Genomic DNA, 72,089 nt, shown 5'->3' on the forward strand with positions numbered 1-72,089 from the left:
GTGGGGAATAATGTGCATGAACTCACCAAAGGTGGGAGCTCATGTGAAGTGTAAGGCTTACCAAAGGAGATGGTTAAAGTTGAGCATTGCTTTTAAATTTGGTCAAAATTTTATTAGCAGTTAATAAGTATAAGTAGATACCAACCCCAAATAAGTAAGAGATCAAATTAATAACAACACCCACAATGCAATGCATATGAAAAATTAAGTTTAGTTCCACAGATTAATCATGCGAGAGTCCTGAGCTGCTCATGACCGCGAGCACGACTGATATACCAGTTTTACACTCTGCAGAGGTTGCGCCCTTTACCCACAAGTCGTGTATCCCGTCTAGCCAGGGTTAGCTAGACCCTTAGACACTTTCGAGGTGAATGGCTAGGGATCCACTACGAGGCCTTTACAAAGTTCCACTAGCTTCAGAAACCCCGCTACAGTTTCTAGGAAGGGCAATATAGGAATCCCTCGTCCAAAAAGCCATCGCAGCATGATCGACCCGAGAACCTCCCTATACTTAACTCCCCTACTATCCTTGCCTCTTTCGGGTAAGGTAGTCCTCCACTAGCTTTCCTAATTAGTCGGCCAAGGGAATCCCATTCCACCATTGAGGTAGCACAGATATCTCAAGTTAAGCTCCATGTTCTAATTAACATAGTGATCTTGTCATGAACAATAATTAAAACAACAGTATACTTGGAACATGATCATAATGTAATATTAATCCCAAAACCAGGTAGAGCAATAGCAAAACTACCCAAAAGTTCAGTGGTAAACAAGGTGTGGGATAAACAAGTCTAGGGAAACCTATTAGGTCCCATCAGATTAACCTGAGCATGTCATAGTGATTAACATTAACATTATTGGGTAAAGAAAAGTGATCAAGGGCACAACTTCCCTTAGACTTGAGGTTCCGGGTACCAAGTTAGTCTTCAGATTCTCGTGACCTCACTGCTCATCGTAGCCATACAAACAAACATGGTATAGGCAAAATTAACATCACACCAAACATAAGAGCAAACTGCATAATAATGTTCTACGTATCGTAACGAGATCATAGGCTCAAGAACCACTAAATTCGGAGTTACGGTTAAGAAGATATGATTTTCTAAAGTTGTAGATGAAAGGGAATTAGGCTTACACCTATTTCCTAATTGATTTTGGTGGTTGAATTGTCCAACACAAATAATTGGACTAACTAGTTTGCTCTAGTCTATAAGTTCTACAGGTGCCAAAGGTTCACACTAAGCCAATAAAAAGACCAAGAAAAGGGTTCAACAAAGAGAGCAAGGGATAACCGAAGTGTGCCCTGGTCTGGCGCACCGGACTGTCCGGTGTGCCACCAGACAATGTCCGGTGCCCCAGGGGACTCCAGACCAAACTCTTCACCTTTAGGAATTCTCAGAGGCGCTTCGCTATAATTCACCGGACTGTCCGGTGCACCACCGGACAGTGTCCGGTGCTCCAGAAGACAGCGACTCTGAACTCGCCAGCTTCGGGAATCCGCTCCGCTATAATTCACCGGACATGTCCGGTGCACACCGGACTGTCCGGTGAGCCAGCGGAGCAACGGCTATTCCGCGCCAACGGTCACCTGCTACAACATTAAATGTGCGCCTGCGCGTGCAGAGGAGCAGTGCACGCGCGGGTGGCACACCAGACAGTCTACAGGACTTGTCCGGTGCGCCACCGGACAGCCAGGCGAGCCCACAAGTCAGAGCTCCAACGGTCGGAACCCAACGGCCTGGTGACGTGGCTGGCGGACCGGACTGTCTGGTGCGCCATGCGACAGCAGCCTCCACCAAACGGCTAGTTTGGTGGTTGGGGTTATAAATACCCCCAACCACCCACATTCAAGTCATCCAAGTTTTCCCACTTCAACTACTGACAAGAGCTCTAGCATTCAATTCTAGACACACCCAAGTGATCAAATCCTCTCCCAATTCCACACAACACTTTAGTGATTAGTGAGAGAGATTTGCTTGTGTTCTTTCGAGCTCTTGCGCTTGGATTGCTTCTTTCTTTTATTCTTTCTTGTGAACAACTCAATTGTAACCGAGGCAAGAGGCACCAATTGTGTGGTGGCCCTTGCGGGGAAGTTTGTTCCCGTTTGATTGAGAAGAAAAAGCTCACTCGGTCCGAGGGATCGTTTGCGAGAGGGAAAGGGTTGAAAAAGACCCGGTCTTTGTGACCACCTCAACGGGGAGTAGGTTTGCGAGAACCGAACCTCGGTAAAACAAATCCGCGTGTTACACTCTTTATTCGCTTGCGATTTGTTTTGCACCCTCTCTCGCGGACTCGATTATATTTCTAACGCTAACCCGGCTTGTAGTTGTGATTAACTTTGTAAATTTCAGTTTCGCCCTATTCACCCCCCTCTAGGCGACTTTCAGTAGATGATTAAACAATAAAACCGTGTTTATGTTGATTAATATAAATTAGATGAGAAAAATTACTTCAACTTATACATTTAATTCATCTCCTCATCTAAGTTATATCTTAACTATGAGTTGGTTTATAATTATTACCTTAGAGAGCTTAATTGGCTAAACATAGGCTAAGAGTTATCCAATTATAAAAGTTTGTTACATAATACAACTAATGTTATTACTGTATGGAAAAACATTATTATGAGACCAACACAATTTGAACGGGTGGGATCGGAGTTAAAATGAGAAAGTTATGGAATTTACAAGTTTCTAGATATTTGTTATTGATTTTATACCCTAAAACCAGTACTAGGGGTGTTTTTGCAACTTCCAGGGACTCCTACGTAAAAGTTTTACACTGCACACGACCCTAGGTTATTTTTGTACCAGATCAAGGTCTTCTTAACAAAACCAATCGGTCGATCGCACAAGATTCAACCAGGACCATCCATTTAAGGATCTAGGCCCAGATTAGATCAGGCCCCCATCGAACCGGTATGCAATATGGACCACCGGATCACGATCCCCTAGTCTAGATCCAAAATGCCCGAGATCCATCTTGATCCATCCGATCGACGCCCAACCGCCCAGATCCAAACACCCAAAAGGGCATTTCTCGTTCTAATCTCCACCACACGATTCCAAATTGGCGATCCGGATTTGATCTTGCAAAAGGATACGCTTCATCAAATCGCATTCGTTCACACAGGATCGGACGACACTGGGTTCCCCTCCTACTTCACTGGCCACGCGCGGCAGGCGCCCAAGCACATACGGCGGCGCCATGGCCGGAAACCACAAACTCTCTGCTCCCCTGCTCAAACCCCGATATGGAACGTGCTACCCACTATGGAGAAGATGGCAAAGCTGAAGGAAGGGCTCTCACCAATATCCCGGGCGCGGAGATCCCCACCCACGCAGAGTTGCAGCGCCGCGGCGGCACGACACCAATCGAGCGATTCCCCCCGCACCCAACCACCCCAGCAATACAAGGAAGCCCCAGAACCGCGTGGTGTACACTGGTGAAGGTCCATTACCTGCCCCAGACTCCGAACGATGGCGCTCTCCAAGCCTACCCACGGTGGTGATGCTTCTCCCTCGGCATGCTCCGTGATTCCACCGATGCCCTCGGATTTGTGTGCTCCAATCATTTGGGTGGCCGTGGAGGAGGCGGAGGGGTCATATATATACTTTAGGAGGACGTGCAGACGCCAGGTCCACAGGAATCGCGCGGCGCGGGGAGCTCGGTCGTGCCCGTCGTGAGTTTGTTGAGGAGACGATTCTGACAGTGATGGTCCACCGAGCAGTGATAGCTATGGACGTGGCACACACGCGGTTGAGTTCACAGCCGCAAAGGAGATAGCCCGACTGACATACGGGGCCCAGCGTACAGCGATGGGAGAAGGAAAGAGAAGGCTGACATGTGGGGTTATGGTGTCAGCACTAGGGGTCCAATTGGGCCGTGCGACAAGAATGGCCGCGTGGGCCAAAAGTGAGGGTCGCGGCCCGCCAGAAGGTTCTGGTGGTTTCCTTTTTTCTTTTATTAATTCAAATTTCAAATATTCAAGCCAAATTCAAATTTATGTTTTGAATTTTAGATGTCCAACCCAAATATGAATATAAATCCTACTATTTTCAATAGTGTTATTTATTCTCTTTCCCATTATTTATTTCTAGTAATAATTGCCTTTTACAATTTCTTTGCTTAGTTTCTTTTTTATTATTCTTTTATAATTTGAGATCAAATTTATGTTTTCACTAAAATGCATCACAACAAAATCATCAACAAGAGATACACCTTTATTTATTTATTTATTTATTACTTAATTAATTTAGTACCATTAATTGATTATGAAAATGAAGGTTCCTAATAAATTTCCAAAGGTTTCAAAAAAATTCTCAAAACACTATCATAAATATATTTATTTATTTATTTCATTATTTTTCTCTTCTACCAATTTTGGGCTTTACACCATGAGATGCATTCCTAGCCTTAGGCGCATGAGAAATAATATGAGCATGTCATATAGGTCTACCATGAGCATGTGAAGAACTAGATGAAGCAATTGTGGTATGTGAAGAATAAAAAACATCATGACACATAGCAGGCATATCACGATCAACACAAACATCATGATGAACATTACGAGCATTATGAGAAATTTCCTTAACATGAGCATACACATAAGCATGGTTCTTCATATCATATGAAGAATGTGAACTATTAGCCATATGCGCCTCCCCTTCTCCTTGATGAAGTTGGGGGCCTTATGGCACTTTGTGTCCTTGGCTCCCCCATGGAAGCCAAGACCATCCTTAGTGGAGGGATGTCTACCAATGATGTAGACATCCTAAGCAAATTTAATCATTTCTACCTCATATTTGCCAGTTTTAAGTTTAATATTTAATCTATCAATCACATCATTCAACTTAGCAATGGTAGAGGTATGATCAACACAAGCATCAATACCAAAATCCTTACATCTATTGCAGATTGATACATGTGAAAGAGAAGAACTAGCAACATAACATTCATCCAATTTCTTACTCAGATCATCATTAGCATTTTTGAGACTAGAAATGGAGGAATGGCATGAATACAACTCGGCACCTAATAAACCATTCTTCTTCTTTTCTAGAGCAAGAGATTTTTCTACTTCTACAAACTTACCATGTTCCTCATAAATCAAATTGTCTTGCTTTTCAATTAATATATCCTTATCATTTAAGGCATCAATCAATTCATTAATTTATCAACCTTAGATCTATCTAAGCCCTTAAAAAGATCGTTATAATCTACATCATCATCATCATCGGACTCATCATCGCTAGAAGAAGTATATTTAGGAGTTTAACGTGAAAAATACCTTCTTCTCCTTAGCCATGAGGCATGTGTGGCGCTCGTTGGGGAACATCATAGACATGTTGAAGGCGGCTAGTCCTTCATTATCAGAGTCGGATGAAGAGCAGTCTGAATCCCATTCCTTGCCATTGTGCGCCTCACCCTTCTTCTTGTAAAATGTTTTCTTCTCCTTCCCTTTAGCGCTCTTTTCTTGTGCTCGGTCATCATTATCAGTACATTGTGCAATAAAATGACAAGTCTTACCGCATTTGAAGCATGCACACTTTCCCCTTGATTTGCCCTTGTTTGGGTACTCCTTGCATCCCTTCAAGGCGATCTTGAAGTGCTTTATCACAAGCGTCATCTCATATTCATTAATACCAGATGCCTCAATTTGCGCCACCTTATCGAGGAGCACTTGTTGGCTGTCGCTTTGAGGGTGATAGGGTGCAGCTTGGTGTAATGGGGAAGATGCCCATTGGCGATGTCGTCGATGTACCTTGCCTCCTTGGCCATCATGTGTCCACTCAGAAATTTCTCAAGGATCTCTTCGGGCATCATCCTTTTGTACCTGGGGTTCTCACGGATCAAGTTCATAAGGTTAGGATAAAGAATGGTAAATGACCTGAGCATTAGTTGCACAACGTCGTGATCCGTCCATCTTGTGCTCACAAAGTTCCGGATTTGGTTCATAAGGTTTTTGAGCCTATTGTACATTTTAGTTGGCTCTTCACCCCTCTTCATTGCAAACCTCCTAAGTTCACCTTCGATGAGCTCCATCTTGGTGATCATCGTCATGGTGTTACCTTCATCAGCGATTTTGAGAGTATCCCAAATCTCCTTTTCATTGTCCAAGCCACTAACTTTATTGTATTCTTCCTTGTTCAAAGAATCTAGAAGCACAGTAGTAACTTGGGCATTTTATGTATCATCTCTTGAAGGTAAATAACATTATGATTCTCATCATCACTATCTAAAGCATGCATTATGTTTTCTATTATGTCCCAAATACTAGGATGAAGAGAAAATAAACGACTACACATTTTGTGACTCCAAGAATAATCCTCCCCATCAAGTGAGGAGGCTTGCCTAGAGAAATAGAGAGCAAATGCACATTTGGATTATAAGGAATGTGAGAATAATTAAAGGTTGTTTTAGAATAGTCATGTTTAACCGTCTTTTTCTTTGTAGAAGAAGAGTCGGCGGCGTTCTTGTGCGAAGAAGAGGAACAAGCTTCGCTGTCATAGTAGATGATCTTCTTGACACACTTCTTCTTCTTTCCGTCCTTCTTCTTTTTTGCTGGATCCCGAGTCGACGAGCTTTTCTCCCTTTGGCTCATTGTTGATGGAGATCGCCTCCTTCTCCTCGGTCGGCTTCCCCTTGCCTTTGGAGTCCATCTCTTTAGGCGATTAGTCCCAACGAAAGGGACTGGCTCTGATACCAATTGAGAGCACTTAGAGGGGGGGTGAATAGGCGATCCTGCAAAATAGACTAAAAACAATCCAAACTTGGTCTAAAAATGGAGTTAGTGTAAATCAAACTAAGTTTGAGAGAGGGAGAAGAGATACAAGGTTCCCTTCACTTGATTGTTCTTCCATGATATGAATGATTCCAAGAGTAATATCATAAGTGAAGTTAGAAACTTAGGAAGAAGGAAAAATCACAATGAGGTAAATGGGACACGAGTCACAATGATTTTATCCCATCACTACACCAAAAATATAAACTTCCTACGGTTTCTTAACTTCCTACAACTTTTACAACAAACCATAGGAAATTACCAACTTCCAAGAGGCTACTAGTAGCTGTAGGAAATAGCTATAACTTACTACAGTTTGTTATAAAAGTTGTAGGAAGTTAGCTTTCAGCTGTTCACCACTGGACGCGGTCAAACGAGCTGCTAACTTCCTATGGCCTCCTTTAAGAAGTTAACCGCCCCTACTAACTTCCTATAGTCACCTTTAGGAAGTTAGCCACCCCTACTAACTTCCTACGACTGCCTCTAGGAAGTTAGCTTTCAGCTGTTGACCAACGAGTGCGATCAAACGAGCCACTAACTTCCTAGGGGCTATATTAAGTCACAGGAAGTTAGCTAGCTGACGACACTACATAACTTAATGGTAACTTCCGAGAGGGGGCCGCTAGCTCTAGGAAGTTAGCTAACTTCCTAGGGCTCTAGGAAGTTAAGCTAACTTCTGACAAAAAAATTCCGAGAGCCAAACTTCCGACGGGATCCCTTTACTTCTGAGGGTTTAGCTAACTTCCTAGAGTTTAGGGCTAACTTCCTAGAGTTTAGGTTCTAGGAAGTTAACTGGTTTGGTGTAGTGCATGGTTCGGCCAAAGCCTACCTCCACGTTGTGGTGTCCTCCTTTGGACAAGGGTTGCAATCAACCCCTCTCAAGTGATCCAGAGATCAAATTTGAGTACCAAAGTTTCTTCCTTATATCGATATACCCTTTGTGAGGAATCTTCACAACCAAGAGTCTCTCAAAGCCTTACAAGATGATCATAATCAAAACTAGAGTAAGGGATGGCGATAAAATGCACCAACAAAAGCACAATGCAACAACACACACAAGAAAGGCAAAGAAACGAGTGCAAGAACACAGTATCGCAGTTACAACTCAAAAACGGTGCTCAGATCTCACTAAAATCACTGAAATGCGTGGTCGTAGAGGTTTAGAGTGTTGGTGTGCTCTTGAGATGCTTGGGTATAGGTATGAGGCGCCTAGGGGTCCCTTTTATAGCCCCAAGGGACCTAGGAGCCGTTGCAATCTTCATATGGAAGCCTAAAAACTTTCTTGTCTGCGGGCACACCAAACCGGTCCGGTGCACCACCAGACCAGGTCTATGCACCTCTAGTCTGGGATCTGATTAGCACCTTTCCTTAAACTGACGGGCACCAAATCGGGTCCGTGCACCACCAGACCGATTGGTGACGTCAGCTAGCTGTTGCACCAGGGAGAGCCGTTGGAGAAGTGGTTCGGTGGCACACCGAACCGTGAACAGTAGTGGTCTGGTGAACTTTAAAAATAAAATTTCTGAGAGTGCATTGTTCACGTACGAAGTGGTTCGGTGCACTACGGACCCAATCAATGCGCGAGTTGGCCTGACACCTAAGTCCAGGCCCACCATCGGACCCGGTCTGGTGAGATAAATTTGCTATTTTGCCACTCCGTTATTATGCCATCCCATGTCTATGACTGGTGGGACCATCTGTGTCTATGATTTGTGCGCGCGATGGCATACTGGTGAAGCCTATAAATGGTAATGGAAAAATTGCCTAGACCAGCAGAACTTTGGCTCTTTTGAGCCTATCTCCTTTAAACCTTTTTAGCTCTTCATGGTAGCTTTCGTACAACTTAGACAAATATAGTTAACACTTAATCCAATTGACTAAGTGTGGGAAACACACCTTTTCTCCTAGGTTTCTTCAGGGTTTGCAAGATGGCCAAAACTAAGTCTAAAAGTCACTTTTCTTGCACAAAAGAGTTAGTAGCCAAACAAAGGCGCAAGAAACATAGTATAAGGTATGTGCAACTTATTCAAGTACTTAAACCTCCTATTTTTGTAGCTTTACCCAAAGTTGCACTTTTGGCCCTTCATTTCTTACTCATTTGGACTTGTTTCCTTCAATTTGCTCTTGCTAGAACCTATGCTCATGCTCATATCAAAGTGGTGTGTATTGAGCACTTAATCACCAAAATAGGTACAAATGGCCCTATGTCACATTTTCCTTTCAGTTACAGAGAGTTTTGGAGCTAGAAGATGACTATGCCTACCGGGATGTCTTAAGCTTTCGTAGGGGTGCCTCTTCTGCTTTATGCCGACAGACCCGATTCACAAACACACCACCCATTATCGTTGCTAGTTCGCCTACATCTACATAACTAGCCCCGACTTATCCATAAGTCAGCGAGTGTTCAAGAAGCACATCACGCCCTCTGCATGCGCAGGATTCGGTCCATGCACCTTCATGCCCACACAACCATTGTTCCCGCCCGCTTGTGCTCGTGCTCGGCTAACTGGTTTGTAGAGCCGTGATGCTGGGCCCACCAAAGCCTTTTCAATGGCCCACATATCATAACTGAGTTATGGCCACCAGAGGGATATTTACCCCCCACACAGGGAGACCCATCTGTCAAAGTCTGCGGGTCCAAAGAAGAGGGGTCTAACATTTAATAGAATAGTGAGGTAGGGCTGCTTGCTGAACGCCAGATGCACATGTTGACACACAGAGTAGCCACGCGGCGCGCGTTGCCCAGCTGCCACGTGACCACGCGATCGCCGATCCAGGGGCCCACTGCGTCAGCCACTAGGCGCCCCAAGCGTTCTCAATCTGCGAGCGATCAGGATTCAAGGCATCAGGCGATTGGCCAGCGACTCTTCCTTCATCCATTGGCTAGCGGGCTAGGCGCCCACCGCCCAGGCTGTTCGACTTCACTTCAAGTCTTCTTCCACCACCTAGCCAACAGACGCACAAGTGATTAGGTGAATTACCTTCTACGTGCTAATATGCACCATTGTATATTATCTAGCGTTTTAGATATTTAAAAGATTAATTTCAGTGCACATGATCATTTACTTGCTTTTCTAATTAAGTATTAGATGTTGCCCAAGAAAGCATTGTCAGGTTGACAGAAAAGAAAAAGGAGAAAAACATGAAGATCAATTGGTTGAATTGCAAAAGGATGCTTTACATAAGTTCTTTGCCATTTCAAGTAATGTTGATGTCAACGAAGTTAAAGTGCAGGAACCTGATCCTGCTTATGATGACGGGCAACAGGACCATGATCGGGAACATGATCATAATTTAAATGCAGAAGATGAGGTTAGCGAAGATGGTGCAATGGAAGAAAATTTAATTGCAGCAATTGGCGCGTTTGAGGATAATATGATGCAGGAAAATTTGTAGTTGCCTATCGAATTCTCTTAACTGTACTTGTGACTGTAGTTTCGGCTAAAAGAAGTTTATCAAAATTGAAGTTGTTGAAGAACTATCTTAGATCAACTATGTCACAAGAAATGTTGAATGGCTGGGCTATGTGCTCTATTGAAAAGAATAACTTGGACACTATTGATTTCAATACCGTTTTTAATGATTTTGTATAAAAAATACTAGAAAAAGTATCTTTTCATGAGAAACAATGAATGTATTGTAGTTTTATTCTTTGTTAAGGTAATTATATTAGCTCTAAGATACAAATATATTGTTATTTTAGATCTAACATGTTAATTAAATATATCAATATATTTGTTTTTATTGTACATGTAAAATTAGCGCATATATTATATCATAGTGTCCATCGCGATTAGTTACATGAGACCTTCAAACTCAAAATCCTATGACCGGGCCCCCTAACACTACTATAATTTGGCCCAAAAACTTTTTAGCAGTCAACATTTTCAATCTTTTAGCACGTACAGGAAAATAAGAACTGAAACAAGCGCATGTCCCCCGTCCCGAGTCCTAGCGCGACTCCGTGCGACGGCGAGGCCTCTGTCCCGTCCTCGTCTCCTCGAGGCCCGGAGGCTGCGAGTCTGTGACACTTGACCGTGAGGCGGACGGCGACTCGGAGGACTTCACCAGCGAGTCCCTCAAGCACCGAGGCCGAGCCGCCCACCGCCCGCCGCCGCCTCGCCTGGCGCTAGTCGCCGTTGCCGAGCCTGTTCGGCACATCCGTTGGGGTGCCGGGGCACCGATCAGGCTGCGCACAGCCGAAGTCGGCCTCCGGGTGCCCCAAGCTGCAGAGCAGCGCGCCAGCGCCCGTGGACCGGTGAATCAGTGAGTGTGTTTTTGAAGTTCTGAGCTTTCACAAATCCGAAATCTCATACCCTAGGGTTTGACAGTAAGCACTGGACTATAAATTTGGATTTAGAGATTGTGTATGTGTGAAATTGGTGTGTGATTCATTATTATTGGCTAGGGATTTGTTCTTGTGAATGAAATCAGAGCATAGAATTGAATGAAATTTCTTGTCGTGGAATCAAACTTAATAGAATCAATTTGGTTAATTTGTAGTCATGTATAGCAATATTTTATTTTTTACCTTATTGCATATACTTTTTTTTTGACTAGGACTACCCTTGTTTCAAATCCTGGGTCCGCCATTGGGGGCGGTGAGGCCACCCTAGTAGAGGCTAGAGGATGATATACACGGCGATCGACACGTTCTACCTGACAGATGAGCAGCTCCGTGACTCGCCATCACGGAAGGATGGGATCGACGAGGCCACCGAGACTGCGCTCCGCGTCTATGGCTGTGACCTCATCCAGGAGAGCGGCATCCTCCTCAGGCTGTATCCTTTTTGCTGCAGTTCTTCACATCCTCTCGCCAATCTAGCTTCCTATGTCCAAATCCTGTCATTAAACCATTTAGGGGCTTCTCAAGGTTCCTAGGGTTTTTGTTAATTAGCTTATGTGTGGCGACTTATTATTAATCGAGTTCTCTCCAGTGTGATTTCTAGGGTACATGTTTTCTGTCAGTAGTAGTTCTATTGATTACGCTTAGGATTAAGGAATTTTGGTCAGTAGGTGTGTGCATGGTTTTTTTTCTCGAAAAACGCAGGAGAACTGCGCCTCATTTTATTAGGTAGGAAGAAAAAGGGTCAGAAAGGACCCGAATACAAGACCTCCTTATGGAGGCCAGAAACAAGCATAAAGGAAACAATCCATACACAACTAAAAGGTACTACTTATCTCAGACATTGGTACTGGGAGCAGCTAAAAAGGAAAGACCCTTAGCTCCTGCAACCATCCATTTCTCCCTTTCCTCAGCAGTGGCCTCTAAGATTGTAGTGATATATGGGGGGGGGGCGTCAAACACCACTCTGTTTCTGAACTTCCAGATCATCCAGGCTCTCAGAATCAAAGTGAATTTACCCCCTTCTTGGTCATGTCTGACACAATATCAGCAATACGTTTCCACCACTGCAGGAAGTTTGTGTCATCCTGGAGAGGGGCAAGATTGTGGAGCCCAAATTTCCGAAGAGTGATGTACCAATATAATCTGGAAAAGCAACAAGAAACCAAAAGATGGTTGATGGTTTCAGGCTCTTGGTCACAAAGAGGGCATCTTGGAGGATGATTCAGTCCTCTTTTTTCCAGTCTGTCTGCAGTCCAGCACGTATTATGAGCCACCAGCCAAAGGAAGAACCGACACTTAGGAGGTGCCCAAGATTTCCAGACCATTTTGTAATGCTCAAAACCAATAGAGTCAGTGAAAAAACCCTTATAAGCCGAGCTTGTAGAATACTGCCCATTAGAAGCAATTGAAAAGATATGCTTATCCTCAGAATTAGGTTGCAGCACAACATCAATTATGGCATTCCAGAGATGTAGGTAATCTACCAGAGCTCCCCAGGTCAAGGCACCTTTGATATCAGAGACCCATCTTCTATTAGTTAGGGCCTCGCGAACAGTTCTTTTAGAAACAATTCTTTTTGGAAAAGTCAAGAGGAGCCTTGGAGCAATATCAGATACACTTCTGGCATTAATCCACTTGTCACTCCAAAAGTAAGTGTTAGCACCATCACCAATTTCTGTGACAAGTACAGAAGAGAAGAAGGCTTTAGCTTTGCTTGGGACATGAACAGGAAGATTATTCCAGAGACAGGTAGGGTCGGTCCTTTGCAGCCATAGCCATCTCATCCTAAGTGCCCAACAGAGTTCAGGGAGGCTGGAAATTCCCAGACCTCCAAAGTTCAAGGGTCTACACACTTTTCCCCAAGCCACCATGCAATGCCCTCCTTTAACCTCTCTTCTGCTTCTCCATAAGAAACCTTTCCTTATCTTGTCAATTTCCTTAATGACCCACATAGGGAAATCAATAGCCATAGCAGTATAAACAGACATCCCAGTGAGAACTTGTTGCACTAGAATTCTTCTCCCTACCCTATTTAATAAGTCAGCCTTCCAGTTAGGTAATCTATCAGCAATCTTATCCACCAGGGGCCAGAGTTGTTGGTTTGATAATCTATGAAGTGATAGAGGGAGGCCCAGATATTTGCAGGGGAAGGAGGCAATATCACAAGGCAACATATGCTGGACATCCAAGATAGTCTCCTCAGAGCACCTTATAGGGTAGATATTGGATTTATGGGTATTGTTATGAATTCTGGTTCAACGCACCAGGGGCAGTAAGGCGTCTAGGCGCCCAGGCGGTGGTCCAACGCCTTGTCTCGCCTTACTGCTTCATAACAATATTTATGCTGGACATCCAAGATAGTCTCCTCAGAGCACCTTATAGGGTGGACCACCGCCTGGGCGCCTAGGCGACATAGGCGGGCAAGGCGCCTAGGCGTTGGACCACCACCTGGATGCCTAGGCGACGCCTTAAGAACAGTGTGTGTGTGTGTGGGTTCTTTACTGTTATGTATCAATAAGGTGTTTCCATTTTGAATTCTCTGGCTAACCTACTGTAGCAGATAAATAATAGCAGGTTTCTTTCTTAATTAAGGATTAAGAAACTCTTGGTGGCACGTGGTAACTTGTGACATGATGAATTTTGGCTACCTTTGGATTTGTTTCTCCAAAGGTTGTTTTAGTTGTAGAGTTAGCTTCTTCCGAGGTCATTATGATGTTGTTATAAACCAATTCTGCAATGTGCATTTTTTTGTTGGGTGGAATGATAGGGAGATGGAGCATTATTGATTATGTACATCTATTAGGTACATGATTTCCTTGTCAATTGAATACAGTACTTGCATGTGTTAGGATACTTTTAGTAAATAATAGCGTGTATATGTTACTACTCTTTTACTCTTCTTGTCATTATTATATTATCTTTGGTTCATCCTGTTTGATAACAGTAAAAGGGCGTACCCAGTGCCGTAGGCTTCCCGCACTGTGTGGGGTCTGGAGAAGGGTATCTTTAAGTGCCAAGCCTTACCCGCATAATATGCAGAGGCTGGGGCTCAAACCCGGGACCTTCCGGTTACAGACGGTAGACTCTACCACTGCACCAGGCCCGCCCTTCATCCTGTTTAATAACAGTAAAAATATAAAAAATTAAAAAGAAAAGGAGGACTGAAGAATATAGAGATTTGATGCCATCTTCTATTTGATCTAAAACTACAGAAAGCAGCATAGATGAACCTCTGTTATAAACTTACTAGGTGTATGCCCGTGCGTTGCTACGGAGTCAATATGTAATGGTAAAATACATTGAGATGCGAAGTATTATGATAAAATACATTGATATGCAATATACCTGTTCTAACAGCAATATTTTTAGCGTATATAACCCAGAGCTGTTTTCCATTAGTGCCTTAATATATTAGGGATCATATTGGAAGACATTGAACCTATGACTCTAATCACATCCAATCATGCAACTCCAGTATCTATGTGACATCCATATAAAATAGAAGAGCAGAACACATTAAACCTGGGAATAGAAATCAATGGCAGTAGTAAAATCCTTTTGTCGAAATGCATTGTCACCCTTTTTTTTGTAGAAATCAATGGGTGAGGATCGCGCATCCTAGAATGGCGCCCGTCGGAGCTGGGAGAGCGGCATGTGCGGGTTCAGGTAGGGCTTGCTCGGGATTGCTCGGAGCCACGACGGACGGATTGCGGTGGGGGAGTAGAAAATCAACAGCTTGCTCGGGGACGCGCCGGGGTTTGCGGAGGCGAGATTTCCGGAGGTCGGGCGAGCGGAGGAGGGGCGGGGGCGGTCTACAGTAAGCACTTAATAGTTAGTAGAGATAAATGATATGCTGAAGCAAAAAAAAACTCTATCTGCATTATGTAAGTTGAGATTATCACAATGATTGGCACACCATTTTTTCATGATATTAAATGTTTTAGTGTTATTTACAATTATTTTACTAACAATTTCTAATTCTTGTTAGGAGATTGTGACTTTCCCTTGCAATTTCGAACATAACTGGACCTCATTTTCTTAAAATTTTATTTTCTTTTGCATTTATTTATTAAAAATTATGTATTTTGTGTATTCTTGATCAACAAAGACCACAAGCAGTGATGGCCACGGCACAAGTATTGTTCCATCGCTTTTACTGCAAGAAATCATTTGTTCGATTTAGTGCAAAGGTAAATATCTTTATCTGCAGTTATTCTCATTGAGGCATTCTTAGCATAGTTATTAAGGCGTCCCCAAAGCGACGCTTAAGCGTTGCCTAGGCGGTAAAGCGCTCGGTCGAGACAAGGCGTCCGCCTCGCCTTACCCAGCGCCTAAGGCGAGCGAAATGTGAGTGGGAGAGAGGGCTCTGCCCGCTGGCACCCGCGTTAGGGAGGGAAAGGCGGTCGTGAGGGGGCGTCCGAGTGGCCGCGCCGGCGGGGCAGCGCCGTTTGCTGGCGGCCGGTGGCCTGGAAGGCGTGCGGCGCCCGCGCAGAGTAATCTGGCTACATGATAGAGAGGAGGGAAGAGGTGAGGGGGCGCCCGTGCCCAGAGCAGTGCTGGTGCCTGGCAGCGACGAGCTGAGTGCTGGGCTGCTGGCAGCAGCGAGCTAAGTGCTGGGCTGCTGGTGGTGGGGGAGAAGAGCCAGGCTAGGGAGCGAATGGGAGAGAAGGGAAAGAAGTGGCTGGCAGGTGTGGGGTGGGTAACCTAATTTTGATGGGCTAAGTGGGCTGCTGGGCTGGTATATGAGCTTCCTGGACTGACTGGACCTTATTTGCTAGTATAATACATCTACTTGAGACTATATTTCTATATATTTTATTTTTATTGTCTATTTTTATATATTATTAAGTTGTCGCCTCGCCTTACGCCTTATCGCTTAAAAGATAAAAAGGGGGTCGGTCGCCTTACCTCGCCTTGCCACCTTAATAACTATGATTCTTGGTCTTCTGTGAGTGAAACTAATGGTCCTTTTTATCTTTGCAGAGAGTTGCTGCTAGCTGTGTTTGGCTGGCAGGGAAGTTGGAGGAGAGTCCCAGGAAATCAAGGCATATTATATTTGTCTTCCACAGAATGGAATGTAGGAGAGAAAACTTGCCAATTGAATTTTTAGATGTTTTTTCAAAGGTATATTTTCTTCAACTCAACATCATTTCAGTTTCTTTTCTTGTAAAACATCAGCACATGCTTGACTTTATACCATGAAAAAAGTTAGAATCTTCGCTACTGTTGGTTTTCTCATTTTTCTGTAGGTGTATCTTAGTATGTAGTTGGTAGAAGTATCTGATGGTTATGCTGAACAAGCGGTGTGATTCTAACATTTGTTACAGAAATATTCGGAACTGAGGCATGACCTGATACGGACAGAACGGCATCTGTTGAAGGAGATGGGGTTTATTTGCCATGTCGAGCACCCCCATAAGTTCATATCAAACTACCTTGCAACACTTGAAGCCCCTCCTGAGCTTACTCAAGAGGCATGGAACCTTGCCAATGATAGGTACTTCTGATTCCACATTATGAGATTATCAATTTTATTGCAACTAAAATTATTGTTGCAGTTGTGGACTGTAATCTGATCTGCTTATTGTTTATTTTTGGGGCATGTAGGAACTAATATTTTTGCATGTTTCACTTTAAGTTGATTGTGATTTTGAATTTTTGATACATCAGTTCAGTATGAATTTTAGTTAAATGCAATGTTAGCTGCACCTTAGTGACAAGGTTCCCGGAACGTTGGGAACGAGGAACGGGAACGAGGAACGCGGTACGTCTGTTAAAGCAACATGGAACGTTGAGGGGTATACAGCTGATCCACGTTCATTCGATGCGTGGAACGTGTTCCCAACGATTTAGGAACACAGTTAGGGAACGATTGTAATGGAGTAGAGAACGATGCATAATTGAAACAAGCAATGACACGTACATAATATATAATATATGTATATATAATTGATAATGATGGGATCCTGATAATGATAAGTCAGTGTCTTAGCTTATATATATATATATATATATATATATATATATATATATATATATATATATATATATATATATATATATATATATATATATATATAACGGTAACGATAATCACTTTCTTGCAAAGCCTAGATAGAAGAGTCTTCTGGATCAATGTCCCATTTAGCATGTGCGCCATGTTTGTAGCCATCTGTTGATCTTGACAAAAGTCGCAAATTGGAGTGAATGAAGACTAATTTATCTGCAGTGGTAGTGTTCATCCTATTGCGCTTGGTGTTATGGATATGGCTGAATGTGCTCCAAATTCTCTCGGCCGATGAACTGCTGATGGGCTGAGATAAAACTTTTTTGCAACCTCAGCTAAATCTGGAGTTTCAGAACCATAACTTACCCACCATTCAATCGGCTCCACGGTAAATGCATCCAATTGAACGGGTGGCAGCACAAACATTCCCTTCTTCATAATAAAAGCATTAAATTGCTCCCTCAAACCTCCACTGAGCGACTCCTCCACTGCGCCGCAACCTCCACTGCGCGACTCCTCCACTGCGCCGCGACCTCTGTGCGACACCTCCACTGCGCGAGCGCGAGTGCGACTGCTCTTCTCCCACCTGCGCGATTCCTCTTCCAGTCTTCCTCTTCCCCACTGCGCGATTCCTCTTCCTATTCCCCACCACGCGGTGTCGCATTTCAGATCCAACTCCTCTTCTACCCACTGCGCGATTCCTCTTCCTCTTCCGGTCTTCCCCACTGCGCGAACGGTGTCGATTCCCTCTTCCCCAGTTAATTCCCAGCGCGGCGACGACGGCAGCGTCCCAGCGCGACGGCCAGACAACGCCCGCATCGTCCCAGCGCGTCCCAAGCGCGGCGGCCAGACGACGCACGCATCGTCCCAGCGCGTCCCAAGCGCGGCGGCCAAGCGCGGCGGCCAGACGACGCATCGTCCCAGCGCGTCCCAGCGTCCAAGCGCGGCGGCGCGACTTCCTAAGGTAAGCGTTCCTATCTTCCATAAACGACGTTCCGCGAGCGTTTCTTGTAGTGTTCCCCTTCATTCTCGTTCCTCGTTTCGGGACGAAATTCCGGGAACGCGGAACGCGCCATCGTTCCCCGTTCCCTGTCACTAAGAGCTGCACCACAAGGGCAGGGATAGAAGTGGACTAACCCTAATAGATTGCTATTCTTCTCTCTTGACTTGATCGATATATCTCCACTCGCTATATAGAGAGGCTTACTTGATGCCTAAGCAAGATATCTAATCTTATCCCTAGCCCTATCTCCAATGGGCCTACAACCACTAAGTGTGGTCAATTTTCATGCCTAGGACCACTAAGTGTGTAAATCACTTGCACCGGGTCAAATACTCATATATAACAAAACTAAGGCATAAATGCATATTTTTATATGATATATTGAAATCCCCATCATTAATCCCACAATATACTTGATGGAAACATGGAAGTGATAAAATAACTAACTAATGATGATTAATGGTTTATCCTCGTCTCTCATATCTTCTACCTCTAACTCTGATTTTGCTGGAGCAGAAGGTTGGTTTTGTGACATCGATTTAATAATTGGCATAGCAGGAGAAAAAACGGTTTCTAATGCATTGGTCCTCTTCATCTTGCAACTCTATACAAATTGAAAAAAATATATAATTATTCATGGGGAATTGAACATTAAATGGAAATTGGGATTTGAGAATGGACGGATGGGGAATTCACCTGATCATGGTCCTGTTTGTTTCAGCTATTTTGCTGATTCTGGCCGCCATAAGCTACTGCGGATTGCCAAACACCCAACTTTTCAGCACGCTTCTATGAGAATCGCTTAGTTGAAAATCATCCAAAATCAACGTGAACACACAATCGACCGAATCGTAGCGATAGAAGGAACCCGTCACTTCCTAGATCCTAAACCTTATGGACCCCTTCATCTAATCCCCACGATTCTAAAATTCTCCCTATAGCAAAATTCTTTAAAAAGCTCGTCAGAAAAAGGCCGAAACAAACAGGTTCTATGCTGTCTTGCTGGAGACTGGACATTGGAGTGCCAGTTGCATGGCTGCCTCTGGTGGCTGTGATGCTGCCAATGAACTGGTTGCTGAGCTTGCAGTGCCCTGTCCACGTTACGACAGTGCAACGTCTGGTTGCGTTGCTGTGGCCGGTGTCTACCCGACCCCCCCCCCCCCCCCCCCCCCCCCCCCCGGTCCCCCGTTGATTCATGTCCAGCAGTAGTAGGACAGCTGTCCCTGCTCTGATTTTTCATGCTGTTGCCTGGTCTGACACACCGCCATGCGCCGGGTTCTGATTCCTATTTGGATAGGGCTTCTGATTTTAATTTGGGAGAGGGGATGAGAATAGAGAGCAAGAGAAGGGACATGCCAGGTCACACCCCGTACGTGTAGGGAGCCTGCTGCCTTGGGCCCTTTGATTCAGTCGGCTAGCCAGGTGGGACTTGGCCACTTGGGAGTGGAAATGTTGGGCCATGCCTAGGGGTACCTCGACTTGGACTAGAAATTTTTAGGGTGGAAAAGGGGATGTTCAGGCCACGACCCCACTGGCCTTGGATCCATGTCACCCCCTGTATGACTGCCCATGCATGCAATATTGTCTTTTGGTTTATGTATTGGAGGACTTCTTTCACTGATATCTTTTCCCATGAAATAGAAATGAGCCCTTTTGTTTTCAATTTATGCTGCATTGTGTTTGTTTGGGCAAGTGGATCTATTGATTAGTTATTATTTGCAACCCTCGTAAAGTTTGTAACCATCAGTTGAGCATTACAAATATATCAACACAGGCAACTATAAAGGGCTAATAAAGAAATAAATAGAGGAAAATGAACCCAAACCTGCAAGCGATGGGCTTTTTAAAGACAATATGTCAGCTTTTTAAAGACAATATGGCCTAGACATATTTGAATCATGAGCAGAGAGTGAAAATTGCAAACAAAAAATTATAATACAAGACTACAAAAATTGGTCCACATGTCATCACATTGCCATTGCTTCTTTCAACAACAACAAAGCCTTTTAGTCCCAAGCAAGTATGGGTAGGTTAGAGTTGAAACCCAAAATAAGCCTTAAGTCAAGATTCAGGCATGTGGATAGTTGTTTTTCATGCACTCCTGTGCAAGGCTAAACCTTTGTTCTTTTCAAGTCTCCTTTTACTGCCTCTTCCCCTGTCAACTTTGGCCTTTACCCCTTGCCTCCCTTCTTTTACTATCACGCCTTAGGATCCCCACTATGCACAGGTGCCTCTAGAGGTTTTCATTAGACATGTCCAAACCATCTCAATCAACATTAGACAAGCTTTTCTTCAGTTGGTGGTTGGTGCTACCCCTAGCCTATCACATATATCATCGTTCTGGACTCGATTCCTTATTGTATGGCCACGAATCAAACACAATATATGTATTTTCGTAGCACTTATCTGCTGAACATGTCTTTTTGTAGGCTAACATTCTGCACCATACAACACAGTATGTCTTTTCACCATCTTATAACTTGTCTTTTAGCTTCTGTGGTACCCGCTTGTCACATAGAACACCACCACGCCACTTCATCCACTCTGCTTCGATTTTCTGGCTAACATGTTTATCAGTATCTCCTCCGTAGCATTAATACTAAATACCGAAAGTTATCCTTTCTGGGAACTACTTGACCTTCCAAACTAACATCTCCTTCCTCATGTGTAGTGTAGTAGTATCGAAGTCACATCTCATATATTACCTCCGTTCTCGAATATTTGTCGCCGACTAGTTCATTTTTGAACTAAAACACGACAAATAAGAAAGAATTGAGGGAGTATTTGGTTTTAGTTGTACTGAGTCTAAAACCTTTGGACTCTAGATTCTTCTGCCATAACTTTAGTTTCCTGTTTACTGTTGCTTGACTTCTATCAACTAGCACTACATCATCCGCAAAAAAACATACATCAAGGGATATTCCCTTGTATGGATGGTTTTTAAAGCGGTAAGGCGGTCCAAGGCATTGGAGCACCGCCTGGACGCCTAAGCGACGCCTAGGCGACGCCTAGGCGAGGTAGGCGGGCAAGGCGCCTAGGCGTTAGACTAGGGGTGAAAACGGGTCAGGTATACCCGTCGGGTACCGGATACGGATATTGCAAATACCCATTTTCTCGGATACGGATTCAGGTATTTTATATTCGGGACGGATACGGGTAATACCCGGATACTGCAGCTTTGGATTCGGGTCGGATACGGAGCGAGTATTACCCGGTAAATACCTGAATATTCGGGTCGGATACGGGTACCCGGAATTCGGGTACCCGTTTTTTCTTTTTCTGCATAAAATAGTTATAAAATCACAACTTTTACATATGAAATCGGATGAAGATAAAGTTTATATGAAAATTGTAGAGCTCGAAGAGATCTATAACTTTGTAGTACATAATTTTTTTGTTTAAACACATCTTTAGGCCAAAATCATTGAAATAATGTCCAAATTTATATCAAATTAATATACTTTATCATTTTTATGTGGGGGGCTTAAGCTTATCTCCATGTGGGAACTTACGGTTATCTTTTTATAGACTATTTATTAGTATTACTAACTTATTTGTAATTTTCGGTCGACGCTACAATATTTTATGAATTTAAATGTATTTTGATGATTTTTCTATGACAAGAAATTAATAATACATAAATAACCGCAAAAAATCGTAAAATTTTACGGAGGCACAACATATGTCGATATATAACCATAAAAAATGTTTGGATTATAAGATCTAGAAGATGCCCGCGTTTCTTCCATTCCATTTTAACTTATTTGTATGAGTTACATGTGAAATTACTGTAAGTATCAAAGTTTCAACATAATCAGTACTTTACTTTATCATTTACATATGAGGGCTTGGGTTATCTTTGTATAAAATGTTTATTAGTTTTTGTAACTTATTTGCAATTTTTGAGTGAAACTAGAATATTTTATGAATTTTTAATATTGTGGTGTTGTTTCTACAATGTCCTTGTGATTAGTAACTTTGAACTGGATGCTACCAATTTAATCGGTTTCCTTTCCTACATTTGATTTATCATATACATGATTATGTATTGCTTAATTTATGTGTTTGTTGGATGGTTGAGCAATTAATATCATCGGTACGAACTACCCGACAACTAGCCGGTAACTATCCGAGTAGTATCCGTTATCCGTTCCTTACTCGCCCGGATTATTACCCAGTCCTGTATCCGTCCCGAATCTTAACTACCCGTATCCGGTCCCGTATCCGAGAGAAATACATTAGGGTAGGATACGGGATGACCCTATATCCGGCTGTATCCGTCCCGTTTTCATCCTTACGTTAGACCACCGCCCGGACGCCTAGGCGACGCCTTAAGAACAGAGCTTGTATGTTCCTTGTGACCTCATCCATCACCAAGGCTAGGGGTGAAAACAGTTGGAAAACACTAAAATCGTTACCGTTTTCATATTTTTTATCAAAAATGGTAACTCTGGAAACAGAAAAGATATCAGTATTTTGGAAACATCGGAATTGAAAGTTCGGTACGGAAAATACATCGGTACCGGTCGGTCAGAACCTTAAATACAATCAGTAACTAGATCAATATAAAAATATCTCAATATAATAAGTTCACAGTACAACAAAGTTTACAAATATCACAAAGACCACAAATTCACAATTCACAATATAACAAGTTGATCACAAAGATCACAAGTTCACAAGATAACATGTTGATCACAAAGATCCCAAGTTCACAATATAACATGTTGATCACAAAGATGACAAGTTCGCAATATAACAAATTGATCACACAGATCACAAGTTCACAATATGACACGTTGATCACAAAGATCACAAGTACACAATATAACAAGTTCATCACAAAGTTCACAAAGCCACAAGTCCACGAGTCCCAAGTTCGCAAGGTCACAAATCATTATGGAGCAAGTACAATAAGAAACATTCATAGCATTCATGGTACATTATCATCATCTAGATCTGTGGGAAACCCTAACCCCTGAGTGTGGTTGGGAACTGTACTAATAGACTCGGTACTTGGGCCAGACCCATTACAATAGGGGCAAGAGGGTAATTACACAGGAAACACCCAAAACCCTAACAGGTACTCTAACACCCAAGAGGGTAATTACAATAGGGGCAACGAGGGTAGTATTGGGGAGCGGCCTGAGATCGACGATGTAGGGGCCCCTCCAATGGCGAGCTCGCTGTGGGGGCCGAGGCCGGCAACGGTGAGGGCGACGGAAGCTGCGCTTGGCGCGCTGCGCGCAGGCGAGGCCATAGCGGCGACCGCCGCGTCCAGGGCGGCGCGGCGCGCGCCTTCTGGGCTACAGCAGCCGCGACAGCGGCCGGGTGGGCCACGGGCAGGGCGGGGTTCGCCCGGCAGGGGGAAGGGGCGGGGCTGCCATTGCAGGTGGCCGGCAACGCGGGGGGAGGAGGGGCGACTGCTGGAGGTGGTGGCCGACACTGTGGGGGGGAGGGGGAACGACTGTCGGCGGCTGGTTGGGGAATGGGGAGGAAAGAAAAACGAAACTGGCTCTATACCATATGGGAAACCCTAATCCCTGAGTAGGGTTGGGAATTGTATTAATAGACTCGGTAGTTAGGCCAGACCCATCACAGTAGGGGCGAGAGGGTAATTACACAGGAAACACCCAGAACCCTAACGGGTACTCTAACAAGATCTTCATCAACAAGCTTACAACGATGCCTCAGGTCCGTCATCATGATCATCATCTAGATCTTCATCCTACATTTTGTTAAAGAAATATACAGTTAAAGCATAGCTAATGTTTTATGCACCAAAATAGAATAGAAAATGAAGGTAAATTAACCTCAAATGAAAGATTTCTTGCAAGAGCCTCAAGTTCCTCCATTTCATAAACCATATTAGAAATAGCAACACTCTTAGTCTTGGAACCTGGGAATATCCATTAGTGCATTAGTAAAAGAGTAATGAACTAATGACTAATTAAATTGTAAATAAATATAAGGTACTGCTATATAACCTTTTCTTGCTCCAGCTATCCAATCTTTGGTGCAGGCCAGTGCTTCTACGGTTCTACCATGGTAGGGTCAAGGCGAGTACGAAATGGATCAAGTACACGACCACCAACACTAAAAGCAGATTCTGTAACTACTGTTGACACTTGCATAACTAAGACATCACGAGCAAGCTGGCCCAAGAGAGGATATTCTTTTTTGTGTGCTTTCCACCATGCTAATATGTCAAAAATGTGTTGATTATTTTTACCAACCTTTAGTATTGGATCTGCCAAATATTTTTCTAAGTCACTTGTGTCAATAGAATCATCATGACCTTGTCCATCAAATATGTAGCTATCTAGCTCTTCATCGATACTTGACTTAATCATGTCAACTGCTGAAGTTGAGGAAGGTGCAACAGATGATGTTGAGGGTGTAGTAGAGACATAGTATTGATACATCTTTTTCATGACACCATTAAATTTATCCAGTTCAGTTTGATATGTATATGGGTACACCTTCTTCAAGTAAAATTCTACAATTTTCCTCTTGTATCTAGGATCAAGGACACTAGCCAGTAGCCACAGCAAGAGCAATATTTGACTTTATTCCAGTACTAGTCAAACTTGACCATCATAGTGTTTGCCATGTTAGATGTTACTAAGTGGGATGGATGCTATCACACCAATCAACAAGTAAAAACTTAATCTGACAAAACCCTTTAAAAACAAGTTGGTAGTGGGATATAATGTACCAGAAAATAACTCAGTCAAGTCAAATAACTTTCTCAAACATGGTAAAAGAGTCTTTGCCAAATCCCATTCTTCAAAGGAAGGTGCAATTTTCTCATACCTGCTACGTTCATATGACACAAGCCTTTCAAAAGCAGCCCTATAATGTAGTGCATCCCTCAACATGCAATATGTTGAATTCCACCTAGTAGCAACATCGAGAGAGCCCAACCTTTGTGTCCACACCACATTCAGTAGCACATTCTCCTCCCATTGCAATGGAGACCCCTTAATAGCTAGCACAAATGCTCTAATGTTCTTAATAGACGATGCCATCACACTCGTACCATCTTTTGCAACCAAGTTCAAAATATGATTGGGACATCTAATATGAAAGAACAATCCACCATAGATTAAAGGATTGTGCTTGTTGAGCTCTAGAATAACCTCTTTCACAACAACTTCATTTGCAGAAGCATTGTCCAAGGTTAAAGAAAACATTTTCTTCTCTATAAACCATTTCAATAGGCATGAACTAAGGATAAGAGACATATTCTCACCACTATGCCGACCCGGAACATGGAGGAAATTGAAAATTCTCTTATGTATTTCCCAATCATCATCTACCCAATGTACCGTGACACACATGTAGCCTTTATTCTCGTTTGATGTCCACATGTCCATAGTAGCACTCATGCGACAATTGAGGATTTTGAAATACTTATACAACACATCCTTTTCATGCAAGTAGAATTCCATTATTTCTTTTCTAATAGTGACACGTGACATCATAGGAAAGGTAGGCTTCAATGATTTAATGAATTCCACAAAGTATTCATGCTCAACAATGTTAAATGGATACTCATGCATGATAATAGCTGTATAAAACTTTCTCAAACTGATTTCTTCATCATATTTATATGGCTGGACAATGCATATACTTGTGCCATGATCCTTTTCTGCCTTGAGCTCTCCACAATTCTCTCATCTCAATCTTATTCTCTAGCCTTATCTCAGCTCATCTCAATCTTATTCTTTCCTTTCCTGCGGGTGCGGACTGTTCTCAAACTGATTTCTTCATCATATTTATATGGCTGGACAATGCATATACTTGTGCCATGATCCTTTTCTGCCTTGAGCTCCTGTTGCCCCCTCATAATCTTATGATAATTTTTCAAATGAGACCAAAATGCAGTTGTTCCTCTACTGCTTTCAGCCCTACTTTGCTAGTCTTGCTTTTGCATCCCGGATACTTTCATTTGGCCTAAACTTTTTTTTCTCGAAAACGCCTAGGAGAACTGCGCCCCTTTATAAATTAAGAAGATAGAATAAAGAGGTCTAAAGTAGACCATACATGGAGAACTTGCATTTGGCCCAAACTTGCTTCACAGATTTGCCATTCTCCTCTACGACAACCTCATACTTCTCAAAATACTGCCAAACATTTGAAGTGGACTTCTTTGCTTGCTTCACCTTTGAAGGATCATCCTGATCCAAATTAATTCCTTCTTCTGAATTTGCACCTTGTTCATGAGATGTTGCAGCAGGTGTTGATGATGATGCGGACACACCAAAAGGTTGACTTGTATTTGCATGAGGTGAGGATGCCAAGTTCTGACTTTGATGTTCACTAGGCAACTCCAACAACATACGCTTCCGTGGAGGTGAAGCTTCACCTTCACTAGCCATAAGAGCAGATCACAGTTTCTACCTGCAAATAAAAATTGCGACATTGAATAAATAGTGGCACTACCTCATATGCATTTCACAATTAGTTCTTGTGGACTTCAATTAAATGGACATTGCTTCTAGGTGCAGAACTGCAGATGAACTGACATGTCACATGTATGCTGGTTGCAAGAGAGCACAGTAATTGTAATTTTAGTTGAACAATCTGCTCCTCTAAAAATACATATAAAAAGCACTGAAAAAGCACTGGAAAATACATATAAACTGACATGTCACATGTGTGCTTAACTTGCAATTATGAAGTAAAGTAGGCTCAATCAAAACGTGCTAAGAACATAGAACAGATAGCTGTAGCACACTTTTAAGGATGTTCATGGTTGCTGTTAAGTAGGTTCAATCAAACCGTCATTGGCCAGTGAGACACTGAGACAGAGTGAGTAGATCGACAGACCGAGAAGGGAGGATGAGGCTATGAGGGTAGATGGCGAGTCAGTGAGGGATAAATGCGACAGCTAATCGACAATGACGATGGCGGACGGAGGAGCTGGGAGCTAGGATGTACTTGTTAACCTGTGGAGTCGATGTACGACGGCTGCCGGTGAGGTGCGAGTGGAGTCCGGCGGGCCAGCGGCTGTGAAACCCTCCACGACGCCTCCACCAGATAGCCTCGCTCGGCTCCCTCGGCCTCACATCTAGTCTCTCCTCTGACTCTGTTCCTCTCTGTTGTTGACAACCGAGTGGAGACGCGAACGCCCGACCTACCTAAGTGCCTGATGGTCGTGAGCGGTGAGCCCAGGACTCCAGGAGGCTTGAGGCTAGGAGCCTAGGACACAACCCCGGTGGCCGGTGGGTGAACAACCTGTGGTGGACTGCTGAGCCATGAGCCCATGAGTCTTAACGAGTCTGGAGATTTGGAACTTGGGCTGGGCTAGTTAATATTTTCGGTAAATTCCGAATTGTGAATTCGTAAATTCCGACCTAAAATGGTAACCGAATTGTCATAAGTCTTCTCCAAGTCATGAAAACCACGTGTAGGTCTTTCTTGCGCTCCCTATACTACTACATCACTTGTCTTATTAAGAAAATGGCTTCCATGATTGAACTTTTGAGCATGAAACCAAATTAGTTTATAGAGATCCTCGTTATTCCTTTTAAAAGATGCTCGATAACTCTCTCCCATAGCTCCATAGTATGGCTCATCAACTTAATTCCTCGAGAATTAATACAACTTTGGATATATCCCTTATCCTTGTAGATCGATACCATTATAATTCTCTACTTGTTAGGCATCTTGTTCGATCAGAAGATATGATCGAACAACTTGGTCAACCATAGTATAGCTATGTCTCCAAGGCATCTTCATACCTCAATTATGCTACAATTAGGGTTCGTCGCCTTACCCATTTCATCCTTTTCAATGCCTCTCTAACCTCAGATCCTTGGATCTTATGCACAAAACATCTATTGGTGTCATCAAAAGAGTCATCCAGCCAGAAGGTCGTGTGCCTATTCTCTTCATTGAACAATTTGTCAAAATACTTATCTCTGTTTGATCCCATCCTTCACCAAGAGGCATTTCATTTCATTCTTAATGCACTTAGCTTGGTTCAAGTCCCTTGTCTTCCTCTCATGGACCTTAACCATTGTATATGTGTCCTCTTGTTCCTTCATACTCAAACATTGGTCCCCTACCCTTTGCCACACTTACAACTTTCTTTGCGGTCTTGTTTGCTACCTTGCACTTCTGTGTGTTATCCACACTCATGTTATGGTACAAATCGTTGGATTGCCTCTTCTCTTTCATATCAAAATGTAATGGGCCTAGGGCTTAGCCCATGTACTTGATATATATATGAAGCTAGATTCCTTTCTCTCCTCCCCTCACCCTCATCCTCCCCTAGCCGTCGCCTCCTTGGCCGCTCGATGCCTGGCATCCCCCAGTAGCCGCCACCGGCCTTAGTAGTTGCTGACAGCGCCTGAGGCCATGGATGGATTTCCTCCTTCTGCTTATCTCCGCTCCCTTTCCCATTCCTCTCCTAAGTTGGGTGACAGTTGTCGCCTCCTCGACCGCCCTCCCTAGCCACCCCCGTCGCCGTCCCCACTTCCCTCTTCATTGTGGCTGTCGACGCCCGCCTATGCCCTCACTGGCGCGCTTGTTGGGGCAGCACCTGTCCCCTCCTCTCCACGTAGGCACGCCCGCCTAGGCCCCTGTTGGTGAGCTCATCGAGGTCACTAGGGCCCCTGCTGTCAATGCCCTTATCCATATCGCCCCTATCACCTGCGGGGTCACCCGGCCAAACCCCAGTGGCTTGGATGCCGCCGAACACTGCCTGGCCCCTGTCGGCCTAGGCATGGCTGGCTTGGGCCTTGCTCCTGTCGGCCCCCCTTGTCGGCATGCTCTTGGGCGTCCTGCTAGTTGCTCCCTCCCTTGACGCTCTCCCTTTACCCTAGGTCTCCAATTCACGCCTTCGTCGGCCCCCTCCCACTGCTTGATGTTACGCTACCCAATCCACCCTCGCTGCGGCCCTTATGATTGCCACAGCTGCTGTGGCTACTGCTCAGGAGCGCAAATGCATCACTTCTCTCGCCTGAGTGCACGAACACACTGTTGCCGGTATGCTTGCTAGTCAGCTTGTCGAGATTGAGCGGCACCTGCTTGGCTCTCCCTACTTCGACCTCGAGCCTCTTCTAGAGCCCCATGGGGTCGCGCCTGTTTCAACGTATGAGACCGCCGTCGTCGCCAATCTCCACGCCCAAGCGCCGGGTGTCTAGAACACATGTTCTTTGGTTCTCGTCATCCTCGACTTGGCTTCACCTATGCCTGCTGGCATAACCTCATCCTCACCCTTCAGTGCTACGTCGTGGATGACCATACCCTCATCGACACCGCACCAATCCACAAGGTCCCGTTCTCGTCTTTCCACAAGGTACACAACAACCTCATTTTCGAGGAGCTCACCAAGGGACCGCCTCCTCGCCTCAAAGTGACTACCGCTCTCTATAGCTCCACCTAAGGGGATAGATCTCGCGCCTGTCTTCTTCCACTCTTACCATGGGGGGCTCGTTGCCATGCTCGCCGAACTTTTTGCAATTTAATCCTTTTTCGGAAAAAAATTCACGTTTGGACCTCTGGATGACTTAGTGTCGTTTCTAGACCCTTTGCTCGGCGCCATAGACTATGGCGTTGAGCTGGCTGATGCGCTAGACTCTCCTGCTGTGCTGGCGCTTATGTGGCGGAGCTCGGCGCCATGATTCATGGCGCCGAACTCCATGATGTGCACTTCAAACAATGCGGGATGGCTACCAGATGAGCTAAAGCAGTGTCATGTCATGCATGCGTGTGGAATTACCGTTACAACTAGCTAGTAGCAACACCCTCGTGTTCCCGTTGATGAGTGGATATAAATTATATGCACTACTACTAATCAGTAATAAACACTTACAATTAATGTACCTTCCGGTCGGCCAATCGATGATACATCCGGATTATCATTTGCATGCATGCACATGCATATATATATATCCTCCATGCAATAGCCACATATCTGCTAGAGTGCTAGTACCAGGACTGCGGCCTTGCAAATATTGTCACGTCAAATCAGAGCAACAGCACCAAGACGCTTTTAAAGACAAGGCACCTACTCCATGTTGTAGCATCGTCATCAACTGTTGCGTAACTGTGCTCTAGTGTAGTGTACAATACCAATGCAGTCGTCCAGGCTGACCGCTGTACTGCAGTTGCATAGATTAGGACCTCGGTGCCAAGATTTGTGGCGCCGAGGTCTGCCACGTTAGCTGCCAGATTAGCCCGCACACGCCAGCGTGGCCAGTACATCGGCGCCATAGACTGTGGCGCCGAGCTGTGTTAACTCGGCGCCACGGGCTATGGCGCCGAGAAAAGGGTCCAAAACGACATTAAGTTATCTTGAGGTCCAAACGTCAATTTGTTTCGAAAAAATGTCTAAATTGCAAAAAAATCAACCATGCTCGTCTGTTCCTCCTGTCTTTGGCTCCACGCCTCCCCACCCGCCTTGGGGGGCATGCAAGGTCTAGGGGTGGTGGTCGGTGGAAGGGCTACCGTGATGGTGGGGTGGTTAGAAAGACGCACCTTGCTCCTCCGTCTATAATTTGTGGACTGACCACATCTCCATGTGGCCCGTCCCGTCCCCGGTGGACTTTCCCAGTGTCGACCGCAGCTAGCTCACCTGACGATGCCTGGTCGAGGAACCCCTGGACCATCTTAGCTCTATGCCACCGGTACCTTAGCCACTCCTTCTGCCACTACCACCCCACACCGCTCTGTCCTAGAACCTGTGGCCTAATGGGTGGGATCAACAGTCCCTTGTTGGTTCCTTCAGCACGATGACCCTGACTCCTCTCGTTGTGACTGAATGGTTTGCTGATTCTGGTGCCTCCTACGACACCACTTCAAACACTAGTATACTTTCTTCTTACCTACCTCTCTCGTCCACTCCATCTATCATTGTGGGCAACAGGAACATTCTTGCGATCATCTCTGTAGGTGATTCAGTTTTTACTAGGCACTTTCATCTTTGCAATGTTCTTGTGGCCCCACATATCATTTAAAACCTTCTATCTGTTTGCCTGTTTACCACCGATAACTCTTGTTCTATTGAGTTTAGTTGGAATGATTGAAAAACCCTAACCCTAACCCAGGTTGGGTGTATATTATAAAGAGCAGTTAGGTGGATCAAGCCTATTACAAAGGGGTGATCAGGTAAATACAAGGGGACCCAAGCCTAACCCTAAATTGGAGTCTAACACCCCCTGCAGTCTCAACTCTATCCTGTACAGATGTTGAGACTGGATCAAAACTCAGTGAACACACTCGACGGCATCCCCTTGTCTGCAAACTACGACGTGGTCGTGACGCTAAGAACGCGAACATCGCTGGCAGCGACACACTCGTGGACGAAATGAAGGCCGATCTCCACGTGCTTCGTGCGCTGATGCTGCAGGGGATTGGTGGAGAGGTAGATCACGTTGACGTTGTCGCAATAGACGAGGGTGGAGCACTCGAGGGGAGCTATGGAGCACCCGCAGAAGCTGCCGGAGCCAGGAGGCCTCGGCAACGCCGTTGGCCACAACGTGGTACTCGGCCTCAGCGCTAGAGCGGGGGATGACGGGCTGTCGCTTCGAGGCCCAAGAGACGAGGTTGGCGCCTAGGAACACTGCATAACCGGATGTGGATCGACGCGTGTTGGGGCAGCCATCCCAGCCAGCGTCGGTGGACCACGAGCTCCGACGTCGGTGAGGGTCGAAGGAGAAGGCCATAGTCGATGGAGCCGTGGAGGTAGTGAAGAATCCCCTTGAGAGCGGTAAGGTGGGGCTCCCGGGGTGTGTGCATGTGAAGGCACACCCGTTGGACGACGTAGGCGATGTTGGGCCGTGAGAATGTCATGTACTGGAGAGTGCCGGTGAAGCTCTGGTAGGCCGTTGTGTTGGCAACCGACGACCCGTCATCCTCGGAAAGCTTCGCCTGAGTTTCGACAGGCGTGGATCAGGGCTTGCAGCCGGACATGCCAAGCCCACTCCAGGATGTCGAGAGCGTACTGGCGTTGGTGGAGGAAGAGACCCTGAGGCCGCCGCTCGGCGGTGATCCCGAGGAAGAGGTGGAGAGGCCCCAGGTCCTTCATCGCGGACTCGCGCTGAAGGGCGACGATCGTGCGCTAGACGAGAGCGCATTGGACGCCATGAGCACGATGACATCGACATAGAGCAGGAGGTAGACGATGTCATTGCCGTGTCGAAGGATGAACAGGGACGTGTATGACTTGGCCTCGACGAAGCCGATGGAGGCCAAGTAGGAGGCGAAGCAACTTTACCAAGCCCGTGGCGCCTGCTTGAGGCCATATAGGGAGCGATTCAGCCGACAGACCACCTACGAGCGAGCGGAGTCGATAAAGTCGGTGGAGGCCTGAATCATCCTCAAACTTAAAGTTGCTAAATCAGCATTAGATTCTAAAATGTGCCTCACATCTTCCAATTATAGGATGACCCTTTTAACGTACAAGCCTAATAAGCTAATCGAGTAATCGTCAAGATAGGCTTGAGGTTAAACGGACGACATTAAGGACAACCATTCAGATCATATCACCTACATCGCTCTACAGACAAATAAACCAGGATTGCTCATACAGATACACACCATCTCTACAACATTTCACAACCTTATAAATGAACCTACGGGTATATGTAACAAGCAAAAGGCACAATTCTAGGACTCACCACTCCATTCATGCCTTAAGTCAAAACTTAAGTGAACCAAATGTGTAGGACATAAGGCCGTAAGCACTGCCATAACTCGCTCGGAACAAGGGGTCACCATTACAAGGTAGCGTCAAGTTAGCACAATCGATATTGCTACCAGTCTGTTGGGTACAAAATAACCAAACTGACTTTGAACAAAAATTTGCTTGCTAGGTGCTTGATGTTGTGGCTAGCCGAACGACAGAGGAGATGAAGCAAAGGGAACGAACCCGGGAGAGGTCTATATGACGATGTAGAGGTAGCGGATGAGCCCCTTTTGGATGTGGGAAGCTGCAGTTGTGGCGTACCGGAGGAGGCGCCAACAATATTGTGCATGGACGAGGGTCTTGGTGTCGATGGGACGGAGGAGGCCTAAATCATCCTTCTGCAGTGACTGCCATGACTGTTCGTTGGCGTAAGCGCGCTCCCATGCCTCTAGGACGTCGTCCTCCTCTTCGTCGTCTGGGTTGCGGTGCGGACCGACAACAGTATAGGGCGCGTTGAAGCCACCCCCACCATCGTCGACACAATATATGGTGTGGGGGTGGGGTGGGGTGGCGGCCACCGCGACGAGTGTGAGGCGAGGTTGGGGACCAGGAGATGGGCCAACCGAGTGCTTGGTGCTTCTAGTTTGGGGCTTTTAGGCTTAAGTTTTGGTTTAGAGGAGCTTTAAAATAGACAAAAACACAGGAATATAGATATATTCTTCGCACGACCCCGCAGAGTCGGTGAGGGCTGGCACGTCAAGTGGCACTGGGGGGCCCGCCTCGACGTTTGTGTGCATGGCCGAGGTGGTGGCGCTCGCAGAGGGTCGGATGCGGTCCATTGAGGCCAAGCAGGGAGGTTTCTACGACGGTCAGCATGGTGGGGTGGGGTCGATGCGGAGCGACTGGGCGTTTGCTAGAGCGGGGAAGGAGACAACTGGTTTTGGGCGACGTGGTCTCCGCGCTGACGAGCACGTTGCTTGGAGCACATGTGCAAGCAAACCGGGTGACCTTTTAATATAGGAGATACCCAGGTTCCAATGTGGCGCGCTGCTAAGAGGGTTTTGCCCCAACAGATTTCTTTCGAGTTTCGTCTCCATTTGAATGACTAAGTTCAACGTTGGCTTACCAAGCCTATCACAACCCTCCTTTATCGGCTATGTTGAGACAACATAGGCAGAGTTATCGCCGTGACTTCTTATAAATTCATTTTCCCATGGCACATTTTTATCTATTGGAGATTCACAATCCTTTTTGGGCTTTGAATGTAGTCAGTGACCTTGGAACTGTTACTAACCATTGGATTAAAAATTGATGACCAGTCCCTATGGACTATAGGAAGCGGATCTGACCGGCACGGGCGCAAACTCCTAGCAGACGGAGGAGGCGCTAGAGGAGGACTGACCGACGCAGACTCCTAGTGGACGGAGGAGGGACGGGAAGTGCTGCAACTGCAACCCACAACGGCGGGCGGGAAGCTCCGCGACGGCTCCGTGACGGCGGCCAGGAAGGGCCGTGACGACAGCCGGCCTGGACGATGTCGCTACGGCGACCAGGAAGGGCCGCGACGGCGGCCAGGAAGGGACGGTGGCTGAAAAAAGGATTAGAAAACCCTAATCGTAACCTGCTTTGTTACCATGTTACTAACCTTGGGATTAACAACTGATGACTAGTGCCTATGGACTATAGAATATATATAGGCAGTAGGCCTGGGCCTAATCGGCCTTAACAGGAGCTTGCACATTTTCCATATTATTATATAGGCTTCATGTGTTTTCCTTTTGCAGTTTAATTTTTGTTTGTACTAAGTACTAACATACTATATATATGTTTTGTATATCAGCTTAAGGACAACTCTGTGTGTGCGATTTAAGAGTGAAGTAGTAGCATGCGGAGTTGTGTATGCTGCAGCTAGGAGACACCGGGTTCCCCTTCCTGAAGATCCTCCGTGGTGGACTGTCTTTGATGCTGATGAAGCAGGAATTCAGGAAGTTTGCAGGGTTCTTGCTCACCTCTACAGCTTGCCCAAGGCCCAATACATTCCAGTATATAAAGACAACGATTCCTTTACTGTTAAGAGAATCTCTGATCTACAGGCTTCAAAGGTTAGTAAAGGATACCATCCAAAATAATCGTACTGAGTCTCATAGAGTTATTTTTAAAGAACGAGAACTGATTTTGTTTGCATCCATCTTCAGGAAAGTCCAGCAAGGGCTGTTGCTAGCGATAAGGGTACCCCTGTACCCTCAAGTTCTAGCCAGGAGAAGGATCCAGTGGCTAAGACTATACTGAACAAGGTGAAGGAAAAAAGTGATGACGAAGGTAAACCATTGCCCGCTGAATTTGATGGAAAAGAAAACCCGGTGGCAAACTCAAAAAATGACAAGTCTGATTCTGGTGTCGACCGGAGTCGAGAAAGAGAGAGATCAAGAGGGCGGGAACGTGATGCCAGGGGTAGGGATTCTGATCGTGATAGCAGGGGTCGCGAGTCTGATCGTGAGAGGGACCGGAGACGCTGCTCTAGGGAAAGAAGTTCAGGTATTGCTGAGGACCAATCAGATTTTTAGTTATCTTACTCCCTCCGGTCAAAAAATAAGAAGCATTTACGGTTGTCTTTACTCAGCATATTTAAACTGCAGTTGCATATTACTTTCGATGGGTTGAGTTTCGATATTTGAAAATTGAATGATCATATTTACTCACAGATGACTCATTGGTCATTGCAATTTGAACGCAGGACACTCAGACAAGGAGAAATCAAGGCGCCATTCATCACGCGGTATGTTAGTATTTTTGCAGCAGGCTCTGTTGATGTCCCCAAGCTGTTCTATTCAGGACTTGCGTTTCTTATGTTGCTTTCGTGTTACGATTTCAGACCGGGCTGACTACTACAATTCGCATTCATCTCGTGAGAAAGATCGGCATAGGCACCATTGATCAAGGTGACGAGGATCCCCGGTCTGCAGGGCTTCGCTGCATGGAGACCACCACTTGGCAGTGCCGACCGGATCATGAAAACTTGTGGATTATCATCCCACTGGTGGTTGTATTGGCTTGATTGTGTTTTGCACCTTGGATTGTAACTTGCAAGATACGCTAGCCATGAGCTGTGTGCAACTTGAATTTATAAACACAACATATAAGATACAATTGACGCACGTGCACTAACTGCCATTCCAGCAGAGCTTGTGGAATGTTATAAAGAAACAGTTTGTGGAATGTTGGCACTGTTAGACCTAGTTTGGTGACTAGGGAAACGAAGGGGATTGAGGAATCCTCTTGTTTTTGTTAGTTTTTGAATAACAAGAGAATTCCTTTTTCCATAGATCCTCTCTTCATTTCTCTGGTCACCAAATTAGTGTATACCATTGTTTTCAAGTCATACTAATTGAGCCTGATGCAAGAAAAGCAGAGCAACATCTTAGGACGAGCTCATTGTTTCGGTGCTTGAAGCAGACGGACACAAAAGAGCTAGGTCTGGCGATGATGCTTGAACCTTGAATATTGTGGGCATTGCCTGGGGCAGCAGTAGTGCAGCATGAGCGGCCACCTGGAAGTGGGTGGCACTGCAGTGCGACAACATGGCCACATGGGTGATCGCTTGGAACTGTATCTTGCAGGCGGCAACGGCAGAATGGGTGCGTGGCAGCACGGGCGGCTTTGCGATGCGTTCTTATGCTACTAAGCTCACAGATGCAGCAATAATGGCAGCCTAGAGCACACAACCATTGCACACATTAATCCCAAAAGCCCATCTAAAAACACGTCTAATTTAGTCAATCCACACCAAATTGGACGATTAATTGTGATTACTCGTCGACTAATCAGACAACTATAATTCTGGCCAGTCTAATCACTTCGGTGGGCCTAGTCAATTTTAGGTTAATGATTAGTCCGACTAATCGTGATTAGTCTGGCGACTTTAAAACACTGGTACATACTACATACATATAGCTTATTGAGGTTGGAGATCATATTGTTATATATGTCTCATGCTTAGAATGTGAAAAATATTACTAATCTCATGATCATAAATTGAGGTGATTGAGCGACAATATGTAATGGATAATTATGTATAAACTTAAAAACTAATTATTATTGTAACATTACAATAGCAATGTACGTTTCAATATATATATTTCACAAAACTAAACAAGGAACGATGTAATGGTAATTTATATAATGCAAAAAAAAAAATGTACCACTGCACAAATGAAACTGATACGTGGTACATTCATAGAAAAATCAAACATATTTATTGACTAGAGGTAGTAAGTCTTCCACATTTTTTCTAAATCAAACATATTTACTTTTGGGCTATGTCTTGAACATATATTTTTTAAATTTAAATAATATATATTTTAATTAAATCAGTAATGTCAATCTTACGTTGTTAAGATATACCACATGTAAGATACCAACCATCCAAATTAAATATTTAAACTTTCTAGATAAACATATAAAGACCCACATTTTGATATGAAGAGTAGTTTTTTTTTATTCTGGCCTAGTACTCTCTTTCTCGTTTAAGAAAGGAGATACACCTTTTGTTTATAACATGCCATTAAACCTATTTTGATTAGATTTAGTCTAATAAATTACCAACAAAATTATATAATTTTTAGCTAGAATCTTGTTACTTGCGAAGATTTTGGTGGTCGCCACGACAAGATCACCATTGCATATGTTGATTTCATCGGCAAAATCATCGAACTATTGTCAATGGTCATAGAGAGTAAATCAAATGATAAGGGTTAGAGGTGACAAATCCACGGTATATGTTGTATGTAATGATGCAAATGTTGACATTCTTTTTATCCTATTTTTTATTTTTAGCCTTTTTTTAAAATATTCATATTTAAACCTCTAAGGTTTTACTTCCATTTTTAGACTGTGAGCTAGTATGTTGTGGGTCACGACACTGAAGTAACATGTCTCGATGACATTAATTGTGACATCGATTTGTGTGGCATGAATGTGTGCAAGGTAGTGACCTGGCGGCTAGCTCAACATCATATATCATGGCGCCGAGCTCAACACCATATATCTTAGCGCTGACATCCTTGACAAGGTGCCCTCTTTCTCAACAGTTCGACAAGGTTAGAGGCTGATTTGAGGTTTGGTTCCAAAATAAAGTTTATAGCACGCAACACAATCTACAACTTCGATTAATGTTCAAATACCAAAACTCGTAGAAAAATTGAAGTTCTACTTTGGTCAAAGTAGTAACATGAAAAAAGTGATTACACTTGATAGAAACATGTAGAAATATTTTTGAGTTAGGCCACTAATATAAACCCTAGTTCATGTTCATTCTTTAGTAGATCTATGTCAGCCAGGTGACCAAACATTACATGTTTACACCCTAACTTGGTCTTTCAAGCAACACATGTTTAATTAACCCAGTGCTACATGGACAGTAAATGGCATGTGTGAAACTCTAGGTACATAAAGACATATAATCCTAGCACTAACCCTAAGATACCTTACAGAAATTAAATGAAGCATGAATTGCAATTACATGTATGGTAATTTGTAGTTTCATTGTTCAGAGCCTTAGGAATAGGGATGGCAATGGGTCCAACAAAAACCCGCCCACAATCGCACTCATGAAGTCTTTCTAAACCTGTCGTGATTGCACCCATAGGTGCAATTTCAAACCCGCATCCGAACACATCAGATTTCAAGTGGGTTGTGTCACCCACGGGTTTTACTCAGCATACACTTTTAAACAATAATTCAACTATAAGCAATTAAGTACTGACAATAATTAAGCTATACCTACGAATTTTAAGCTTTCTCACGTTGATCAACAAAAAACATTTCATGAATCATTAATCAAGTTACTTATTCGAAATAATTACTTTTATATCTTAATCATTTTTGCACAAAATAAAGAACGAACCAAATTTCAGGTTGGGTAGCACTTAGCCACTCACGCCACTCCAGCACTACCAGTGGTCCTAACCTCTAGGACGATATAATCTTCAAGTAACATGTGATGACTTGAGGAGATGTGGTACAGAAGACATTGAAGGCCTTTTTGTAGCCAGGTTATCTGGTCCAGCAAGAATAGTTCATGGAGAGGACGCCACAACAATCTTACCACTTTTTAGGATTCTAGTAGAGCAATAAATGTCCAGCTATAGGCTTTTAGAGGTTGGAGTCCTGCACTAAATTCATATACTTAAATCCCTAGTTTGGTTAATTAAGTGACAACCTTGGTGAACTAATATGTGTTTGGTGTTAGATACACTAGTGTGAGAAAATTGTACCAGTTTTTGGGTATCAAGGGCAAGTTGAAGGCTTTGAAGTGAAGGACCATGTGGTGATGAAGCTTGAGGAAGGACTTAGCACAGATGAACCAAGGAAACAGTGAAGAGCAAGCAAAGTTGTGATCGATGAACCAATAAGGCCATGTGATGATATGAAGTGAACCATATCTGAAGGACATTTGAGTAGGTGGGGGTGAACTAGGTAATCTATTTTCACATAAACTAAGGCAACTATTTTTCCTAGTCAGAACCTATGCAATAAATTAACTATCTAAGTGCAACATGGTTTTAACTAAGTGATGCTATATATACCACAAATAGTTGTGTAATCTAGGTTCCAAACCTATAAACTAGCCTATCAACTAAGCTAGAAAGGTAAAGCACACAATCAAAGTACATAATATAAATATAGAAGATTAAGTGCGATAGTGATACAAACTCCTATCAATGACCCCGGTATTTTTAATGAGGTATTGAGAAGCACATAAGTTTCCCCTAGTTCTTATTAGATCCTCTCGCAAGGATTCCCACATGAGGGCCAAGGTCCTTGTCAGATAACTCCATGGATAACCCTAGGCCTTGTCCATGTGCAAATAGTGCTCTAGTGTGGCATCACGTAGAAGATCTCTGTCATCTTCACTATCGAGTTTATGATTGAAACACCACAAGCCTCATTCCATCTAATAGATGGTGGCGGCCACACCACAAATGTAGTTGGTGTGATCTTGCAAGACTACAAGACCATCTAGTACAACTAGCCCAATGGTGCATGCAAGCATCAAGGGGTAAGAGGTGTTCTAACCTCACTCAAACACTAGGGCTAAACATAGAGCAGTGATGTAACTACCCCAAGCACTTCACAAAGCACCAACACTAATCATCGAGTGATCTTGGAGCACTTGGGTGTCTATAACTGTTAGAGATTGGCCTAAACTCCCTTCATATGTTCCTTAGCTCCAAAACCTCATTTTGGTTGGTTGGAATCCTATTTATAGCCCCCAAGAAGAGATATAATTGTTGCACCCTCCACATCCAACTCTACATACCATCAAATCATCCGATGGTACACTGTCGAGGCCTCTCAACGGCTATAGTGCTAGTAGCATGTCAGCACTAGCTGTTATCGATCGTTGGAGTGGTGTACTATGGTGTACAGTTCGATGCCTAGCGATGGACTAGTCCAACATCCTGATTTCATGTCTATAACCTTTTTGTTCAATGTAGTACTCAATCTCCTTTAGTTTGATGATCACTCTAACGCTCTACTTGAGCATCAACAGTGTGACTGTATGGTCCAACATCTCTCCACTATGGGAGTCTTACCATTGCTAGCTAGTTTAATGCCTTGGTCCAACGCTCCTAATCTTCTGCTAGCTAGGGTTAGCTATGACTATATGGTCCAAAGCCCCCTTAGGATGGCCTGATGTCTATTGAACCCTGCTCTTGCTTTGTTTCTTTGTGATCATGTTTATCTTAGTTTGATCTTGTGTCTTAGACTCTTTCATGTTCTTGTAGGTCTTCAATGAGTCTTCTAATGTCTTGTTGATGTATTTATCATCCAGGTCACTCATTTGCCTTTGTCCAAGTCTACTTTGCAACCTTTGAACTATAATCAAAGACTCTAACAAATAATATTATTTCAAATGGTTATGTTGATCATTAGACACCAAGACCTTACTCTAAATGGGCCTAGGTCTATTTTCCTTACAATCTCCACCTTTTTGGTGATTGACGACAATACAACCAAAGCAAGCAAATAATAAATACGAAAATATAAATCACAATATACTTACTAGGATGAAAATGCAAAGGTAAAATTTTTATGATGCTAAAATATACTACATGGAGTACTTTAGACAAAACTTATCTTGTGCTTGCTAATGTCCATGGGGTGTGTGGTATTATGGCCTCAAGCCATCCACCAACTCCATAAACCACTTCCTTTCTTTGGACCATTTCCCTAATATAGGGTTGTATTGTTCTCTTAACATTTTCTCCATTTTAATCTCCCCTTTTTACCAAATATGACTCCCATAAAATACAAAATTTTGAAATTATGGTTTTTGTATTTGTTATGGTCGGGAGTGCTTTGGGTCCTTCAATTTCTTCTCCTTTGGAATCAAGTACCAAAAAGGAAGATATTAAGAGCTCTAGGTAGGGTCAATTTTTGTGATCCTACAAAATTCTCCCACTTTAATTTGACATGAAGTTGATCACAAAATTGGATGCTTGTATTGCATTGACTAGTCTCCCCTACATGTATGCATACATATGATGAAGCGCAAACCGTATGCATAATAGGTAAGAAAAGACATATGGGAGTTTAACCTATATAGAGCATGGAGAAAGCATATAAAATTTACCAAATGAACTTGATACTAATATGCATGATAACAATTGTTGTAGAAATCAGAAATTTGAGGCATGTTGCTTTCTCTAGGGACTCCATTTTGCTTTCAATGAGACTACTACACATGTGATAAGTTTGGGAGAGGTGTTAGTCTAAAAGATACCAACTTATAGAGTGATTGTAGGGGAACTAGACCTCGACCCATTTGATTAATGGTTTTGTTGTTTGATGATCAACATAACCATTTGGACTAATGTGTTTTATAGTGTTTATGTTTATAGTTTAAAGGATGTTGCGTGGACTTGGACAAAGGCAAAGAAGTGATCATGGAGATCAACACCTCAAAGCAAGACATTAGAAGATTCATTGATGACTGTAGGAACGGTGACGCCTAAGAGGGGGTGAATTAGGACTTATAAAACTTTCTCTATACAGAGCCATAAATTAATCCCTAGAGCAAAACCTATGCAAATAAATAAACTAGATTGTGCATAGTAGGTTTTTTCTAAGTGTTGCTATCTCTACCATAAAAGGAGTTTTGCAACCTAAGTTCCAGTCCTAGCAATTCTAACTAGAAATAGAGAGATTGAAACTTAAGTACTTGAATGTAAATGTGGAAGCTAAAGACCAAAGGTAGAGATGCAAACTCCCGTGGATGACGCCGGTATTTTACCGAGGTACCTAGAACCACGCAAGGTCCCGACTAATCCTCAAGGGCCAAGCACCACAAATGAGTAACTCCATAGAGAGTCGTGGGCCTTCTCCACGTGCAAGTGGTGGTCTGCTTTCGGCCTCCTCTCGAACGCTCCCCACCGTCTTCACTATCGAGCTTCCGGCCGAAACGTCGTGGGCCTCGTTCCCTCCGACACACAGTGGTGGCCGTGACACAGACACATTTTTTTCTCTATTCACTACCATTCTGCGTCTTCGACTTCTATTAGTTTCTTTTCTTATCTAATGCAATAGCTATAGTTTGATATAGAATCCATTTCTCAAAGTAATGGAAACCATTCTCTTATAGGAAATGGTTTGAAAATCGCTATTCCACCTTTTAGGTTTAGGTATCGTGAAATGTGATACCCGTGAAGATCGTGCATTTCAGTCATATTCAGATCCGTTTTTCGAGTCCATGATACAACCAAATTGGATGGATCTACCACCCGTTTAGCTAAGAAAGAATAGATGCAAAGGTGGATAATAGATCGATATGAAGATCATGAGCTGCCCCATAATGAAACCGCCAATAGTCACGAATATCTCCTTCTTCCCTAACCTAAGTTTTCGATGAAATCTTTACTATTCTGCCTGCCAAATTGGATGATGTATTCATTCCAAAGAAATGGATAAGCACCCTGAAGTCTTATATTATGAACCTTCGATTCTAAATTTAAAATTCTTCTACATTGAATGTATAGCTACAACAATAAATTTTGATCAGCCTTTCTGCCCCCAATGCCTACAATGAATAGGTACCTTTTAGGTATCCACACAATACATAAACTAATTTTTGATATTGATAAGAGTGATTATTATGAAGTAATTCTTGCAATTTGTTAAGTAAGTACAATATTACAATGGCTCACGTAAGAGCCGACGAGTTTTGTGGGTTTTTTCTAAGCCCACTCAACTAACTAGGAATCACTTAGAGCAAGAGCAATAGCGGTATAACTAACCTAAGCACCTCGCAAAGCGCCTATGCTAATCACTAAGTGTTTCTATTAAGCACTTCGATGTTTAAGCACATGAAAATGTCTATAACATGTGTTAGTATGTTGCTTGGGCTCCCACACCTTCATAGTGGGTATAGATAGCCCCACTCAAAACTAGTCATTTGGAGAAAGCTGCATTGTTCTGTCTACGAGGACACCGGACCGTCCGATGCGTACTCCACGTTAGCTAGCCGATGTATTCTCTGGTACTTTAGATTGTTCGGTGCGCCACTCATGCAGTCCGATGCCAGAGAGTCGTTGGAATTTGATTGTTGTCGATCGTTGGACTTGGTCTGGTGCTCATCGGACCGGTCTGGTGCGCTAGCTGCCAGAGAGCCATTTTGCTTTGCTCTCTGTGCACTCGGTCTGGTGTGCCATCGTACCGTCCGGTGCACCACTGGTGTGCCAGCCGACAACCCAACTTTGGATTTCTTCACTCTTCCACTTGGGCTTCTTGTCTTATGTCTTGGACTTTTGCTAAGTATATATTGGACTTCTTTGAGGTGTTGCATCCTTAGAGTCTCAATCCAATCCACTTTGCATCCGTGAACTACAAAACACAGACACTTGGAAAACATTAGTCGACAAGGTAATGTTGATCATCATACACCAAAATCCTTAATCAAATGGGTCGAGGTCCATTTTCCTTACAATATTCTCCTTTATGGTGATTGATGACAACACAACCAAAGCAAGCAAAAACAACAAAGTGTAAAAATACAATCTACTTGCTTGGATGCATGAATGTCTCCATTGTAAGGAAAATGGACCTCAAGCCATTTAGCTCAATAGGTTTTGGTGTTTGATGATGAACATAACCTGTGGACTAATGTATTTCCCAAGTGTTTGTGTTGTAGTTCACAGGATGCGAAGTGGATTGGACTTAGGCTCTGAGGATGCAACACCTCAAAGAAGACATTATAAGACCCATAAAAGACATTACAAAGTCATATTGAAGACACTTTATACATGCTAAGAGTCCAACACATCAAGAAGTAGAAATGAGGTACAAAGCTACAAAACAAAAGTGAAGTTGACAAAGTTGAGAGGAAGGGTTGACTGAATTGGAAGTGTTTCACAAAATCAAATCTACTCAAACTGACATGGCTTCAACTCTGAGATGTAGATAATTTTATAAGCTTTCCAAAAAATCAAATATCATCAAAATTGGAGTTCGGAGCTAAAAGTCATGCCCACAATACGAAGTCGTAATTGCTAAAAAACTGCAACAACATATGGGATGTCCGGTGCACACCGGACTGTCCGGTGTGCCAAATTTGCTCAAACGGATATGGCTTCAACTCTGGGATGTAGAGAATTTCATAAGCCTTCCAAAAAGTACAAGATTATCGAAACTAGAGTTCGGAGCTAAAAGTTATGGCCAAAATACGACAAGCGAACATGGGCTATCCGGTGCACACCGGACCGTCCGATGCGCCATCTTCGGAAGCTTCAACAACTATCTTCAACGGCTAGTACATGTGGCATGTCCGGTGCACCCCTGGACAGTCCGGTGCGCCGTAGAAAGCTGCAGAACTGCTTTCCAACGACTATATTTGAGTTGGGGCCTATATATACTTCACCCAACCGGCCATTTGGAGGTGTGGGAGCCCAAGAGACATACCAAGGCACATAGTTCACATTTCAAAGAGCTCATACACCCAAGTGCTTAATAGAATCACTCGGTGATTAGCGTAGGTGCTTGGCGAAGTGCTTAGGTTAGTTAGACCGCTCTAGCGCTTGCTCTAGGTGAATCCTAGTTAGTTGAGTGAGTTTAGATAAACCACACAACCCCTCGGCTCTTGTGCGAGCCGTTGTAATTGTACCGAGTGGGGCGAGAGTCTTGCGAGACCGTGACAACCGTGTACCGAAGGGAACGAGGCCCACGGCGTTTTCAGCTGGAAGCTCGATAGAGGAGATGGCGGGGAGCGTCCGAGAGGAGCCGGAAGCGGAGAAACACTTGCGCGTGGAGAAGGCCCGCGACTCTCTATGGACCCTCACGTGGGCTTCCCTTTGCGTAGGGGCACCAACGAGGATTAGTCGGGACCATGCATGGTTCCGGATACCTCGGTAAAAATACCGACGTCATCCACGAGAGTTTGCATCTCTACCTTGCTCTTTAAGCTTCCGCATTTATATTAAGCATTTAAGTTTCAATCTTGTCTTTATATTTATATAATGTAGATTGAAACTTAGCCATTGCGGTAGAGATAGCAACACTTAGACAAAATCTAGTCTGCACATTCTAGTTTGATTATTTACATAGGTTTTGCTCTAAGGATTTATTTGTGGCCTAGTTTAGTGAAAGTTTTAGAAGTCCTAATTCACCCCCCTCTTAGGCATCACCAGTTTCCTTCAATTGATATCAGAGGCTGATTTGGCTCATTTGAAACACTTTAGCTTCACCGCTAAAAGAGCCGATGCTTTTCAGAGGAAGGGATGGATACCCATAGGCCACCACACTTCGATGGCACTAACTTCCCATATTATAGTGCTAGAAAGGCTTGTTACCTAGCGGTCGTTGATCTAGGTGTTTGGAGAGTCACTCGTGATGGGATGAAACTCCCTAAGAATTCCGAGAAACCCGCCATGAGTTAGGAAAAAGAAATTCATTTAAATGCTAGAGCCAAAAAATTGCTTGTATGAATCTCTTAACATGGATATTTTTAATCAAGTGTTTACATTGAAAACTGCTAATGAGATTTGGCTAAAATTACATGAGCTCCATGATGACACATCCAATATCTGTGAAAAAAAACATTGCTTAGTCTTAAATGAGTATAATTCTTTTGCTATGAAAGATAATGAGCTTGTTAGAGATATGTATTCTCGATTGAACCTAATCATCAATGAGCTCAATTCTATTGGCATAAATAAGCTAGATGATGCAGACATTGTGAGGAAGATTATCTCCCTGCTACCACAACAAAGATATGGGAGCATCATCACTATTCCTCACAACATGGAGGACTTGAGTATAATGACCCCGACAATTGTGATTGGGAAAATCGCGGCTTTTGAAATGTCGCGAAAAATGTGTCAGGGAGAGGATCCAACTTCTTCAAGGCCATATGCTTTTGCATGTGGTGAAAGGAAGGGTAATAAAGGCTCCCACTCTAAGTTCCTCAAGTGAAGAAGAGGAAGAAGAAGAAAGTGATGATGGTGAAGACAATCAACCATCAACATCATCCTCCGAGGACGAAGAAACAACCTGACGCGTCAAAAAGGTAATGGGGATGATCCGCAAGATTAATCTAATGGGTGTGCCCTTGCAGGTAGAGGATCTTCTCTTTAACATTGACAGGAAAAAGCAAAGAAAGATAGGATGCTTCGCATGCGGGGAGAAGGGCCACTTCAGGGACAACTGTCCAACTATGGCCAAACCCAAAAAGGAGAGGAGCAAAGGCAAGGCGCTAACAAGTGTCAAAACTTGGGATGATTCTTCAAGCGAAGATGAACCTCCAAGGACGTGCAGCCACCGGTCCTCATCACGCTCATCACGGTCATCACGCAAATGCCTTATGGCAAGAGGTAAAATGAGCATTCCATCCTCTAGTGATGAAAGTAGTAGTGATGCTGAAGGTGAGGGAAAGCCATCCGTAGATGAGCTTGTGGAAGCCGTTAAATTTTTCCAGGATGTTTGCACTAAGCAAAAGGCTCAACTTAAAACCTTGAAAAGTAAGTTGATTAGCTCCCAAAATGATTATAAATGTTTGCTAGAAAAATTTGAAACATTTGCAAATTTGAATTGTGAGCTATGAACTAAAATTGAGCACTGAGAAACTAGTGCTCCATCCACTGCTATCGATGATGGCCTTGTTAAAAGGAATGAAAAACTTAAGGCGAGTTAGCTAGCTCCCATGAAGCTTTTGAAAATTTGCTAGGGAAAATGGAAATTCTTAGCATACACAATAATGAGCTAACTACTAAGCTAGAAAACATTGATAGCACCCCAGGGGTGCCATCTTTAGTTGAAATTCCTAAAATTATTAAGAAAGATGCTTCTACTTCTTGCTTTGATTTAATTGATGATTCTAACCCCTGCAACCAAGTTCTTGTTGAGAATATTGTTGTAGAAATATGTTCGGATGAGGTTGCAAAGGAAAATGAGCAATTAAGGCAAGAAGTGGCTCGCTTTGGCAAGGCATTGTATGACAAGAAAGGCAAAGCTAAACAAATGCAACCTCCATAGGATAACACCACTGCGGGAGTGAACAAGCCTGTGGAAGGCAAAACTGTGATTTGTAGGTTATACCACAAGGAAGGCCATAAGTCTTTCCAATGCAAGGCAATGACCGGGGATGAGCAAAGGCAAAAGCTCAAGCAAAAGCCAACAAGCAAAATCTCCAACACCTACATCAACAAGGTGGACAAAAAGGCTGCTACACCATATTTGATCAAGAAGAAAAAGAATGGAAAGGTGATAGCAATCAAGGCCAACAAGCAAGCCAACAAAGGAAAGGGGACCAAACACATTTTGGTGCCAAAGGAAATAATTTCAACCATAAAGACCACCAAGAAGGTTTGGATTCCGAAAGGGAAGTGAGTAGTCCGAAGGACGACGGGAAATTTGGAGACTTGGCAAATTTGGGATGTATATCATGGGATACATCATATTGGATCAAGTTTATTGTCAAGTGGATTAGTGAATATTTTGGACCTAAATTTCCCCACCCATGACTAAGGTAACTAGAATCAATGTATTTCTTGTTTTTATATATGCATATCTATTTTATTGTATCTAGTTTTACCTTTCATGCCTAGTATTTCATTTTGTTCCTATTTGAGATTAACAATGCATGCATACTAGGTAAATCACATGGTAGGATTTCTTGTTTTCAATTCATAATCTTGAGCAAACCTACATGGTCTAAAATGTTTAATTAAGCACGACACATAGCTTATTCAACATCCCTAAGTAAATGACACTAATGCTTCAGAAACTTATATCCTACAATTGGTATCATTTAACTTATATGTGCCAAAGCTCAGATTATAGATAATTTGCCCCTCTTGATATCAAATCAAAGTGCATGTCTCCTACAAGTATTCAAAACTTGTATGCACACTTTCAGGGGGAGATTACTCTATAATCTAAGACTTTGAAACTAATACCTTTTTCGAGTCTATTTCATGTAGTAGTCTCATTGTAAGGAAAATGAAGTCCCCTGAGAAAGACAACAAGCTTCCACTGCAAATCTACAAGAATTCTTATGTCTCACAAGCCTACCATTTGTATTCAAATGGTCCGCCATTGATTTTCAATTGGTAACCCTGAGACTACATTTACCTTCATTTTCATGTCTTCTCCAATATTTGGTTAGACTATATTTCATATCTTATCACTACACCATGACACATTATTGCCTACGGACTATCTGATGGTAAAACACCTGAATAACGTCTCACAGTCCGTCGGTAAAAAGTTTTAACGACAGATAATGTGTGTCGGCGAAAGTCCTGTCGGCAATACGCTTTACCGGCAGACATATATGTACCGACATACTATCTGTCGGCAATGTTTATGTTTTTGCCGACAGACATATCATTGCCGTCAGACATACTTTTGCCGACAGACATATATGTGTCGACGGCTTGTGTGTCGCTAAAAGTCTATATGCCGACAGATTGTCTGATGTTATTCCCTATGTGCAGTTTAAAAAAAATAATCCATGCATACAAATATATGCTAATGAAACAAATAATAAACCGATTATGATGCACATTGCAGGACAACTTGAATAATATTTAGCTCAGAATATATGAAATTTGATTAGTAAAAGAAAGGGATCAATCTTTGACTTTGAATTCCAACATATATTTGTTTAGAACACGATTCCTGTGATGAACATATAAAAATAGTAGCATACACGAATTTCCTAAATTTTTGAAGTGATCTTTCAGTTCTATTACATGCAAAAGTACAAATATACATCTAGCAAACTAAAATCTCTCCATCGGCTGGGTGTTACGCCAACAGCTAGCATGCATGCGAGTAATCATTTTTTTCACACTTCAAGCAATCTGATCCTTGCTTCCGGCTCCTCTTCCTACAACATAATTTGATAATATGTCAATTATTGTATCAGCAGGTCTATAAACTCCCAACAGAAAATACAAACTGAAAGTGCAATAAAGGTCTATTAATACATATATTTATGTAATGAATGCACATGATTACAAAGAAGGGAAAATATCCAATGCAAATGATGGAGAGGTGCATATATATAGTGCACATATACAATCTCAGTCATTGATCTCTGATCCAACAAATGATCTCGCTTGCATCGTCGTAGAAGATGTGATGGTTCAAGCCGGGCGCCTTCAAGCTGGTGGCCTTCAAGAATTCATTTCATAGTGTTTTTTTCAGAGATTGTATAGAGTAGTTCCTGAAGCTATTTCGACATGGAAGTGATTGTACAGATTGTATAGAGTAGTTCCTGAAGCTATTTCAACATGTGTGAGTGAATGATTTATGTGTACAGATTTCAGATTCCTAGTATCAACCGAGTTCCTTAAGTTATTACAGATTTCAGATTGCAGATTTCATATTCATGTCTACTACCTGATTGTTGAAGAGATGCCGACAGATAGTGTGATGGTATTATTTTGTGACATACTTGCTGTCGCCAAACATCTATTTTTACCGTCAGATGTTTGACGCTAAAATTGTGTCATGGTGTAGTGTATACTTCCCATGCTGCTATAAATGCATATATTATTGACTCATATTTTGTTACCTATGCATAAGGGAAGTTAGTCTATTCAAATCATGTCTTACACCCCCATTTCTCACATGCTTTTTCCTAAGTAGAAGATCTCTGTCAGGGGGAGTTTTTCTTCGTCTCTAAAGGGAGAGAAAATTCTTTCTAAAGGAGAACACTCATTTAGGGGGGTAACAATTTGGTGCTTCAACTAGTATTAATTGACAAATCCTTTATGAGGGAAAGTCTTATTTGCTTCTTATATGCTTTTAATGTCTTCCTTTTCGGTGGTTGATGCCAAAGGGGGAGAAGTTGTATGGACCAAAGCAATGAAAATGTTATCAAACACCAAACACCACCAAATTAAAAAATTTCATCCTTCAACTGTTTTTGGTTGTTTGGTCTAAAATAGGAAGTAAGTGAATTATGGAGTTAGGGGGAGGCTTAAGTCCATAATCTCACTGTATGGGGACAATCATGCATCCTAGCAAGTAGATTGCATATTTTCATTCAAATGTTTGTTATATTTGCTTGCTTTGGTTGTGTTGTCATCAATCACCAAAATGAGGGAGATTGTAAGGAAAATGGACCCCGACCATTTAGCTCAATAGGTTTTGGTGTTTGATGATCAACATAACCTGTGGACTAATGTATATTCTAAGTGTTTGTGTGTTGTAGTTCATAGGGTGCGAAGTGGATTGGACTGAGGCTCTGAAGATGAAACACCTCAAAGAAGAAATTATAAGACCCATAGAAGACATTACAAAGTCATATTGAAGACACTTTATACATGCTAAGAGTCCAACACATCAAGAAGTAGAAGTGAGATACAAAGCTACAAAACAAAAGTGAAGTTGACAAAAATGAGAGGAAGGGCTGACTGAATTGGAAGTGTTTCACAAAATCAAATCTACTCAAATTGGCATGGATTCAACTATGAGATGTAGATAATTTTGTAATCTTTTCAAAAAGTTCAAGATCATCAAAATCGGAGTTCAGAGCTAAAAGTTATGCCCACAATACGAAGTCGTAATTGCTGAAAAAACTGCAGCAGCATATGGGATGTCCGGTGCACACCAGAATGTCCGGTGTGCCAGATTTGCTCAAACGGATATGGCTTCAACTCTGGGATGTAGAGAATTTCATAAGTTTTCCAAAAAGTACAAGATCATCGAAATCAGAGTACGGAGCTAAAAGTTATGGCCAAAATACGACAAGCGAGCATGGGCTGTCCTGTGCGCCATGTCCGGTGCGCCATCTTTGGAAGCTCCAACGGCTATCTTCAATTGCTAGTACACGTGGCATGTCTGGTGCACCATCGGACAGTCCGGTGCGCCGCAGAAAGCTGCAGAACTGCTTTAATTTCCAACGGCTATATTTGAGTTGGGGCCTATATATACTTCACCCAACCGGCCATTTGGAGGTGTGGGAGCCCAAGAGACATACCAAGGCACATAGTTTACATTTCCAAGAGCTCATACACCCAAGTGCTTAATAGAATCACTCGATGATTAGCGTAGGTGCTTTGTGAAGTGCTTAAGTTAGTTAGACCGCTCTAGCGCTTGCTCTAGGTGAATCCTAGTTAGTTGAGTGAGTTTAGATAAACCATACAACCCCTTGGCTCTTGCACTTGTGTCACGGTCGCCACTGTGTACCGGAGGGAACAAGGCCCGCGGCGTTTTCAGTCGGAAGCTCGATAGTGGAGACGGCAGGGAGCGTCCGAGAGGAGCCGGAAGCGGAGCACCACTTGCGCGTGCAGGAGGCCCGCGGCTCTCTACGGAGTTACTCAACCGAGGTGCTTGGCTCTCGTGTGGGCTTCCCTTTGCGTAGGGGCACCAACGAGGATTAGTCGGGACCTTGCGTGGTTCCGGATACCTCGGTAAAAATACCGGTGTCATCCACGAGAGTTTGCATCTCTACCTTGCTCTTTAAGCTTCTGCATTTATATTAAGCATTTAAGTTTCAGTCTTGTCTTTATACTTATATAATGTAGATTGAAACTTAGCCATTGCGGTAGAGATAGCAACACTTAGACAAAACCTAGTCTGCACATTCTAGTTTGATTATTTACATAGGTTTTGCTCTAGGGATTTATTTGTGGCCTAGTTTAGTGAAAGTTTTAGAAGTCCTAATTCACCCCCCTCTTAGGCGTCACCTGTTTCCTTCACACATAATGTGAGATTATCGACTTAAACCTCCCCTAACTCCATAATCCACATACTCCCTATTTGGAATCGAAACCATTATAACAAACCACTTGAAAGATCAAAATTTTAAATTTGGTAGTTTTTGGTATTTGATATACTTTGGTTTGCTTTGGTCCAAAAAAATCTCCCCCTTTGGAATCAAACACCGAAAAGGAAGACATGCTAAGCATGTAGGAAGCAATTTAAAGACTTGCCCTCTAAAAGGATTACTCCCCCTGAAGGAAAGATCTCCCATGTGGAAAAGTATTCTCCCCCTTACAATGAAAAAGGCACCCCCTGTCAGAAACCCTCTGTTGGGGACTTGTTCTCAAATGCTATGAGTTAAGAACAAGGCAACACAAAATGTTAATGTCCTTCGTCCTTCGAAGCATTATTTCCCTTAGAATATAATGATTTTCAGACGAAGGTTATGAAAGACATACCTTCATCAACGTGATATATATTAATAAAAGAAGGAGCATATGAAATATAAGAGACAAGATAAACAATCACATAACATTATTAACTCATTCTCATTATATTATCCTGGAGAGACAGAAACAATACTGAATTACAAATGTACCTTCAGCTTGATAGAAGGCAAAAGTATAAGCGTGACGCAAAAGCGGATACCAGCCAGCGTGAACAGTACGGGGGTACTGTTCATCTATTTATAGGCACAGGACACAGCCTATGAGAAATTACATTCATGCCCTTTATATTTACTATTGACTTATAGACAAATCTATGAGGACTAGATAACCTTTTCCCCTTTAAGTCAATTCTTTTTTCCGCCATTGAGCCGAAGCTCCCTTGCGCGTAGCTTCGGAGCAACAACAACCTTCGTCACGATCATGCTTTTCTCATCGTGTATGCTTTTAGCCTTGTCCGAAGGTACCTGTCCATATGCCATACTTGGAAGACATTGTTAAATTACGTTTTTGAGGACCTTCGGAGGACGAAGGCCCCCAACAGTAGCCCCTCGCAGTATTAATTTGTTTAAGATAACGAATTTAGACTGTGACATGGACGAAGGCCTTAAGCCGAAGGTCCGAAAAAACACCTTCCCTTTGCTAGAATAGCAACAGTCAATGACGGACGGGGGCCCTCCATTTTGGAGCATGCTGAGCGTATAAATAAGGACTCACACCAACCACATTTGATACACTGCTTGTGCCATTTGCTTTATTTTCTCAATTTCATAGCTCTTGCTCACTAACACTTGCTAGTTTTTCAAGCTTTCTGAGCTTCAGTTAAAAATACGCATTTTCGTCATTTCTGAAAGAGAAATGTCTCAAGACAAGAAGGCTGTTGCTGAGACGAAGCTGACTGAAGAGGAGAAGCTTTTTGAGGAGAAGAAGGCTGTGAATCCCTACATTGCTGGATTTATCGAGTCAATGGCAAAATAAAATACAGAGAAGATTACTAAGGAGATACTGGAGGGCCTGTCTGAAGATACTGGTGATAGTGACAGTTATGATGCGGAAAGTGGGGGCGAAGATTCTGAGGATCGGCCCTAGAGACAAAGTCATGCGATTTTCGGAAAATCGACCATCAAACAAAGTCACCTTGAGAACATGAGAGGAAGATACTTATGGGATATGTCTATTGTAAGGGCTGGTGGAGACAACAACGTCCCTGCTCCCGAGGAAAACGAAGTTGTGATTTACCGAAGCTTCTTCAAAGCTGGGCTTCGGTTCCCACTAAGCAGGTTTGTAGTTGAAGTGCTGAAAACCTACCAAATCTTCCTTCACCAGTTGACCCCCGAAGCCATATTGAGGATGGGAGTCTTTGTCTGGGCAGTAAGAAGCCAAGGGATAGAGCCAAGCGCGAAGTGTTTCTGCAGCATGCACGAACTTCTGTATGAGACGAAGGCCATGGGTAAAGAACAGTATCACAACAACTTCAGTTGTTATGGATTTATCGCCTGTCCCAACGCAAGCCACCCAGTGCCAACATTTCGGAAGAGATGGCCCGGAAATTGGATCGAAGAATGGTTTTATGTGAAGAACGACTTGACAGCGAGGGAGGACAACAAGGAGGTTATCATGCGCCCCATATGGTCCCGCTTCGGTCTTCGAAAGCCGAAGGTTGAAATTGATGACGCCACCGAAGCGTGGCAGAAGGCGTTCAGTACTGTCTGCTTTTTCATTGGTACAAGAGATTTAATCCAAGAGCATATAGCATTCAGAGTATGGCCGCTTGTAGAGAGCTGGGAAATGCCGAAGGAGACCATCACCAAGTCTAGCGAAGGTGAACTGGTTCGGCTGAAGTATACATTCAGGTATGGGGATAAGTTCGATGAGCCAAACGATGATTGGCTAAAATGCATCGAAGTTACAAGTGATGAGCTTCTTGGAGCTTATTCCAAGGCAGAAGATAATGCACTATCTGCAGCCTTCGGAGGTCGAGGAAAAAAGAGAATAAACAGAGTTTTCGACGCCATCGGCTTCGTATACCCTGACTACCGCTACCCGCCGCGGGGACAAGGGAAAAAGAGGAAAACTTCTGCTTCGGACAGCCCAGATAGGCCCATGCCGAAGGGCAAAAATTGAAGGTTCTTACCCACCGGCCGCGTTACATTGAATCGGTCGTGGTTCCTGAGTTTGGCGCAGGGACATCTTCTGCTTCCAAAAGAAAAGAAACTGCTTCAACTACACAGAGTACTAAAGAGCTGGCTGTAATGCTGAAGGTGCCTACGGCCAAGGAAGTTGAAACGAAGGTTGATAAGGTTGATGAGCCAGAAATTGAAGAAATAACGAAAATGCCAGATATTTTGAGCGCTCCAACAAGGGCGACGGTACCAAAGGTACAAACGGGTTCTATCGTGACTCCTAAAAGGAGAAGGATGGTAAATGTATTAGATGTATTGGAAACAACCGACTCCATAAGTCCCGCTCCCACAGGGAAGGTTGCTGAAGCTGGCAAACGCAACCCAAAGCTAATACTAAGCAAATAGAAGTTGAAGCTACAATAACCCAGGCTGAAACCGAGGCAGGGCCCACAATGCCTGCTGAAATGAAGCCTGCCACAACCGAGCAGGGGGCCGAAGGAATAACTCTAGACGCTAATATAGCTTTTGAGAAAAGTGTGGCCAAAGAAGCCGAATCCCTTACTCTCGAAGCATTCTCCGAAGGTTTTGATTATATCGTTAGACATGCTTCGGGAAAAAGACTATCCGAAGAAGAAATTTCTGAAGCCAAACATTATGCTCGGGAATTGCAGTATCCGAAGGGGGCCCTAGTGTTTAATGGTACAACCGAAGATGACTTTTTGTACTTCCTCCCGGACAACAAAGAATTATCCGTCTACCTGGAGATGGCCAGAAGTATGGGCTTCCCGAAGCTCGAAGCTGGCCTTTGCGCCATGACAAAGGCCGATCTCGCAGATATTCTTGCATACAACAGTCTAAAGGTACAGAGATTGTGAATTTTGAAGCATATGAACTCTGGAATGAAGTCTTTTATTCTCATGTTAATCCTTTTATTCTTTCTTGCAGGGCTTAATACTTAGCAACGCCCTAAGGGCGCAAAAGAATGCTGAAGACGAGAGCTGCAGTATAGCTCTCGACAACCTTCGAACAGAGGTTATCAAGCTGAGAAACGAAGCCACGGAAAAGATAAAATTCTACTTTCATTGGTGGATAAAATAAAAGGAGATGAAGCTAGTTTCAAGGCTCAAGCTGAAATTCAAAAGAATGAGATCAAAGACCTACGGAAACAGCTGGCCGAAACCAAGGAAAAATGCGGTCTCGCAGAGGCCAACCAAGATATTAGTGAATATTGGAAAAACTATTTAGAAAAAACAGTTGAAGAACTTCGCGCATCCAAAGAAAGATGTTTCGAAAAATCCCTGGGCTGCGTGGAGAAGATAAAGGCTAGCTTCGCCAACGTGGGCGCCTATTCCAACAAAGGTGTTATCGAGTGGATAAGTGTGGCGGAACCGCCCGAATTATTCCAACTTAAGTGCCTAAGTCTCACATTAGAGGTTAGACCACACTTAAATAGGAATAAAACGTCAGTCCCTTGGATTTAGTCCGATAAAGCCACTTACCAGGATCGAATACCACTAGCTCACTCGAAGGTGAGGCACAGAGAAATACAATAAAGCATAATACCACAAATTTAATAAGTATCATTAGTGATTACATTATCGGAGTTTCAGAAATAATAATCATAAATTTTAATGCAACAGAAATAACTAACGGAGAAAACCGAGTAACATGGCGAAGCCTGGCCACGCTACTCCTCCTGGTCCTCTCCTGCGAAAACAGTAACCCACTCGACCGTCTATCCCGGTGGCAGGGATGGAGGCCAAGTCACACCAGCAACCAATCACCCTAAGGGGTACCTGCAAAAATTATGCCACAAGCAAGGCTGAGTATACTAATACTCAGCTAGACTTACCCGGTGTGAGGAGTCTACTCCTCTACCTCTAGACATACAGCTGTTTGGCTGAGGGGTTTGGTTTGCCAAAAGCACTAGCTGAGTCTAAAATCAAGTTTTAGCTTTTTCAAGTTTTAGTAGAATCCTTTAGACTAGATGTGTACCTAGCTAATCATACATGGTATCAAACATTTTTTACCAATCAACATCTTTTGTCAGTCACCTCATTTCCACTTATTACTCAATGCAGTACAATGGATCAAGCAGTCTCATTAGCTGCGAGAAGCAGACGATTCGAATCGAGTTTTTATCCTTGCAAGGTAAACCTAAACACACGACATGTAGGGGCACTCCGTCCCCACACATATCAACCGTCCCCATCGATTCCCTGGCAACAGATTAGGGCTCACCGCTTTGGCGTACAATGCCTCACTGACCCCGACTGCCGTCGTGCAGTGACCGCACTTGTACCCACCATAACCGGAATGGGAGACCACGTCTCAGGTCGCGTGAGGGGATATGTCTGCGGGCAGGTTCACTCAGGTACTACGCTTACCGATTTACCATATTTCTCGGTATGTGTTTAGTACGTTCAAACGCTTGACATATGTATCCGCACGTTAATCCGTATTCCAATTTTTCCATCTCGTAGGCAACCAATCCCCATGGATTGTTGTCCACAGACCAGCATCATTATGATATGAAAGTGGGTACAATCAATGTCCTGACCTCGCGCGAGTGCTAGAAAAATCGCTCGACTTCTACCGAGATCCCTAATTAGTAAAGCAGCTACTCGACCTAGCATACTAGTATCCATCTCAAAAGGAAACCTGAGTTCATGCAACTAGGGTTTCAGTCAACTCCTACACTTAAGTGCACATTACAAGCCTACAAACATTAAGTGTAGTAAAATAGCATATAATAACGGTTATGCATAAAACCGGGGCTTGCCTTTATTTTAACACTTAGATAGTGTTTGCTGGGAGAGGTACTCGCTTGGCGAGCATCCACTGGTTATGTCCATTCTTCAGGTCGTCCACCAACGGCATTTTGTGGTTGGCACCACATCACTTGCACGATCATCATCTCTCGGTCCTAAATGAGATGCATGATGCATATGTATGAATACAATGAAAAATAACACAAGATATATGTGGCGAACTAAACATTAAATGAGAAGACACCGTAAACAACCATACGCTAGCATTAGTTATCTACACGTTATCGACGTCCAATATTAACATCTTTAAAAAGACAACAACATTTTATTTATTTACGCAACACAACTATGAAATTATAGGTACACACATTTTATTTGTTTGGATACGGCTTTTCATTAGTTCTCCTATTGATCGCGCAAAAGCATCACCAACCACACAAGTCCAACCAAGACAACGTAAGCTGGAATAGGACATAGGCATCAATAACTACGAAACTCCTATATCACAATCAACTAGAGAAGAAATATATAAAACATGACACACATGTCATCACTAGCTTAGTCATGGCAAGTCTATATTAATTTAGTGCTAACCAACCATTTTTAGCCAAAAGGGTGAACTAACAATCAAATAGGCACTAGCAGATTTTTTTGGACAGCAATACAGCAGTCACTTGTTTTGATCATAACTTTTCAATTATTTATCCAAAAATAGCCAACTAAGACTTTCTGGAAAGCTTAAAAAGTGAACTACAACTTTGGTATTTTTACCTCCACAGGATTCAGCTGTTAGTAAGGTCAAAAAGTGCAATTACAGCAGCACTGTCCAGATTTGGACAGATTCAGACCCTTTGTTTCAAAAATTGGTAAACAGAGACTCATGCATCCAAAACAAGTGATTCTAGACTTTCTGGAAAGGTAATGAAATTGTCTATATATCATTTATAAACATCTCAAGGTGATTCAATATTTAACTAAGGATAAAAGGCACTAGAAGACGTTACTGTCCAGAATTGGACAGATTCAGTCTTCAGACTTTAAACATCCATAACTTAATATTCAAATCACCAAAAAGAGTGATCCAAGACTTTTTGGAAAGCCTGGCAAAAGCACTACATAACTTTTATAATCACCAAGAAGTGATTCCAGGTTTAATCAAATCAAACATTACAGTTTTCGAAATTTATTCTGACAGTGGACAGAACACAACAACCAATGTGTAAAATTCATAACTCCTAATCTGTTAGGCCTATGGTTATAAAATTTTAACACAAGCAAGATAGGAAAAGCATATACAACTTTCTTATAACGACCATCAACTGACTGTAACATTAAATTAAGCAAACAATACAGTTTCTGAAATCTGTACAGAAAGTGGACAGATTCAGTTACTGAATTTGTAAAAAGCATAACTCCTAAACTGTCAGACCTATGACTGTCAAATTTTAACACAAGTAAGATAATAGAGTTATATACAACTTTATTGTGACCACCAATAACTTATTTCAACATTAACCTAAACAACCATTGCAATTTCTGAAATCTGTTCAGAAATTCGACAGATTCGGGTGTTGGGCTTGTGAAAAGCACAACTCCTAAACGATCAGGTTTATGGCTGTCAAATTTTAGTACAAGCAAGATAATCATGTTATCTACAACTCTTCTATATGACCTTTCTACAGAAAACATGATTTGGTTTATCAAACAAACAGCACAACAAAAACAATGTGTGCAGTCCAAAACAACAATCAATAAATTTTAGCTTCTATAATTCAAGAATTTGCCGCATTCTAGAGACTTGAATCATTCTAGCACTTTACCATTTCTTAGAGTTAAATTAATTAAATGAGGACTAATAAGTAGATTTACAAATTTTATCCAAATCATTTAGTGCACTAAAATTACTACAACCAATTAACAACGCATTCTTCACGATAATCACCCAACAATTTGCGTTTTAAATTAGACATCACATGAGCACTACTGCTTTTTACCCGCGATCATAACTATACACATTTAGACTACAACAAGTTATTTAAAGTGACTACAAGCTTAACTAAAGTCATCTAACGAGTCGGCTAGCTAGAGCAACGACACAGCCCGTTAGACAGCATACACGTCGGCTTGCCTATTATTATCACAATTCGTGACACAACATATATAACAATCACTTAACACAATCAACTCCTACATGACATGAGTTGGCTAATGACGTGACTATTTCCCAATTACCATTACACACCACCTTTTGCCATTTTTGGATGACCAGCACGACACACAACTATTGTAATACATCTCAAGTTCATTCAACCCATTTTAGACATTGCGACTCAAAATATGGGTGGGAGCGGATTAATTAGCTTCTCTTAAACATTTCTCAACTTAAAATGGATAACACACAAGTCACCTAAAACACCACATTTTAGGAGACCTAACATGTCGAGCATCAATTTTATAACATAAGTGACTCAACCTCTATCACGCTTGTCCGAATCTATTGGCTAACATTTCCGAAACACCATATCTATCCTTCATCTTCCTAATCATATTGCACGACATAAAATATTTCAATACGCATTCACCCCATAAATAACATCATCACGCAGGACTCCGACTTAACCGTAGAGGAAGCGACGACTACTTCGGCATGTCGCCACCTCTCTACAGGTCAATTCAATATTAACTACATCGATCGAGTCTCATATCACGCAACACTTATAATTTACTATCTCAATACAACAATATCACGACATGTACTTGGGACACTTCGGTTCAACTTACGCAATCACTACTACATCGCAATTCGGCACACATGTTTGATAACACACCTTTCTAAATTAACCTATCTCATCTTCCAAACACCAATTATATATCACGTAAATTACATTTTTCACCTAATTTAACCTACACCAACGATGAATACATAAAAAAATAATATAGACTAACTCATTAGCCGAGTGCGGAAGTCACCAAACATGCTTTAGGATTTATCAAATTTTTGCCGCACTAACACATTATTTTACGACGAAGCATTCTAGCAAACAATTTATACATCCACGACCAATCCCTACGACACACAAAATAACTATCGCAGCCACATATATATCCGATCTAACACAAAATAACACATCGGCTCACCATATCAAACCTCGGTCGTGGTTGCTGCACATGTGGCGTGAAGACGAACGCGTCGTCGCGCAGGAGGGGCGAAGCGAAGCCAGATGGTGTGGCTCGCTGCGGTGATTCGTCGAGCACTCAACGCGCGAGGCGAAGGAGCATGCTGCTGCGGCGTGCAGCTTGCTGCGCGGGTCGGCGGTGGAGCTCGCTGCGCGACGAGTGAGCGAGGTAGTGGCAGCGGCAGCGACGTCCGACAACAATGCAAGGGAGGAGCTCGCTGCCGGGGCTGCTCGCCATGGGTGCCGAGCTAGCAGCAGGGGGAACCTTCGGCCAGGGAAAAAAATGGGGCGAGCTCTGCTGGAATTTCTGGGCACCGTCCAAGTAAGCTGCTGCCGCTGCTTTGCGTAGTAGCTCGGCCAGGGGAGGAAGAAGGGCAGAGGGCACGCAGGGAGGTGGAGGCGCCATGGGAGGGGGCGAGCAGAGCTGCTGCCCAGCCATGGGAGAGAGCGGGCGCTTGGGAAGCTGCAGGGGGCCGACGGCCATGGAAGTCGCAGGGGAGCTATGGGAGAAGGAGCTCGCGCCCTAGAGGCCGCTGGGACAGGGGATCCGCTGCTCGCCTGCAGGGGACGCGCCCATGGGGAGGAGAGCAGGGAGCACCGGCGTTGAGGGAGCTTGGCGGCCATGGGAGGCCCCTGCGCGCCGGCGTGCTGCTGCCGTGAAGAAGAGAGGCGCCTGCTGCTGCGCGTAGGAGAAACAGGAAGAGAGAGTGGCGGCTGAAAAACTTAGAGGGGTGGGAGTGAAAATTTGCCAAGTGAGCACCCCTATTTATAGAAGCAGCCCTAGGGTTAGGGTTTTTTTAGTGGGCCTAATGGGCTGGGTTTTAAATGGGCTTGGCCCGAAACATGTAATCGGGCTGCGCTAAATTTATTTTCCGGAATAAAATGCTCTCGCGGAAGTCGTCTGTGTAAAAACAGAGCGAGCTAGAGTTCGGACGAACGAAAGATTGAGCGATTAATTCGACCGAGGGTTTGATTTGAATTTGCTTGGAAATTAATTCCCTACGCGTGATTGGAAAATAAATTGTCCTGAGATTTGATCGGATTTGGATTTTTAGTCGGAGAAGGCGAATCGTGATATTTTAAAATCGCTGTCGATACGGGGTTCTGAATTCGGTTTGGACATAGAGATAATCGACCGAGTCGAGTAAGAAATAATTAGAGGACGACGTACTGAGTATTCCGTGTGAGAGTACGGACTCGGATCAAAATAATCAGACATAGACCAAGGCTCGAGGAATTGGATTCGGACACAGCTCGACTAGCAACTGTCGAGCGTTTGATTAAATGAGCTTTAGACGAGTTTGATAAATTGAGAATGACTATCGAGTTCGCATTCGTGCCGAGATACAAAAGTTTTAACAGGCTCCAAATTTGGCCGTTCTAGAGATTCGAAAAAAATCAGAAATCGGTGAAACCTTCACAAGTAACTTGATAAATGGATATAAACGCGGTCGAGAAATAGAATTTTTCACTGAGCGCCCGAGATTAGGATAAATTTCCCGACATAACACGAATTAGACACCTAGGGTGTCACAATAAGCGGAGAGGCCAAAGCTTTTGAAGAAATTATAAGTGATCGCGGGGACGTCTGCGCGTTCTCCGGTGCACGAGGAGTTTCAGCCATCCTGGAGAAGGCGGGTTGCAATCATGTCAAAACCCTGGCCCGGGCCAAAGCTGCCTTCTCCGTAGATGATACAAAAGATCCCTCAGCCGAAGCAAGTTTAATGGGCGGAAATTTTTTTACTGACATCTGGGCAAATGGTGGTCGAGAAATGGCCCACGAAATTATGAAGAAAAGTGAGAATGATATTCACAACACTCGAGCACCAACGAAACAAGCTGAGGGAACTGCAGAACGCGAGAGACGCATAGGTATTGTTTCGCAGCACCTAACTTCGGCTTTTGTTTTTTGTGGCTTCAGACTGACTAGTTTTTTTTCTGTTGTAGCTGAAGTATCTCCGCCACCGGAACCATTCGATCCATTAGCCGATCTAGCAGCGAAGGAAGCACTAGAAATCATAAATATGGCCGAATCTGTTGTTGACGAAGTCGTTAACAAATTGCTGAATGAAGTTGCGGAGAAGGTCCTGAAGGAAGACTAGTACTTATTGTAAAAATATTTTCAAATGAACAATGTAACTTTGCTGCAACAAGGTTGTAATATTCGGTGTAAAGTTTTGAATCTAACATGTAAATTATTTGTAATTCCCTTCTTTGCGATGCATGAAACTTTTATACACATACCATTTTTGAGCCTTCAGCGAAAAAACACCTTCCCTTCTTTTTCATGCTTCGTAAAGAGAAGAATCCATGCTTCGTGAAAATATCCGTACTTTTGTAAAATCATTCATGCTTCGTAGGAACATCCAAGCTTCGTAAAAACGTCCATGCTTCATAAACAAGGCATCCCTTCTTTTGCAACAGAGCTGATGAAACTGTATTTCTCAGCTTACTTTGTGCCTTAGCACATTTTCATTTTTCCAAAGCATTCTCCAAAGATCGACTTCGTATTCAATTCGTGTCTTTAGTGCGATATGATGTATGATGTGATGCTATGTGGTATGATGTAATGATATGATGCAAAATATGATGTTAATGCTGAAGACACACACTCACACACCCACACAGTCTCTTCGTCCCCTTAGGAACGATCAATGTCTCTTTGCCGTTTATTTTTTTCCTTCACCGCTTATTTTTCGGTGTAAGTTCTGCATCCCCTTAGGAACGTCTTTTGAACTCTTCGCCTTCTATTTCGGCGGTATCACCATTGACTTTTCGGTGTAAGTTTTGCATTCCCTTAGGAACGTCTTTTGAACTTCTTCGCCTTATATTTCGGTGGTATTTGGCTCTACATTCCCTTTGGAATGACTTTTGAGCAGAAAACTTACACTGAGCTCCCTTAGGAATGACTTTTTGTAGCTTCGGCAAAACTTACGCTGCGCTCCTTTAGGAACGACTTTTTGTGGCTTCGGCAATTTTTTAGCTCTGTATTGCCTTAGGAACGACTTTTGAGCTTCGTAGGTATGTGAAGAAGATAAATTTCATTCTGACAGGAACGAAGCTATTACAAGAAATTAAAACTAGATTTACATTGATTATTCCTTATTAAAAAAACAAAATGACATTGAACGTAAAAATATATCAGAGGTAGGATATCTCTCAATAGATGTGCTTTGATTCCAGCACAGTACTGTTGACTGTGCGAGCTTCAGATTCCTCCCTAAATTCCCGTTGCTGTTGAGATTGCTGGCGCCCTTCTGGCTGCTGGCTTCGGGAATAGGTCGGTTGTAGTGGTGGTGGGGGTGGGGGTGGGAGTTGTGGCCAGGAAGCCCGTGAATGGCTAGCCGAAGAAACAGAAGCTACAGGATGATTGCCCACATACTCTGGTATGTAAGGAGAATGACACGAAGCAGTGTGCAAGACTTGCTTCGGCTAATTCTGCCGAGCTTCGGCTTCTGCTATCTCCTTCTGCTTCTGAATGGTGATTCGACACATTCTTGTAGTGTGGCCCTTGTCCTCACCACAGAATAAGCAATAAATCTTTCTGGGCTGATCCCCAAATCTTCCTCCGAAGCCCCTGGCGCCTCTGCCCCTTGGAGGTGGCGACCTGAAAGAGCTTTGCTGTTGCCCCAAAGATTGTGAGGTATACTGTGACCTCTGAGGCTGGCTTCCCTTGTCATCGCTTTGGTTGGAGCTATGGATCGACCTGACATGCCTCGGGTGAATTCGTCCTCCGAAGCCCCTGGTCATCTCAGAGAATCTGTAAGCTTCCTCCCTTCTATGGCGGAAGTCATTGTCAGCCCGGATGTACTCACCATCTTCTGAAGCAACTTCTCCAGAGTCTGTGGGGGTTTTCTGGCAAATTATTGAGCAGTAGGTCCTAGCCTAGGACCCTTGTTCATGGCCTCAATAACAATTTCATTGGGCACTATAGGCGCTTGTGCCCTAAGTCGCAAGAACCTTCGTACATATGCCTGAAGGTATTCTTCGTGGTCTTGCATGCATTGGAACAGGGCCTAAGCTGTGACTGGCTTCGTCTGAAAGCCTTGGAAACTAGTCACCAGCATGTCCTTAAGCTTCTGCCATGACGTGATAGTCCCTGGCCGAAGAGAAGAATACCATGTTTGGGCTACATTTCGGACTGCCATGACGAAGGACTTCACCATGACTGCGGTGTTGCCCCCATACGAAGATATAGTTGCTTCGTAGCTCATCAGAAACTGCTTTGGATCTGAGTGTCCATCATACATGGGAAGCTGAGGTGGCTTGTATGATGGGAGCCATGGGGTAGCCTGCAGTTCTGTTGCCAAGGGAGAAGCATCGTCAAAAGTAAAGGTATCATGGTTAAAATCATCATACCATCCATCTTCGTTGAACAAGCCTTCTTGTCGAAGCTCCCTGTGTTGGGGCCTTCGATCTTGTTCATCTTGAGCAAGATGGCACACTTCTTCAGTAGCTTCATCGATCTTCCTTTGAAGATCAGCCAACCGCGCAATCTTCTCCTTCTTTCTTTGTACTTGCTGATGAATGATTTCTATGTCCCTGATCTCTTGATCCAACTCCTCCTCCTGGAGTGTTGGACTGGTGGCCTTCCTCTTTTGGCTCCGAGCTTCTCGGAGAGAAAGAGTTTCCTGGTTTGGGTCCAGTGGCTGCAGTGCAGCAGTCCCTGTCGCTGAAGCTTTCGTCGGCGGCATGATGAAGGTCAGTGCTTGCCGAAGGTGGTTGAAAAGGGTTCCCCCACGGTGGGCGCCAATGTTGGGGACTTGTTCTCAAATGCTATGAGTTAAGAACAAGGCAACACAAAATGTTAAATGTTAATGTCCTTCATCCTTCGAAGCATTATTTCCCTTAGGATATAATGATCTTCAGACGAAGGTTATGAAAGACATACCTTCATCAACGTGATATATATTAATAAAAGAAGGAGCATATGAAATATAAGAGACAAGATAAACAATCACATAACATTATTAACTCATTCTCATTATATTATCCTGGAGAGATAGAAACAATACTGAATTACAAATGTACCTTCGGCTTGATAGAAGGCAAAAGTATAAGTGTGACGCAAAAGCGAATACCAGCCAGGTACTGTTCATCTATTTATAGGCACAGGACACAGCCTGTGAGAAATTACATTCATGCCCTTTATATTTACTATTGACTTATGTACAAATCTATGAGGACTAGATAGCCTTTTCCCCTTTAAGTCGGTTCCTTTTTCCGCCATTGAGCCGAAGCTCACTTGCGCGTAGCTTCGGAGCAACAGAAATCTTCGTCACGATCATGCTTTTCTCATCGTGTATGCTTTTAACCTGAGTCCGAAGGTACCTGTCCATATGCCATACTTGGAAGACATTGTTAAATTACATTTTTGAGGACCTTCGGAGGACGAAGGCCCCCAACACCCTCCATTTAGGAAAAGTGTATGAATATAAGAGGTAACAAGAAATGATTGAATAGACTAACTCCCCCTAAAGCTATGCATAGGTAAAAGATATATTTTAACAACATATGCATATAAGGAACCATGGGGAGCATATGATGTGAAATGACATAGTCTTATTCAAAAATAGAGAAGACATGGGAATGATACCGATCGTGGAATGAAACCACTTTGAAGTTTTGCATTGGAAGCTTATTGTCTTATCTTTGGGGACTCCATTTTCCTTCAATGAGATTACTACACACATAATAGACTTGCAAACTGGTGTTAGTCTCAAAGACTTAGATTATAGAGTAACCTCCCCCTAAAGATGTGCATATAAGTTTTGAATACTTGTAGGTGACATGCACATTGATTTTGAGATCAAGAGAAGTAAATTATCTATAATACGTACTTTGGCACATATAATTCAAATGACACCAATTGAAAGATGGAACAATAGAGATAAGAAACATTGTCATCTATCTAGAAATTTTAATTAAGCTACGTGTCGTGCTTTACCACACATTTTAAAACATGTAGGTTTGTTCAAAATAATAAATTTAAGATCAAACTTTCCTACCATATGATGTGCCTAGCATGCATGCATATGCAATTGAAAGTAAATAACATATGTAGAACTAAGTATGAACGGTGGAACTAGATGTAAGAAAAATAGATACACATATCTAAAGAAGTGAAAATGCAATAAATCTAGTTACCTTAGTCATGGGAGGGAAATTTGGGTCCAAAATGTTCACTAACTCACTTGGCAATATTCTTGATCCGATGTGATGCATCCCATGATATACATCCAAATTTGCTAAGTCTCCAAATTCCCCGAGGTCTGTCGGACTTCTCACTTCCCTCTTGGGACCAAAACCTTCTTGGTGCTTTTCATTGTTGAGATAATCTTCTTTGGCACCCAGATGCGTTTGGCCCCTTTTCCCTTGTTGGTTTGCTTGTTGGCCTTAATCGCTATCACCTTTCCATTCTTCTTCTTCTTGAATAAGTATGGTGTAGCAGCCTTTTTATCCACCTTGTTGATGTAGGTGTTGGGGACTTTACTTGTTGGATTTTTCTTTTTGCTTTTCCCTGGTCTTCACCTTGCATGGTAAGACTTGTGGCCTTTCTTATGACAGAGCCAACAAACCACGGTTTCTCCCTCCACACGCTTGTTCACTCCCATAGTGGTGTTATTCTGAGGAAGTTGGGTTTGTTTGGCTTTGCCTTTCTTGTCATACAAAGCCTTACCAAGGCGATCCACTTCTTGCCTCAATAATTCATTTTTTAATGCAATTTCATTCGAACTTGTTTCTATAACAATATTTTCAACAAGAACTTGGTTCAAAGAGTTAGAATCAACAATTAAATCTAAGCAAGAACTAGAAGCATTATTTTTAATAATTTCAGGAATTTCAACTAAAGACGCTCCTGGGGTACTACCGATGCTTTCTAGCTTACTAGTTAGCTCATTTTTATGTATGCTAAGAATTTCCACTTTCTCTAGCAAGTTTTCAATAACATCTTGAGAGCTAGCTAATTTAGCCTTAAGTTTTTCATTCTTTTTAACAAGGCTACCATCAGTAGTTGAGGATGGAGCTTTTGATTCTAATTGGTCAATTTTATTTGTTAGCTCACAATTCAAATTTGCAAAAGTTTCAAACTTTTCTATCAAGCACTTATAATCATTTTTAGAGCTAAGCAACTTACTTTTCAAGGTTTTAAGTTGAGCCTTTTGTTTAGTACAAACATTCTTAAAAAATTGAAGGCGTGCACAAGTTTGTTTGAGGGCTTTCCCTCACCATCATAATCATCATCAATATCATCGCTAGAGGATGGGACACTTGATTTTCCTCTTGCCATAAGGCATTTGTGTGATGAACGTGAAGAGCATGATGAAGAGTGGTGGTTGTGATTCCTTGGAGGATCATCTTCACTTGAAGAATCATCCCAAGTCTTAACACTTGTAAGCGCCTTGCCTTTGCTCCTCTTCTCGGGTTCGACTATATTTGGGCAATTATCTCGGATGTGGCCCTTCTTCCTACAAGCAAAGCATTCTCTTTCTTTGCTTTTTCCGTCAATGTTAAAGAGAAGATCCTCGACCTGTAGAGGCACACCCATTAGATTAATATTGCAAATCATCCTCATTATATTTTCGACACATCAGACATTTTCTTCATCCTTGGAGGATGATGTTGAGGCTTGATCATTTTATTCATCACCATCATCTTCTTTTCCTGCTCTTCTCTTGAGGAGCTTGAGCTTGGAGCCTTCTTCTTGCCTTTCATCCTTTTGTGTTCATCACATGCAAAAACATATGGATTTGAAGAAGGGTCTGTTTGGTTGGGCTGTGGCTGTGAAAAAAGTTGTTGTAGGCTGTGAGCTGTGGAAAAGCTGTTGTAGGCTGTAAGCTGTTAAAAAGCTAAAAACCGTTTGGTGGAAACCACTAAAAGTCGTTAAAAATTCTTTGATATATGTTTTCACAGTTCCATCCGAAAAGTCACTAAAAGCAGGTCCAGAGGTGCTTTCAGATTTGCACTACGAGAAAGTCGGCTTTTAGAAAAAGCTGCCTCCTGGATCCAGCCCTTTGGTTGACTTTTGGCTTTTAGGGAGGCAAAAGCTAAAGCCAAAAGTCAAACCAAACACACCCGAAGTTGGCTCCTCTTCTTGACCCATCTTACATGACATTTCAAATGCCACAATATTTCCAATCACAAGTGTTGGGGTCATTTGGCTTAAGTTCTCCAAATTATGAAGAACGATGATGATGCTCCCGTATTTTTGTTGAGCTAATAGAGAGATGATCTTCCTTACAATCTTCGCATCATCTAGCTTATTAATGGCAATAGAATTGAGCTCATTAATAACAAGATTTAAACGTGAATACATGTCTTTAACAAGCTTATTTTCTTTCATAGCAAAAGAACTGGACTCATTTAAGACTAGACAATCACTACAACCTTTTAGGTCTTCTGTGACATTATGATTACGTCACTAACTAGTGTTTATTTGTCACGGGTTGTATTTTTGTGACGTCATTGTGACATAAAGGCCATCGTCACAGAAGGTGCGTGTTAAATGGACTACAATGACGATCATCAATAAATCGTCATAGATTTTATGACGCATATCAGATTTGTCACTACATCTATGACGCTCTATTTCGTCATAAGTGCCTCTAAAAATGTCACAATTAGTACTATCACATATTGCCACATGGCTAATGATGATGACGTGATATTTGACATGGCAAAACCTTTATGATGAAAATATTTGTTATAGATTTGATCACGTAGCAAGCCACGTGGCAAAATTCTTGTGATGAAGATTTTTGTCAAAAAATGGAAGGTGGTGGCCACTTACGTGGCAATACATTTGTGACGAACATTTTCATCATAAAATGTGATGACGTGGCAAGTGACGTGGCGAAGCATCTGTGATAGATACAATCGTCATCAGAAGGAACACCTCATAAGCATTCATATTGTCATGGAATATTACACATCACAACCAAAATATCATATGAATTTGTTCAACACAAATATTTCATCCAACAGATAATAATATAACTTCAAAACATATAGATGCAAATCCTTTAACTTAAAATCCAAATATAATCCAATAACTTCAACTCAAAGTATTAAACAGTAAGCATAATTGAAAATAATCCTATAACTACAAATCCAGAGCTATTGTAACTAGCTACTAAAGTAGTCATAAGGTTGCAGGTCCTATTGGGGTCAAGCGGAGTTAAGATGGAAAAACTTGGCCTCGATTGAAGCTTAATAGTTGATGAAGAATATTGTTATTTCCTTTCATTGACCTCTTCATACTATCAATGGTGTCCTGAGATGCTCCAGTCTCTAAGGTTTCCACTTCTTCATGAAGTCCATCTTTTTCTTGTTGCTCGACCTCTAGTTGATCCTAAAGTTGTTGAACCTTTGCAGAAACTGTCATTGCGGAGCTTTTCTTGGAGGCGGTATGAAGACCAGATTGCATAGGAACACACTGGAGCTCGATAGCACATTAGAAACAACTTTTGTAGGAGATTTTGGTTGTTGTCCATCCTGAACTGGTGCTGCCACAATTTCTTCCAAGTCAACCTAATATAAAGGTTAAAGGTTATTCATCAGTATAGGATACCACAAGTTGCAAGTTATGTGTACTAACATGAAAGGAAAACAAGTAGTTACAATAGCTTTCTGAACATTTTAGCTAAAACCTTTCTTCTCGCTACACGACATCTTCTTGAAAAGATCTATTGCACTAGATTCAACATCCTTATATTTTCTTGCCTCTAGAATGATATAAAACGAATCTAGTAAGAATGAAGGTCTTGAAATAAGGTATAATTTGGATTTCGAAATAACAATTTAAAAGGTATTTTAGATATGAACAATGCTAAAGTATTTAAATGAAATATTATGAAAGCATCCTTCAAGTAGCATGTGTCAATAACAAAATAAATACAATTCATCCAGGTGGAATAACTAGGACATCACAATCATAAGTCAAGACATATGGTACTAAAGTAGAAATGAAGGTTGCTGCATAATCAAGAAATGTAGGTGAACGTTAAAATGAAACAATTAGGGGAAACTATATGAGCAAACATAGATGTTAAACTAACTCTATTTGCAGCATTACACATTCATAACTATATGAGCAAACAGAGATGTTAAAGTAACTTTATTGGTAGCATTACACATTCACAGATCATTCAACTATGCACATAAGTAAACAATGATTATTTTCTTACCAATATATAAGCCTTTGCAATGTAGGACTGTGAGCCTGTGCATTGTGGATACTGTACTTTTTCACGATTAAATTTGTTCTTCAAACAACTAATATGGCCTACATGCCAGATATTAAACTAATAAGAACTGAAACTAGACTTGATTTTAGCCAAAAGGCCGAGAAAATATGAATTAAAATATGAGTTGAAAAGAAGGTATGCCCAATAACCCACCTTCGCACCTTAAGTTCACATATCCATGTGTGTTGTAATCCTTATCAATAATATCATCTCACAAGTTCCTAGCTGATAGCTGGACAGAGAAGAAAAAATACAGATTTAGAAACTGAACTACATACAGCTGATGAACACACAAAAAATAATAGCAGAAGACATGACCCTGATGAGCAGAGAATTGATTGCTCACTTGTCTTGTGGAGGTTTTTAGAACAACACATTTTCCTTTCCTTGTGAGTTTAAATCAATGTTAGCACCATCCTCCTCAGCTTAATCCTCAGTGTTCATTTCCAAGATCTAGAACAGTTGAGAAAAGGTCAAGTCGTGTATGAGTAACATAAACAAAATAAATGATTTCCATACTCTCTGCCCGACAAATACCAAATAATAAGGAAATAAAAAATTAGTAGCATAATTTCCATAGGACTGGAGTGCAGTAGAGTCAACTACAAGAATGCATGTCATCATGGTTCATTTATGATGTGAGATATTTGAATGCTCCATAGATACACAGATCTATAAAGCCATCAGGTCTTCAAAACTTATTGTTTAGGGACTGTGATACTCAAAATTTTGAAAGCTAAGGTAGTTGGTATATGCAACATTGTATACAATATCATACATTGTACATGTGTAGTGTTGTCTAGTGAAACGAAAGCTGTGGATTCTTTTTTGTTTGGCTAGCCAACAAAAAAGCATGAAACCTAGACTTTTGCCATGGAAAATGTGATAAAGAAGGGTATTTTTTGGATGATCGTATCCGATTTGTTAGAAGTTGTAGGCTCTGTAAAGAACTCTGTGATGGTTCCAAGCGCCATAGCGAGTTGCAATATTAGGAACGAATAAATCGGATTTATCATATCTATCTGAAGATTCTTGCGGAAAAGAAAAAAATGTCTATGTATTATAATGTAAGATGTTACCATCCTAAAGAAACATATAATAAATGTGTTTTTTTGGTTTATTAGCCTGAAAATTTTGTATGAGTAGGAAAATAAAAAAATTATGAGTGATCCCTGATTTCTGTAACTATATTGGTATCTGTACATGTAGATTCGATCGTTTAAGGATCCTTTTTTATTGTTTGTATGTGTGTCGATGTGGTATTAATAGGTTCGTTGGTTAACTATAAATAATGTGGAGGGATGGAAGGCATATGTGTAAGTTGATCCTATGCAATC

At 42.7% G+C, this 72,089-nt stretch overlaps 1 protein-coding gene and 2 pseudogenes across 4 annotated transcripts; 1 reads left to right on the forward strand and 2 right to left on the reverse strand.

Annotated features, from left to right (window-relative positions):
- Positions 1-10,664: 10,664 nt before the first annotated feature.
- On the forward strand, positions 10,665-36,044 carry LOC100283163 (uncharacterized). 4 transcript variants are annotated; one of them, NM_001156065.2, is made up of 9 exons: positions 10,665-11,050; positions 11,345-11,565; positions 15,241-15,322; positions 16,116-16,256; positions 16,460-16,629; positions 34,624-34,885; positions 34,979-35,318; positions 35,518-35,559; positions 35,656-36,044. In NM_001156065.2, the coding sequence occupies exons 2-9, from the start codon at positions 11,414-11,416 to the stop codon at positions 35,715-35,717; spliced, it is 1,251 nt and encodes a 416-aa protein (NP_001149537.1). In that variant the 5' UTR covers positions 10,665-11,050; positions 11,345-11,413; the 3' UTR covers positions 35,718-36,044. The 4 variants fall into 4 exon arrangements, with proteins under 4 accessions (NP_001149537.1, XP_035816488.1, XP_035816490.1 ...); XM_035960595.1 differs by having other exon boundaries at positions 11,345-14,949; positions 35,656-35,999; XM_035960597.1 differs by having other exon boundaries at positions 35,486-35,559; positions 35,656-35,999.
- A 33,346-nt stretch (positions 36,045-69,390) lies between these two features.
- The window catches only part of LOC118473019 (uncharacterized), an 11,951-nt pseudogene continuing 9,252 nt past the window's right edge, over positions 69,391-72,089 (reverse strand).
- LOC111589882 (uncharacterized) lies at positions 70,764-70,861 on the reverse strand (annotated as a pseudogene).

Source organism: Zea mays, chromosome 7 (genome assembly GCF_902167145.1).
Source record: "Zea mays cultivar B73 chromosome 7, Zm-B73-REFERENCE-NAM-5.0, whole genome shotgun sequence".
Taxonomy (NCBI): Eukaryota; Viridiplantae; Streptophyta; class Magnoliopsida; order Poales; family Poaceae; genus Zea; species Zea mays.

Coding starts and splice junctions, on each gene's coding strand:
- LOC100283163 (XM_035960595.1), top strand. CDS start 14,699: ATGCATTGTCACCCTTTTTTTTGTAGAAATCAATGGGTGAGGATCGCG. Junction 35,319..35,517: donor CTCTAGGGAAAGAAGTTCAG/GTATTGCTGAGG, acceptor ATTTGAACGCAG/GACACTCAGACAAGGAGAAA. Junction 35,560..35,655: donor AAGGCGCCATTCATCACGCG/GTATGTTAGTAT, acceptor TTACGATTTCAG/ACCGGGCTGACTACTACAAT.